The sequence below is a fragment of the Bufo gargarizans genome, chromosome 2 (genome assembly GCF_014858855.1).
Source record: "Bufo gargarizans isolate SCDJY-AF-19 chromosome 2, ASM1485885v1, whole genome shotgun sequence".
In the NCBI taxonomy this organism is placed as follows: Eukaryota; Metazoa; Chordata; class Amphibia; order Anura; family Bufonidae; genus Bufo; species Bufo gargarizans.
Genome location: NC_058081.1, coordinates 34209499 through 34281587, shown reverse-complemented (window position 1 = coordinate 34281587; position 72089 = coordinate 34209499). Strand labels below are relative to the sequence as shown.

Here is a 72089-nt window from a genome sequence, read left to right as displayed (position 1 = left end):
GTTAACCAATGAAGAACCGCTGGGTTGCTGGTCAAGACACTCCCACTAGATGACACCGGGAGCTCAGACCGCTCAATGCAACTCCTTCTGCCACGACCCCTTACTCTGCTGCGACCTCTGCCTGCACCAGAAATATTTAGGCCTCTGCCACTCCTCTGTGCATGGCCTGGCACTTCTCTGTCTGACATACTTTTAGCTGAACTAAATAAATCAAAAGCAAATTAAAACACCCATAAAAGCGACAAATATATTTTTCTTGTTTTACTGAAATAGGGCACTATACGATTTCACCCAAAAATAATTGTAGAAGAGAATTGACAATATATTTTTGTTACTGAAATACACCCCTATAAGCGTTCAACGGGAAAAAATTAAGCAGTTAAGTATGTATAGATTTTTCCTGTGGTTAAAGAAAACTGCCCCTATACGATTTCACCAGGAAAAATTAAGCAGTGAAGTGTGTATAGATTTTTCTTGTTGTTACGCCCCTATACGATTTCACCAGATATCACTGCAACAGTCCAGTGCGTAAATATTATTATTTTATTTTTAATGAAATACGCCCCTATACGATTTCACCGGCGAAAACTTAAACAGTCAAGTGCGTATGAAATCTTTTGTAGGAGTGAAATACGCCCCTATAAGTTTTCAATAGAAATCACTGCAACAGTTCAGTGCGTATATATTTTTCTTTTTTTTAATGAAATACGCCCCCATACGTTTTAACTGGAAAAAATGTAAACAGGTGAAATGTGTATATATTTTTCTTGTAGGATTGAAATACGCCCCTCTGCGCTTTCACCAGAAATTACTGCAACAGTGCAGTGCGTATATATTTCTCTTTTTTTACTAAAATATGCTTTCACCAGAAATAATGTAAACAGTGAAGTGTGTATATATTTTTCTTGTAGGACCGAAATACGCCCCTATGCGCTTTCACCAGAAATCACTGCAACAGTGCAGTGCATGTATATTTTTATTTTTTTACTGAAATACTCCCCTATACGCTTTTACAAGAAAAACCTACAGCAGTGCAGTGCATATATATTTTTCCCCAAACAATCTTTCCCAGCACATGTCCTGCTAGGAAGTGCTCAACCCCATATGCAGTGGTGCATCTATACCGGGGCGGGGCACAATGGATATCCTACACAGGATAGCAAATGTGTGGATGTGATAAACAGTAAAAATAATATAACAAAAACAAAGACAGGTGCACTCTGCGGTCTTACTAATTCTCACACAGGTGTAAAATTGAGAGATTAACGGACATTTCCTGCTTGGAGGACATGCTAAGCCCGAGCACCGCGCAAACGTTTCTCAAGTAGCTCGGGACCTAACGCTAAACATACCTGGGCCGTATGGGCAGAAACCTTGGCGCGGTGCTCGGGCTCAGACATGTCCTCCAAGCAGGAAATGTCTGTTAATCTCTCAATTTTACACCAGTGTGAGAATTAGTAAGACCGCAGAGTGCACCTGTCTTTGTTTTTGTTATATTATTTTTACTGTTTATCACATCCACACATTTGCTATCCTGTGTAGGATATCCATTGTGCCCCGCCCCGGTATAGATGCACCACTGCATATGGGGTTGAGCACTTCCTGCTTTTTAATACCACGCCAAGATGTAGTTTGTATAGGGAGCAGGAAGACCATAATGAGGATTGTATGTTCAACAGGATCTGGGAGCCAGATTGGGTGATGAGGAGGAGGTGACATCAGAGGAGGAAGGTAGTTAATATACAGGGAGTGCAGAATTATTAGGCAAATGAGTATTTTGACCACATCATCCTCTTTATGCATGTTGTCTTACTCCAAGCTGTATAGGCTCGAAAGCCTACTGCCAATTAAGTATATTAGGTGATGTGCATCTCTGTAATGAGAAGGTGTGGTCTAATGACATCAACACCCTATATCAGGTGTGCATAATTATTAGGCAACTTCCTTTCCTTTGGCAAAATGGGTCAAAAGAAGGACTTGACAGGCTCAGAAAAGTCAAAAATAGTGAGATATCTTGCAGAGGGATGCAGCACTCTTAAAATTGCAAAGCTTCTGAAGCGTGATCATCGAACAATCAAGCGTTTCATTCAAAATAGTCAACAGGGTCGCAAGAAGCATGTGGAAAAACCAAGGCGCAAAATAACTGCCCATGAACTGAGAAATGTCAAGCGTGCAGCTGCCAAGATGCCACTTGCCACCAGTTTGGCCATATTTCAGAGCTGCAACATCACTGGAGTGCCCAAAAGCACAAGGTGTGCAATACTCAGAGACATGGCCAAGGTAAGAAAGGCTGAAAGACGACCACCACTGAACAAGACACACAAGCTGAAACGTCAAGACTGGGCCAAGAAATATCTCAAGACTGATTTTTCTAAGGTTTTATGGACTGATGAAATGAGAGTGAGTCTTGATGGGCCAGATGGATGGGCCCGTGGCTGGATTGGTAAAGGGCAGAGAGCTCCAGTCCGACTCAGACGCCAGCAAGGTGGAGGTGGAGTACTGGTTTGGGCTGGTATCATCAAAGATGAGCTTGTGGGGCCTTTTCGGGTTGAGGATGGAGTCAAGCTCAACTCCCAGTCCTACTGCCAGTTTCTGGAAGACACCTTCTTCAAGCAGTGGTACAGGAAGAAGTCTGCATCCTTCAAGAAAAACATGATTTTCATGCAGGACAATGCTCCATCACACGCGTCCAAGTACTCCACAGCGTGGCTGGCAAGAAAGGGTATAAAAGAAGAAAATCTAATGACATGGTCTCCTTGTTCACCTGATCTGAACCCCATTGAGAACCTGTGATCCATCATCAAATGTGAGATTTACAAGGAGGGAAAACAGTACACCTCTCTGAACAGTGTCTGGGAGGCTGTGGTTGCTGCTGCACGCAATGTTGATGGTGAACAGATCAAAACACTGACAGAATCCATGGATGGCAGGCTTTTGAGTGTCCTTGCAAAGAAAGGTGGCTATATTGGTCACTGATTTGTTTTTGTTTTGTTTTTGAATGTCAGAAATGTATATTTGTGAATGTTTAGATGTTATATTGGTTTCACTGGTAAAAATAAATAATTGAAATGGGTATATATTTGTTCTTTGTTAAGTTGCCTAATAATTATGCACAGTAATAGTCACCTGCACACACAGATATCCCCCTAAAATAGCTAAAACTAAAAACAAACTAAAAACTACTTCCAAAAATATTCAGCTTTGATATTAATGAGTTTTTTGGGTTCATTGAGAACATGGTTGTTGTTCAATAATAAAATTAATCCTCAAAAATACAACTTGCTTAATAATTCTGCACTCCCTGTACAGAGGTAATCTCTCAAAAACTGCCAGGGAGATGTGAACCGAGAGCAAGGCAGGTGGTTTGACTCCGCAACCAGAGGTCAAGATTAAGAAAATTGCATTTACTATAAATTAATAAAAGCAGGTTAACAGTGAAGTTACAGAGATAAAGACAAGCAAAATATTCAAAACAGTATAAACAATACAAGTCAGATACTGCAACAATTTTCACCTTTGCTGTGTCCGTATTCGCAATGCACTAAGAAATAACAGTCCCAGGAACTATCCCTAACTGACCCTAACTTTCAAGCGGGTGCGCACCCCCCTTATCCCCGTGGTCCAAGTGGACCTCTCACAGTTTGTGGAAGTGCACGGTGGGGCCCGATGTCGTCCTTTTCCTTTAACCAGCGCAGGATCCGCAACAAAGAAGTCCTCCTCAGCAGGCCGGAAAACCAGATGAATATACTCCAGAATTTTACAGTTACTGTCCGGTACCTCGACAGCACTGTGAGTCTCTTTACTGTTTGGGGCAATCCACTCAGCCCGATGTCGGCTCCACAGGTTAGTTGCTGCACACAGTCCTTTTAACTTGGCTTCACTAAATGCACGGTCTCTTTATACTCCATCCGTCTCTAGACTGAAGTTCACACAGCTTGGCTGCACAGGAACGTCCTTTAGTATCTCCACACACGTCTTACACAGCACAGAACTTGTTTTCTTTCTTGCCAAGATGGCAGCCGTTATAGTTCCAGTCTCTCTTCCTCTTTCTTCCTGCTCACACTGAGGCAGGCTGACATCATAAGGGGCGTGTCACTTCAACACTTAACTGCTGCCTTAAAGAGCCAGTATCACATTAATACACTTTCTCTATGGTAAACTTCAATGCAAATTGGTCCTATGCTGCCATCTACTGACCAAACGAATACTGCAGGCATTTACATTTATCTGTATTACTGAAATAGCATTATACATTACATTTTAACACAGTTTACCAGGATAATGAAACTTAGAGACATTACATGACTGTTTCTTACATATTCCCCCCCACTTTAGGATTGGCAGTCCCTGCCAATGACTGAATATCCAGAGGGCTGTACTCTTATACGTAGAGTGGTAATGTACCGTTGTATGGCAGGCCAAATAAACTCGTCCTGCGCATACCGAACAGGGGGAATGCCAGCATTTGGTCTAGTGGTGCGTCTGAGAACCACTGGTATACTCTGGGGTACTGTAGCCATAGGCTGAGAAGGATCAGCAGACTCCGCACCAGAGGGGGCACAGGCTGGGGGCACAATAGTCACAGGTGGAACATCCTCGGGAGTGGGGATTGGCCAACAATCATCTTCATCATCGTAAGCCCATTCCACACCACCAGTCTCGGACTGTGGGAGCTCGTTGACATTATCAGTTCCATCACAATTTGCTTCTTCAGATTGACACAGGCGCAACATATTTCTGTGAAGTACTCGGAAACAATCAGTTCCTTCCTTCTGGACTTCGTACACAGGCCCATTTGCATACTTGCGGGCAACTACACGATACGGCACAGCCTCCCACCTGCTTTCCAATTTTCCTTGAGGCTTCTTGACACGTACCAGCACCAGGTCACCTGGCTGCAATGGTGCCCTTTGCACCGGGGTCTTATCAGGATGAGAATTTTCTTGCAGACGCTGCCGCACCAATCGATGAACTGTCTCAAGTCTCTGCCGGTGTGCTCGCACCCAGGAGGCTGGATCTTTTGGAGGGAACCCATCCACATCATTTAACTGTAACTCTCCGACACTTCGCCCAGACCGTCCAAAGAGGAGAGTATAAGGAGAATATCCCGTTGTAGAATGGACCTGATTGTTATAGGCCCACACCATCTCAGACAAGAACTGAGGCCACTGTAACTTCTTGTCCTCCTTCAAAGTCCGCACCATCTGTAGCAGAGTTCTATTGAATCGTTTGCAGGCTCCGTTTCCTTGGGGATGGTATGGAGTCATGTGCGACTTCTTTATCCCGTAGATACGTTGAACTTCTTTCATTACATGTCCCTCAAAGCAAGCCCCTTGGTCAGAGTGGATGCGTTGTGGACACCCGTACACTCGGATGAAGTCTTGGCATAGGGCTCGAGCTGCCGACTCAGCGGTCTGGTCCTTGGTGGCGGTCACCACCGCAAATTTGGTGAAGTAGTCCACCATTACGAGGCAGTACTGGTGCCCACTGTTGGATGGGCCCACCATTAGGTAGTCTATCATGACGATCTCCAAAGGTTCCTGGGTCACTATGGTTTGCAGGGGAGCTCTTTGTTCTATTGCCTTATGGATCTCACAAGTTCGACATCTATGACATACTTCTTCGACCATTTGACGGAGAGCTGGACAGTAAATCAGTCGCTGTAGCCAACGAAAGGTCTTCTCATGACCAAAATGTCCTTTCTTATTATGAGCCTCAAGAGCCAATGATTGAGCCAGTTCACTAGGCACTACGATTTGGTAACAAATGTCGATTTCAGAAGGTAGATATACCTTTCGGCATAGCACTCCATTTTTCATCTCTAACTTTTCCCACTGACTCAGGACTGATAGCATTTCACGTGTCAGTCGTTCTCTTTCCTCTTTACAGGGCTTCTTGCCTTTCTCAACACACTTGATCATTTTCACCAGCCCCTCATGGGCCTGCTGTATTTGCACCTATTCCTGTCGTGAGGGGCCAAAGAAAGGAGCCGTTTCGGTTTCTTCCACTGCACACTGCATAGCAGTGACCAAGGCTTGTGAAAATCTGCTGAAGTCAGGCACCTCCACATGCTCTAACTCATGATCCACGTCTCCGCTGGGGGCCTGGGTAGTTACCCTAGAAAGTCCATCGACATTTTGGTTCTCTGTCTTGGACCGATACTTAATGCGGTAATTGAACTTAGACATTCGGGCTATCCACCTCTGCTCCAAAGCCCCGAGCTTGGCATTTTCCAGGTGAGCCAATGGGTTGTTGTCAGTCAGTACTAAGACTTCAGCTCCGGTCAAATACTCAGAGAATTTCTCAGTCATGGCCCATACCAGTGCCAACAGTTCTAACTTAAATGAACTATAATTGTCAGGGTTTCTCTCAGAATCTCGCAAGGATCGGCTGGCATACGCTATGACACGCTCTTGGCCATCCTGGAACTGAGAGAGCACCGCTCCGAGACCATACAGGCTTGCATCGGTATATAGCTGGAAGGGCAAGTGGTAATCAGCATACGCCAAGATTGGGGTCGTTGTAAGAGCATCCTTCAATGTTCCTGTTCAGGGCCCCATTTCACGGACCGGTTCTTCGGACCCCCGGCGGTGCCTCGTAGGAGAGCATTAAGTGGTGCTGCTACTCTAGCAAAGTCCTTAATAAACCGTCGATAGTAGCCGGCTACTCCCAGGAATGCCCTCACCTCTCGCAGGGTAGTCGGTGTCGGCCAGTCTTGAACAGCCGCTATCTTGTCCCTTGACGGCCTCACCCCTTCTCCTGATACACAATGACCCAAGTAATCAATTCCAGATTGGAACAACCGACATTTACTGGGTTTCAGTTTGAGCCCATGTTCCCGCAATCGTTAAAATACTTGTCCCAACTGGTGGAGATGGTCCTCAAAGGTTGCAGAGTACACTATAATGTCATCCAAGTAGATGAGAGTGAATTCAAAGTTGAAGTCACCAAGACATTTCTCCATCAATCGTTGAAACGTTCCAGGTGCATTTGTCAACCCAAAGGGCATCCGGTTAAATTCGTATAGTCCCATGGGCAAGATAAAGGCTGTCTTTTCCTTATCTTTCTCGGCCATTGGCACCTGCCAATACCCACTAGCCAGGTCTAGCGAGGAGAAGTAGCGGGCTCTTCCTAGTGCCGAAAGGGACTCCTCAATCCGAGGTAAGGGGTAGGAATCTCGTACGGTGCAGGTATTCAACTTTCGATAGTCTACGCAAAACCGAATGGACCCATCTTTCTTCCTTACTAGTACCACTGGAGCTTCCCAGGGACTTTGGCTTTCTTGAATGATCCCATTCTGCAGCATCTGGGTCAACAGTTCTTTCACCTCCTGATACATCTGTGGAGGAATTTGTCGGTAGCGCTCTCTGATTGGAAGGGTGTCTCCTGTGGGAATCTCATGGTACATCCCTGTTGTACATCCAAAATCTTCAGCATGACATGCAAAGGTTGTGCGGTTTTCCCATAACAGTTCATCTACCTTCCGGATCTGTTCCAGAGAACACGAAGAAGTCTCTATCTTCATCTGTTCTCGAATTGCACCGCCATTCCATTTAGGGGTGGGGTTCGCGCCTTCCCCCATAGACACGGTTACGGCCCATTCACCTCGTTCAGCCGGCCTCAGCTGCATCGGGGTCGCTTTCCTCACTTCCTCCGGAGTCACATAGAGGTTAGCCAGCAGCCTTCCTGGGGCTAGGTCTACACTCTGATCCTGAGTGTTCACACATCGGAGGGGTACTCTCCCATTGCGGACTACTGCCAAGGAACGGGCTACTAGCGGATCAACACTTCTTCCAGCTGTCGGCAGTGGTTCTATCAACACAGCTATGCCCTCTAGTTTCCTACAGGTGCCTACAGGCATGGACACTATCATCTCCCGTCTGGGTGGCAACGTAACTTTTGTATGCAGAGGGACCGAAATTCGAGCAAGAGGACACTGTGCATCTGAACTTTTCTGTAAGCCACATGTTCGGACCAGCCGCTGGAAGGCCGTTTGAGTAGGCCGATGGCTAGTGGTTTCTATCCAATAACCGTGACCTTTCTTTTCAAAGAGAATCTGATCCAATTCTTTTAACACATTCATCCCCAAGATGACAGGGACCTTTACTTCATGTGACTCCTGTACTACCACAATGCCTTTCTTGCCTAGATCTTGGCCACATAATCTGACATTCATCCAGGCCACTCCCACCACCGGTACTGGTAACTGATTAGCTGCGACCACTCGTATGAATGTATGGGGATCATATTTCACATGTCGCTGAAAATACTGTTCGTAACAGTCTCTCCTCAGGGTCGTTACTTGGGAACCCGTGTCAATCATCCCGGTAACCGGAATACCTTCCAATTCCATCTGTATGATGGGACTTGCAGCGATCAGATCCTCTTCAGGGCATTCTCCTCTCATAGACTCCTTCTCAGTTTCCCCTACTGCCCGCCCTACTGCAGCAGGGGATTTCAGTTTAACGGCGGTCTCTCATAAGCTTGTCGCTGCTCTGGACATCTAGCAGCAATGTGGCCCACGCGTCCACAATCCCAGCAGCGTATTTCCCGTCGCTCTGGCCATGGGTTTGGGCCCCTTCGGTAAGCCCCATCGTTCTCTCCTGAGAGTTGTACTACATTATTGGGACCCCTTCGGTAGGTCCCATCCTCATCCCTCCAGTAGGGTTGTGGGTGATTCTGTCCTTCTTGGTGTGAACGGCCCACCCCTTCGTCTCTAGTTTTCTGGAGGCCTGCAATTCTCATAGAATTCTCATTACAATTGGTTTGTAGGTGTTCCATTTGCTCTTGCAATTTCTGCATTACTGTAAGTATTTCTTTAACTGTCCCTTTTTCCACTGTTTCTGGGCCAGAGCTAGCCCCCTGCGACAATGTAACTCCAACTGCGGTCTGAGGCTTCTGAACCATACTATTGGCAAGTGAGATGGCCTCCACCTGTACGTCATGAAATTTAGCATCAGTCTCCCATTGTATAAAGTCCTGCATAGCAACAGTGAAACTGCCATCACGAATCCCCAGAACAAACTGGTCACGGAGTGTCCGATCAGGGTTACAGAAGGCTGGTGAGCCCCCTCTTTCCTTCCCTTGAATATCTCGGAGCAGTTCTTCTAGGGCATTTGCATACTGAGGGAGACTTTCATTCTCCTTTTGTACCCTCTGGAAGAACCGTGTCTGCAGGGACCCCAGCAATGCGGTTTCTCCATAAATAGCTTCTAGAATCTGGACAACTTGCTCAAATGTCTGTCTTTGTTCAAATGGCCGCAATATCACTGTAGTCTTAGCATCTCCTTGTAACGTCAATATGGCTAGCTCTACTAGTACTTCTGGTGCGGTCTGGTACATGCGCTGTACCATTCGTATCTGCTCTGCCCACACACTCACAGACATATTATTGCCATCAAACTTTGCTAACTGACTCATTACAGCCCCTGCTGGCATTCTTCCTCCAGCACCATCCCTCCTAACGGGTGCTTCGCCGTCCATTCTGGTAGGCGGATCCTGCCGACTACGCCAATTTGTGAACCGAGAGCAAGGCAGGTGGTTTGACTCCGCAACCAGAAAAGAGTGCGTATGCAGAGGTCAAGATTAAGAAAATTGCATTTACTATAAATTAATAAAAGCAGGTTAACAGTGAAGTTACAGAGATAAAGACAAGCAAAATATTCAAAACAGTATAAACAATACAAGTCAGATACTGCAACAATTTTCACCTTTGCTGTGTCCGTATTCGCAATGCAGACACTAAGAAATAACAGTCCCAGGAACTATCCCTAACTGACCCTAACTTTCAAGCGGGTGCGCACCCCCCTTATCCCCATGGTCCAAGTGGACCTCTCACAGTTTGTGGAAGTGCACGGTGGGGCCCGATGTCGTCCTTTTCCTTTAACCAGCGCAGGATCCGCAACAAAGAAGTCCTCCTCAGCAGGCCGGAAAACCAGATGAATATACTCCAGAATTTTACAGTTACTGTCCGGTACCTCGACAGCACTGTGAGTCTCTTTACTGTTTGGGGCAATCCACTCAGCCCGATGTCGGCTCCACAGGTTAGTTGCTGCACACAGTCCTTTTAACTTGGCTTCACTAAATGCACGGTCTCTTTATACTCCATCCGTCTCTAGACTGAAGTTCACACAGCTTGGCTGCACAGGAACGTCCTTTAGTATCTCCACACACGTCTTACACAGCACAGAACTTGTTTTCTTTCTTGCCAAGATGGCAGCCGTTATAGTTCCAGTCTCTCTTCCTCTTTCTTCCTGCTCACACTGAGGCAGGCTGACATCATAAGGGGCGTGTCACTTCAACACTTAACTGCTGCCTTAAAGAGCCAGTATCACATTAATACACTTTCTCTATGGTAAACTTCAATGCAAATTGGTCCTATGCTGCCATCTACTGACCAAACGAATACTGCAGGCATTTACATTTATCTGTATTACTGAAATAGCATTATACATTACATTTTAACACAGTTTACCAGGATAATGAAACTTAGAGACATTACATGACTGTTTCTTACAGAGATATGTGCTTCTATTGTGGTCTGCTCAGAAACCAGCGACTCCACTAATACTGTGGCCACATGCTCCAAACGTGGCATACCTAGACCAAGCTCCGCTTCTGATAGCTCTATGGGAGTATCTCCTGTATGGCAGTTTTTGTCTTCACAGTGTCAGCAGACAAAAACCCTGTTGTGTGCAAGGTCTACAGGATGAAAATAAGCTAGGAACATTCGAACTCCAACAAAGGCACTCCTGCTATACTGCAGCATATGAAGTGGCATTATCAGCTGCAGTGGGAAAATAGAACTGACCACCAGCAATCACAACATGTCCTTCTACTGATGTTCTTGGGGTCAGCCAGGCCACATCCACATGTAGTACAGTTACTGCTTCTACCACTAAGACTCCTACTTCAGTCCATTATTAGTCACTGATAGGCTACATGCACACGGACATTGTTTGTTTTCGTGTCCGTTCCGTTTTTTTTGTGGATAGTATGCAGACCCATTCATTTTAATGGATCTGCAAAAAATGCGGACAGCACACCGTGTGCTGTCCGCATCAGTATGTCCGCTTCATAGCCCAGCAAAAAAAAAAAATAGAACATGTCCTATTCTTGTCCCTTTTAGGCATTGTTACCATGGATCCTCAAAAAAAATTGATGGAATACGGAGGTAATCCTTTTTTTTTTTTTTTGGGCGGATCCCCAATCTGCGGACTGCAAAACACATACGGTCATGTGCAGGTAGCCATAATGGAATGTTTGGCCAGGAAACAACTATGATGTGCCCAGCAATCTAATGGTATGCAAGCTTAGCTCCGACCTCAACAAGTTGTTAGCAGTGCAGTTGCTGCCTTTTCACCAAGTTTATTCCGCGGCCTTTAGGGACTTGATGGTGTGTGCCCAGCCGCAATGGAAGATACCTTGCGACCGTTATTTCTCCAAAAAGGCCATTCTTGCCTTGTACTCTCACATGACAGAGAATGGGAGCTGCTTTTTGCAATTGCTACTGCAGAGCAAAGTGCACGCCACCCTGGACACCTGAAGCAGCTGTTAGAGGCAGGCACAATACATGTCTTTCACAGCAGCGACGCAGCACCAGAGCAATGAGGCCATGTACTATTGACTCCTCCTCAATGGAAATCTTCCTGTCTCCAACAGAAACAGGGCAGGACATTGCTTCTACACCCCCTCACGCTGGACAAGAGCACCCCCATAGCAAATATCCCACTGGCTGTCTCATCACCAACTCCAGCTCGTCAAGATCGCATACTCAGGTCCTTCAAATAGGCCACCAGATTTGTCAGTAAGGACAACTGCAGAATACACTGTCATCACCTGCATATTTATGTTACAGAAAACACTCAAGCTGATGCAATAAAGGATGACAGAAGAACAGCTTCTGCATCCTATTGGCAGCCTTGTAGCTGTTGGGTACCCACACAGACAAATTCTCATGGAGGAGGAAGTGAAGGAGGAGGAGGAGGAGCTACCACTAGAGGAGGTGGAAGAGCAGGAGGAGGAGTTGGTGCATGATGACCAATCATCGCAGTAGTGGGCAGAGCTGGAAAGAACTGGGTCGTCGGGCATGCTGGAGAGCATTGCAAACTGATTGCTTGCACGTCATTAATACGATAGAGCAGTTTTTTCATGTGTCGCGCCAGGCTGATGAAAATCAGCAAATTGAGATATACTGCCTGAACACCCAGGTTCAGTCCTACCAGGACTCTGGCCTCTCTCTGGCACATACCATGTTCCCCGACCCCATGGATGTCTGGGCCAGCAGATTGGAACAGTGGCCAGAACTGGCTCAATTTGCTCTTGTTTTACTGTCTTGTCCAGCCTCCAGGGTCATCTCAGAGAGGGTATTCAGCTCAGAAGGTGGCATCATCACACCCAAACAGACAAAATTGTCCTCCACAAGCGTACAAAACATCACTTTCACTGTCTGCCTGTCATAATGTTACATACTGTATGGCTGCTGCCAACATTACTACTAACCCCCTTCTGCCACTACCATTACCCCTACACACCCACCGCTACTACTACTCCTATACAGCTACACTCACAACTACTTCCTTGTCTGTTCCATGCTGTGCCGCTACTGCTGCTATTACTTGTAAACACTTTACCCTTACTACATCCATGTTGTACTGCTGCTGTTCCCAAATAAAAAAAGGAGACATTTTTGAGGCTCATTTAGAACATAACTTTGGCAGATCCACCACTGCATCGAAATCTACTGCTGGTGTAAATTTAGACAATTTTCTACACCTAAAACAGGTGGAGAAAATGATGAGATGGACCTGCTGGCCTGTCCCCTTTTTTTGACCTGGCGTGAGAAAAAGTCACAGATTGCGGCGCAAATAACCTTTGCGCTGCAATCTGTGCCAGAAATACACGTAATAGACATATTTCTGGTTAGTAAATGACCCCGTGTGTATTTAAGCACCATCTGCTCCCAATATGGGAACATTTTTGGAATGTTTGTTTAAAGGGGTTTTTCAGGATTTTAATATTGATGACCTATCTCGAGTATAGGTCATCAGATCGAGCAAGTCAATTTGTTCCAAAACTTTGTTTTAATGCTGTACATCTGAAGTTGTGCACGATCACTTTGGTGAACAACATCGGCCTTCGATTCTACGACTTTAAAATCATTTTAAAACATGAATCCAAAGTCAGACAGTACCAACTTTTCCTTCACTTCAACCAGCTGATTGATGGGGGTCCCAGGTGTCGAACGCCTGCCAATCTGATATTTATGACCTATCCTGAGGATAGGTAATAGTAACATAGTAACATAGTACATATGGCCGAAAAAAGACATTCGTCCATCCAGTTCGGCCTGTTATCCTGCAAGTTGATCCAGAGGAAGGCAAAAAAACCTGTGAGGTAGAAGCCAATTTTCCTCACTTTTGGGGAATAAAAAATTCCTTCCCGACTCCAATCAGGCAATCAGAATAACTCCCTGGATCAACGACCCCTCTCTAGTAGCTATAGCCTGTAATATTATTACACTCCAGAAATACATCCAGGCCCCTCTTGAATTCCTTCATTGTACTCACCATCACCACCTCCTCAGGCAGAGAGTTCCATAGTCTCACTGCTCTTACCGTAAAGAATCCTCTTCTATGTTTGTGTACAAACCTTCTTTCCTCCAGACGCAGAGGATGTCCCCTCGTCACAGTCCTGGGGATAAATAGCTGATGGGAGAGATCTCTGTACTGACCCCTGATATATTTATACATAGTAATTAGATCTCCTCTCAGTCGTCTTTTTTCTAAAGTGAATAACCCTAATTTTGATAATCTTTCAGGGTACTGTAGTTGCCCCATTCCAGTTATTACTTTAGTTGCCCTCCTCTGGACCATCTCCAGCTCTGCTATGTCTGCTTTGTTCACTGGAGCCCAGAACTGTACACAGTACTCCATGTGTGGTCTGACTAATGATGTGTAAAGTGGTAGGACTATGTTCTTATCATGGGCATCTATGCCCCTTTTGATGCAACCCATTATCTTATTGGCCTTGGCAGCAGCTGCCTGACACTGGTTTTTGCAGCTTAGTTTGCTGTTTATTAAAATTCCTAGATCCTTTTCCATGTCAGTGTTACCGAGTGTTTTACCATTTAATAAGTACGGGTGACTTGCATTATTCCTTCCCATGTGCATAACTTTACATTTGTCAGTGTTAAACCTCATCTGCCACTTATCTGCCCAAGCCTCCAGTCTATCCAGATCCCTCTGTAGTAGTATACTGTCCTCTTCAGTGTTAATTACTTTACACAGTTTAGTGTCATCTGCGAAAATTGATATTTTACTATGCAAGCCTTCTACAAGATCATTAATAAATATATTGAAGAGAATAGGGCCCAATACTGACCCCTGAGGTACTCCACTAGTGATAGTGACCCAATCTGAGTGTGTACAGTTAATAACCACCCTCTGTTTTCTATCATTGAGCCGATTACTTACCCACTTACAGACGTTTTCTCCCAGTCCGAGCATTCTCATTTTATATACTAACCTTTTATGTGGTACAGTGTCAAATGCTTTGGAGAAGTCCAGATACACGACATCCATTGATTTGCCGCTGTCAAGTCTAGAACTTACCTCCTCATAGAAAGTGATTAAATTAGTTTGACATGACCGATCCCTCACGAAGCCATGCTGATATGGCGTTATTTGCTTATTTCCGTTGAGATGCTCTAACATAGCATCTCTCAGAAAACCTTCAAACAGTTTACCCACAACAGATGTTAAACTTACCGGCCTATAGTTTCCAGGCTCTGTTTTTGGACCCTTTTTGAATATTGGCACCACATTTGCCATGCGCCAATCCTGTGGGACATTCCCTGTCAGTATAGAGTCTGCAAATATCAGAAATAAGGGTCTGGCTATGACATTACTTAATTCCCTTAGGATACGGGGGTGTATGCCATCCGGTCCTGGCGATTTGTCTATTTTAATCTTTTTAAGTCACTGTTGTACTTCTTCCTGGGTCAGACAGGACACTTTTAATGGGGAATTTATTTTTGCATTCTGCATGTCATCTGACAGTTTATTTTCCTCAGTGAATACATTGGAGAAAACAATATTTAACAGCTTTGCTTTCTCCTCGTCGCTCTCTGCGACTCCCCCCTCATTACTCTTTAAAGGGCCGACACCTTCAGATTTATACATTTATATAATTGAAGAATATTTTAGGGTTAGTTTTACTCTCTTTGGCTATTAATCTCTCGGTCTCTAGTTTGGACGCTTTTATTTGTTTTTTACATGTTTTATTTTTTTCCTTATAGTTTTTCAGTGCTTCCGTGCTACCTTCCTGTTTTAGTGATTTATATGCTTTCTTTTTGTCATTTATTGCTTTCTTTACAGTTCTGTTTATCCACATTGGTTCCTTTTTGTTCCTTAACCTTTTATTCCCATACAGTATGTACCTCTCACAATGAGATTTTAGGCTGTTTTTAAAGATATCCCATTTTGTGGCTGTATTTTTATTTGTGAGGACTTTGTCCCATTTAGTTAGGCCTATGGCCTCTCTTAGTTGGCTAAATTTAGCTTTTTTGCAGTTTGGTATTTTTGTTCCTCCCTGTAGAAACGCTCTTTTGAATGATAATTGGAAGGTTATTACTTTGTGGTCACTATTTCCCAGGTGTCCCCCAACCTGCACGTCTGTTGTTCTGTCAGGCCTATTGGTTAATACTAAGTCCAGTATGGCCGTCCCTCTAGTCGGGTCCTGAACCAGTTGGGAGAGGTAATTGTCTTTGGTTATTGCCAAGAACCGGTTTCCCTTATGAGATATACAAGTTTCAGTTTCCCAGTCTGTATCTGGGTAGTTGAAGTCCCCCATAATAACCACCTCATTATGATTTTCCGCCTCATCTATCTCGTTTAGTAGTAGATTATCTGTGGCCTCTGGTATATTAGGTGGTTTATAGTAAACTCCTATTAGTAATTTATTGTTGTTTTTAACGCCATGTATCTCTACCCACAGTGACTCCGCATGTTCATGTCCCTCACTTATATCTTCCCGGACTGTGAGCTTTAGACCGGACTTTACATAAAGGCAGACCCCTCCCCCTCTCCGGTTTTGACGATCCTTTCTAAACAGACTGTAACCCTGTACATTAACTGCCCAGTCATAGCTATCATCCAGCCATGTCTCAGTTATTCCCACTATGTCATAGTCCTCCTCACACATAATTAATATTAAAATCCTGGAAAACCCCTTTAGTTTAAAAAACCTAACAAATGCGACTGTGCACTGTGTTTGGTAATATCAGCCATACATTTACGCATAGCTACTGTATATATGTCAGCGTCACACTGAAGTTTACTATTGCCGTCATTAAATTATAGAGCTTAAAAAGGCGGAGTGAGAAATGAAAATTTAGGGGGGTGGGAATAAATAAATAAACGAGTCCTAGGAGACCTCAGAGTGTCATACCAATCAGGACAGTCGGTGCACTTTTGATTTGGGTAGAATTCAGACATGAATTGAACTTTTCAACCTATTCAGTCAAATCGGACTCAAAGAATTTCAAGAAACTCGCTCATGTCTACTTGCAATCATATTTCCAAAATATATATTTTTTTAAACAGTTTTTATTAGGTTTTAATCAGGATACTATAAATTATACAGCCAGCATAACAAATATAGCAATAAGACAACAATCCTACAATCATAGCCTTACACATTCAGGGTTGTGTCAAGCCATAGTTTTTGTATTGGTGGCCTAATGTCTTCTAAGATTGAATCATACCAATTTGAAGTTTAGAAACCTTATCACTTCCTCTAACCCCTTCAAGACCGTGCCACATTCCATTTTTTTGCTTTTTTTTACGCATTGCCTTCCTGAAGCCATAACTTATTTTTTCATTATGGGGAAATGTATGAGGGTTTATCTTTTACGGAGCACGTTGTACTTTCTAATTGCACCATTTACAGCGTTCTGCATGCAGAAAAAAAAAAACATTTTCATTCTCTGGGTCAGCACAATTACAACAATACCACATTTATACAGTTTTTCTTGTGGTTTAAGAATGAAAAAAAAAGTAAACTTTGGAAAAAAACTTCTCATTTGCATTGCCATATTAACATCACTTATTTTTATATCTACAGAGCTGTGTAAGGAATCATTTTTTGCAGGACAATTGTAAAACTACAGTAGTTTTTATTGATACCATTTGAGAGTATATGACTTTTTGATCAATTAATTTTTTTGGGAAGGTGAAGTAAAAAAAAATAAAAAATGAATCAGAGATTGATATTTTTTTCCAAGGTCTTCATAGGAACATAGCTGTGGAAGCTTCGGATCATTCAGGAGGACCGAGGCAGCCGCACCCACCATGCGGCTTCCTCGATCCTCACTATGGGTAGCTGTTTAATACATTAGCAGCAGATATCTGTTTAAAACAGCAGTCTCCTGGCAACTATGGTGCCCACAGTGCTCGCAAGCGGATGCCATCTTTAAATACGTTGGGTGGACGGGAGGAGGTCAAGTGCGTCACTCAACTAAATCTGCTACTGTATCACTAATAGCTTGTACTATTTGTAATATTAGTGTGTTTTTTTTTTGGTAGATGCCCTTTTGGGCGCCCAGGCACTAGATCTTGGATTACTACCCTGTAATCTCCATAGAAGGAGAAATCTGAACTTATGTGCCACCAGTTGTCACCCGCTTCTCTTCCTTGTTATGGCCAACAGCACAATGGAGGTTAAACACTGGTTCTCCTAATCTGTAGGATTCTTTTTGGTTGAAGGAATGGAAGACAGATTCATAGGAATCAATGTTTTGAAAAGCTTTTAGCACTGCACTTTAACATCAAACCTATAGGCGCCTTTCACACAAATGATATGGATTGGCTCAGTATGCGTTTGGTAAAACTCGCACCATTTTGCAAGCAATTCAGTTAGTGTTGTCTGCGATTGCGTTCAGTTTTTTCCTTGCGGGTGCAATGAGTTTTGATGCATTTTTCATGCTTGTGATAAAAAAACTGAAGGTTTACAAACATATCTTAGCAACCATCAGTGAAAAACGCATTGCAACCGGACTTGCTTGCGGATGCACTGCATTTTTCCACTGAAGCCCCATTCACTTCTAAGGGGCCAGGGCTGCGTGTAAAACTCAGAATATAGAACATGCTGTGTTTCGCAGTCAACGCAGAACGAATGAGTGGGAAAAAAAGGCTAATGTACACAGACCTATTGAAATGAATGGGACAGGATTCAGTGCGGGTGCTATGCGTTTACGTCAAGCATCGCATCCGCACGGAAAACCCGCTCGTGTGAAAGAGGCCATAGAAATGGGGTCTTTGGACAGATTCTTAAATGCAAAATAAGAGCTTGCTGAGACTGGGAAGTGGAATTTAATCAAACCTGGTCTCTTTTTCAAAAATAATCTGCTCATTAATAGAATTGAGTATATTCAACCCTTCACAGAGTTGGAAAAGCTCAGTCCGGAGACTCTCCTTTGCATACAGGACAAATAGTATACCACTCCCTGCCGGCAATCCTTTTATTCCGATTTTCAACTGCTCTAAAACATGGACCTTAGCACAAGATGGATCATTTCTAGGGATGAGCGAACTCGAACTGTATAGTTCGGGTTCGTACCGAATTTTGGGGTGTCCGTGACACGGACCCGAACCCGGACATTTTCGTAAAAGTCCGGGTTCGGGTTCGGTGTTCGTCGCTTTCTTGGCGCTTTTGTGACGCTTTCTTGGCGCTTTTTGAAAGGCTGCAAAGCAGCCAATCAACAAGCGTCATACTACTTGCCCCAAGAGGCCATCACAGCCATGCCTACTATTGGCATGGCTGTGATTGGCCAGAGCACCATGTGACCCAGCCTCTATTTAAGCTGGAGTCACATAGCGCCGCCCGTCACTCTGCTCTGATTAGCGTAGGGAGAGGTTGCGGCTGCGACAGTAGGGCGAGATTAGGCAGATTAACTCCTCCAAAGGACTTGATTAACTGATCGATCTGCAGCTGTGGATCATTGAGCTGCTGATCCTCAATTGCTCACTGTTTTTAGGCTGCACAGACCGTTTGTCAGTCTCATTTTTCTGGGGTGATCGGCGGCCATTTTGTGTCTTGTGGTGCGCCAGCACAAGCTGCGACCAAGTGCATTTAACCCTCAATGGTGTGGTTGTTTTTTGGCTAAAGCCTACATCAGGGTGAAGCTGTCACACCAAGTGCATTTAACCAGCAATAGTCTGTTCATTTTTTGGCCATATACAAAATCAGGGGCAAGCTGCGCCTGTCACCAAGTGCATTTAACCCTCAATGGTGTGGTTGTTTTTTGGCTAAAGCCTACATCAGGGTGAAGCTGTCACACCAAGTGCATTTAACCAGCAATAGTCTGTTCATTTTTTGGCCATATACAAAATCAGGGGCAAGCTGCGCCTGTCACCAAGTGCATTTAACCCTCAATGGTGTGGTTGTTTTTTGGCTAAAGCCTACATCAGGGTGAAGCTGTCACACCAAGTGCATTTAACCAGCAATAGTCTGTTCATTTTTTGGCCATATACAAAATCAGGGGCAAGCTGCGCCTGTCACCAAGTGCATTTAACCCTCAATGGTGTGGTTGTTTTTTGGCTAAAGCCTACATCAGGGTGAAGCTGTCACACCAAGTGCATTTAACCAGCAATAGTCTGTTTATTTTTTGGCCATATCCCAGTCTAATTCTGTCACTAAATCCATACCGGTCACCCAGCGCCTAAATACTAGGCCTCAAATTTATATCCAGCTAAATCTGTCCCTAGTGCTGTAGCTGGGCGAGTTATTTAGTGTCCGTTCAAGCACATTTCTTGTTCTGGGTTGAAATACAATTCCCAATTTAGCAATTTCATAATTTAGTGGTTCCTGCTATATCAGAGCTATTTGAAATCTATCCCAAAAAGGGTATATAATATTGAAGGTGCACATTGGGTCATTCAGAATAACTTCACACACACCCGCTACTGTGTATTTCCAAGTCTAATTCTGTCACTAAATCCATACCGGTGACCCAGCGCCTAAATACTAGGCCTCAAATTTAATCCCTCTAAATCTCTCGTTACCCACCGCTGTACTGTTGTTGCTGGGCAAGATATTTAGTGTCCGTCAAAGCACATTTTTTGTTCTGGGTTGAAGTACAATTCCCAATTTAGCAATTTCATAATTTAGTGGTTTCTGCTATATCAGAGCTATTTGAAATCTATCCCTAAAAGGGTATATAATATTGAAGGTGCACATAGGGTCATTCAGAATAACTTCACACACACCCGCTACTGTGTATTTCCAAGTCTAATTCTGTCACTAAACCCATACCTGTCACCCAGCGCCTAAATACTAGGCCTCAAATTTAAATCCCTCTAAATCTCTCGTTACCGCTGTACTGTTGTTGCTGGGCAAGATATTTAGTGTCCGTCAAAGCACATTTTTTGTTCTGGGTTGAAGTACAATTCCCAATTTAGCAATTTCATAATTTAGTGGTTTCTGCTATATCAGAGCTATTTGAAATCTATCCCTAAAAGGGTATATAATATTGAAGGTGCACATAGGGTCATTCAGAATAACTTCACACACACCGCTACTGTGTATTTCCAAGTCTAATTCTGTCACTAAATCCATACCGGTGACCCAGCGCCTAAATACTAGGCCTCAAATTTAAATCCCTCTAAATCTCTCGTTACCCACCGCTGTACTGTTGTTGCTGGGCAAGATATTTAGTGTCCGTCAAAGCACATTTTTTGTTCTGGGTTGAAGTACAATTCCCAATTTAGCAATTTCATAATTTAGTGGTTTCTGCTATATCAGAGCTATTTGAAATCTATCCCTAAAAGGGTATATAATATTGAAGGTGCACATAGGGTCATTCAGAATAACTTCACACACACCCGCTACTGTGTATTTCCAAGTCTAATTCTGTCACTAAACCCATACCTGTCACCCAGCGCCTAAATACTAGGCCTCAAATTTAAATCCCTCTAAATCTCTCGTTACCACCGCTGTACTGTTGTTGCTGGGCAAGATATTTAGTGTCCGTCAAAGCACATTTTTTGTTCTGGGTTGAAGTACAATTCCCAATTTAGCAATTTCATAATTTAGTGGTTTCTGCTATATCAGAGCTATTTGAAATCTATCCCTAAAAGGGTATATAATATTGAAGGTGCACATAGGGTCATTCAGAATAACTTCACACACACCGCTTCTGTGCATTTCCAAGTCTAATTCTGTCACTAAATCCATACCGGTGACCCAGCGCCTAAATACTAGGCCTCAAATTTAAATCCCTCTAAATCTCTCGTTACCCACCGCTGTACTGTTGTTGCTGGGCAAGATATTTAGTGTCCGTCAAAGCACATTTTTTGTTCTGGGTTGAAGTACAATTCCCAATTTAGCAATTTCATAATTTAGTGGTTTCTGCTATATCAGAGCTATTTGAAATCTATCCCTAAAAGGGTATATAATATTGAAGGTGCACATAGGGTCATTCAGAATAACTTCACACACACGCTTCTGTGCATTTCCAAGTCTAATTCTGTCACTAAATCCATACCGGTGACCCAGCGCCTAAATACTAGGCCTCAAATTTAAATCCCTCTAAATCTCTCGTTACCCACCGCTGTACTGTTGTTGCTGGGCAAGATATTTAGTGTCCGTCAAAGCACATTTTTTGTTCTGGGTTGAAGTACAATTCCCAATTTAGCAATTTCATAATTTAGTGGTTTCTGCTATATCAGAGCTATTTGAAATCTATCCCTAAAAGGGTATATAATATTGAAGGTGCACATAGGGTCATTCAGAATAACTTCACACACACGCTTCTGTGCATTTCCAAGTCTAATTCTGTCACTAAATCCATACCGGTGACCCAGCGCCTAAATACTAGGCCTCAAATTTAAATCCCTCTAAATCTCTCGTTACCCACCGCTGTACTGTTGTTGCTGGGCAAGATATTTAGTGTCCGTCAAAGCACATTTTTTGTTCTGGGTTGAAGTACAATTCCCAATTTAGCAATTTCATAATTTAGTGGTTTCTGCTATATCAGAGCTATTTGAAATCTATCCCTAAAAGGGTATATAATATTGAAGGTGCACATAGGGTCATTCAGAATAACTTCACACACACGCTTCTGTGCATTTCCAAGTCTAATTCTGTCACTAAATCCATACCGGTGACCCAGCGCCTAAATACTAGGCCTCAAATTTATATCCCTCTAAATCTCTCGTTACCCCGCTGTACTGTTGTTGCTGGGCAAGATATTTAGTGTCCGTCAAAGCACATTTTTTGTTCTGGGTTGAAGTACAATTCCCAATTTAGCAATTTCATAATTTAGTGGTTCCTGCTATATCAGAGCTATTTGAAATCTATCCCTAAAAGGGTATATAATATTGAAGGTGCACATTGGGTCATTCAGAATAACTTCACACACACCCGCTACTGTGTATTTCCAAGTCTAATTCTGTCACTAAACCCATACCTGTCACCCAGCGCCTAAATACTAGGCCTCAAATTTAAATCCCTCTAAATCTCTCGTTACCGCTGTCCTGTTGTAGCTGGGAAAGTTATTTAGTGCCCGTCAAAGCACATTTTTTGTTCTGGGTTGAAGTACAATTCCCAATTTAGCAATTTCATAATTTAGTGGTTCCTGCTATATCAGAGCTATTTGAAATCTATCCCAAAAAGGGTATATAATATTCAAGGTGCACATTGGGTCATTCAGAATAACTTCACACACACGCTTCTGTGCATTTCCAAGTCTAATTCTGTCACTAAATCCATACCGGTCACCCAGCGCCTAAATACTAGGCCTCAAATTTATATCCCGCTGAATTTGAATACAATACATTGGGCCAAATAATATATTTGTTGTTGTGGTGAACCATAACAATGAGAAAAACATCTAGTAAGGGACGCGGACGTGGACATGGTCGTGGTGGTGTTAGTGGACCCTCTGGTGCTGGGAGAGGACGTGGCCGTTCTGCCACATCCACACGTCCTAGTGTACCAACTACCTCAGGTCCCAGTAGCCGCCAGAATTTACAGCGATATATGGTGGGGCCCAATGCCGTTCTAAGGATGGTAAGGCCTGAGCAGGTACAGGCATTAGTCAATTGGGTGGCCGACAGTGGATCCAGCACGTTCACATTATCTCCCACCCAGTCTTCTGCAGAAAGCGCACAGATGGCGCCTGAAAACCAACCCCATCAGTCTGTCACATCACCCCCATGCATACCAGGGAAACTGTCTCAGCCTCAAGTTATGCAGCAGTCTCTTATGCTGTTTGAAGACTCCGCTGGCAGGGTTTCCCAAGGGCATCCACCTAGCCCTTCCCCAGCGGTGAAAGACATAGAATGCACTGACGCACAACCACTTATGTTTCCTGATGATGAGGACATGGGAATACCACCTCAGCATGTCTCTGATGATGACGAAACACAGGTGCCAACTGCTGCGTCTTTCTGCAGTGTGCAGACTGAACAGGAGGTCAGGGATCAAGACTGGGTGGAAGACGATGCAGGGGACGATGAGGTCCTAGACCCCACATGGAATGAAGGTCGTGCCACTGACTTTCACAGTTCGGAGGAAGAGGCAGTGGTGAGACCGAGCCAACAGCGTAGCAAAAGAGGGAGCAGTGGGCAAAAGCAGAACACCCGCCGCCAAGAGACTCCGCCTGCTACTGACCGCCGCCATCTGGGACCGAGCACCCCAAAGGCAGCTTCAAGGAGTTCCCTGGCATGGCACTTCTTCAAACAATGTGCTGACGACAAGACCCGAGTGGTTTGCACGCTGTGCCATCAGAGCCTGAAGCGAGGCATTAACGTTCTGAACCTGAGCACAACCTGCATGACCAGGCACCTGCATGCAAAGCATGAACTGCAGTGGAGTAAACACCTTAAAACCAAGGAAGTCACTCAGGCTCCCCCTGCTACCTCTTCTGCTGCTGCCGCCTCGGCCTATTCTGCTGCTGCCGCCTCGGCCTCTTCCTCCGCCTCTGGAGGAACGTTGGCACCTGCCGCCCAGCAAACAGGGGATGTACCACCAACACCACCACCACCACCTCCGTCACCAAGCGTCTCAACCATGTCACACGCCAGCGTTCAGCTCTCCATCTCACAAACATTTGATAGAAAGCGTAAATTCCCACCTAGCCACCCTCGATCCCTGGCCCTGAATGCCAGCATTTCTAAACTACTGGCCTATGAAATGCTGTCATTTAGGCTGGTGGACACAGACAGCTTCAAACAGCTCATGTCGCTTGCTGTCCCACAGTATGTTGTTCCCAGCCGGCACTACTTCTCCAAGAGAGCCGTGCCTTCCCTGCACAACCAAGTATCCGATAAAATCAAGTGTGCACTGCGCAACGCCATCTGTAGCAAGGTCCACCTAACCACAGATACGTGGACCAGTAAGCACGGCCAGGGACGCTATATCTCCCTAACTGCACACTGGGTAAATGTAGTGGCAGCTGGGCCCCAGGCGGAGAGCTGTTTGGCGCACGTCCTGCCGCCGCCAAGGATCGCAGGGCAACATTCTTTGCCTCCTGTTGCCACCTCCTCCTTCTCGGCTTCCTCCTCCTCTTCTTCCACCTGCTCATCCAGTCAGCCACACACCTTCACCACCAACTTCAGCACAGCCCGGGGTAAACGTCAGCAGGCCATTCTGAAACTCATATGTTTGGGGGACAGGCCCCACACCGCACAGGAGTTGTGGCGGGGTATTGAACAACAGACCGACGAGTGGTTGCTGCCGGTGAGCCTCAAGCCCGGCCTGGTGGTGTGTGATAATGGGCGAAATCTCGTTGCAGCTCTGGGACTAGCCAATTTGACGCACATCCCTTGCTTGGCGCATGTGCTGAATTTGGTGGTGCAGAAGTTCATTCACAACTACCCCGACATGTCAGAGCTGCTGCATAAAGTGCGGGCCGTCTGTTCGCGCTTCCGGCGTTCACATCCTGCCGCTGCTCGCCTGTCTGCGCTACAGCGTAACTTCGGCCTTCCCGCTCACCGCCTCATATGCGACGTGCCCACCAGGTGGAACTCCACCTTGCACATGCTGGACAGACTGTGCGAGCAGCAGCAGGCCATAGTGGAGTTTCAGCTGCAGCACGCACGGGTCAGTCGCACTACAGAACAGCACCACTTCACCACCAATGACTGGGCCTCCATGCGAGACCTGTGTGCCCTGTTGCGCTGTTTCGAGTACTCCACCAACATGGCCAGTGGCGATGACACCGTTATCAGCGTTACAATACCACTTCTATGTCTCCTTGAGAAAACACTTAGGGCGATGATGGAACAGGAGGTGGCCCAGGAGGAGGAGGAGGAGGATGAGGAAGAGGGGTCATTTTTAGCACTTTCAGGCCAGTCTCTTCGAAGTGACTCAGAGGGAGGTTTTTTGCAACAGCAGAGGCCAGGTACAAATGTGGCCAGCCAGGGCCCACTACTGGAGGACGAGGAGGACGAGGATGAGGAGGAGGTGGAGGAGGATGAGGATGAAGCATGGTCACAGCGGGGTGGCACCCAACGCAGCTCGGGTCCATCACTGGTGCGTGGCTGGGGGGAAAGGCAGGACGATGACGATACGCCTCCCACAGAGGACAGCTTGTCCTTATCCCTGGGCAGCCTGGCACACATGAGCGACTACATGCTGCAGTGCCTGCGCAACGACAGCAGAGTTGCCCACATTTTAACCTGTGCGGACTACTGGGTTGCCACCCTGCTGGATCCACGCTACAAAGACAATGTGCCCACCTTACTTCCTGCACTGGAGCGTGATAGGAAGATGCGCGAGTACAAGCGCACGTTGGTAGACGCGCTACTGAGAGCATTCCCAAATGTCACAGGGGAACAAGTGGAAGCCCAAGGCCAAGGCAGAGGAGGAGCAAGAGGTCGCCAAGGCAGCTGTGTCACGGCCAGCTCCTCTGAGGGCAGGGTTAGCATGGCAGAGATGTGGAAAACTTTTGTCAACACGCCACAGCTAACTGCACCACCACCTGATACGCAACGTGTTAGCAGGAGGCAACATTTCACTAACATGGTGGAACAGTACGTGTGCACACCCCTCCACGTACTGACTGATGGTTCGGCCCCATTCAACTTCTGGGTCTCTAAATTGTCCACGTGGCCAGAGCTAGCCTTTTATGCCTTGGAGGTGCTGGCCTGCCCGGCAGCCAGCGTTTTGTCTGAACGTGTATTCAGCACGGCAGGGGGCGTCATTACAGACAAACGCAGCCGCCTGTCTACAGCCAATGTGGACAAGCTGACGTTCATAAAAATGAACCAGGCATGGATCCCACAGGACCTGTCCGTCCCTTGTCCAGATTAGACATTAACTACCTCCCCATAACCATATATTATTGGACTCCAGGGCACTTCCTCATTCAATCCTATTTTTATTTTCATTTTACCATTATATTGCGATGCTACCCAAAGTTGAATGAACCTCTCCTCTGCCTGTGTGCTAGGCCTAAATATATGCCAATGGACTGTTGCAGTGGTGGCTGACATGAAGCCTGATTCTCTGCTATGACATGCAGACTAATTCTCTGCTGACATGAAGCCAGATTGTCTGTTACGGGACCTCTCTCCTCTGCCTGGGTGCTGGGCCTAAATTTATGACAATGGACTGTTGCAGTGGTGGCTGACGTGAAGCCTGATTCTCTGCTATGACATGCAGACTGATTCTCTGCTGACATGAAGCCAGATCCTCTGTTACGGGACCTCTCTCCTCTGCCTGGGTGCTGGGCCTAAATTTATGACAATGGACTGTTGCAGTGGTGGCTGACGTGAAGCCTGATTCTCTGCTATGACATGCAGACTGATTCTCTGCTGACATGAAGCCAGATCCTCTTTTACGGGACCTCTCTCCTCTGCCTGGGTGCTGGGCCTAAATTTATGACAATGGACTGTTGCAGTGGTGGCTGACGTGAAGCCTGATTCTCTGCTATGACATGCAGACTGATTCTCTGCTGTCATGAAGCCAGATTGTCTGTTACGGGACCTTTCTCCTCTACCTGGGTTCTGGGCCTAAATTTATGAAAATTGACTCTTACAGTGGTGGGTGACGTGAAGCCTGATTCTCTGCTATGATATGAAGACTGATTCTCTGCTGACATGAAGCCAGATTGTCTGTTACGGGACCTTTCTCCTCTGCCTGGGTTCTGGGCCTAAATTTATGAAAATTGACTCTTACAGTGGTGGGTGACGTGAAGCCTGATTCTCTGCTATGATATGAAGACTGATTCTCTGCTGACATGAAGCCAGATTGTCTGTTACGGGACCTTTCTCCTCTGCCTGGGTTCTGGGCCTAAATTTATGAAAATTGACTCTTACAGTGGTGGGTGACGTGAAGCCTGATTCTCTGCTATGATATGAAGACTGATTCTCTGCTGACATGAAGCCAGATTGTCTGTTACGGGACCTTTCTCCTCTGCCTGGGTTCTGGGCCTAAATTTATGAAAATTGACTCTTACAGTGGTGGGTGACGTGAAGCCTGATTCTCTGCTATGATATGAAGACTGATTCTCTGCTGACATGAAGCCAGATTGTCTGTTACGGGACCTTTCTCCTCTGCCTGGGTTCTGGGCCTAAATTTATGAAAATTGACTCTTACAGTGGTGGGTGACGTGAAGCCTGATTCTCTGCTATGATATGAAGACTGATTCTCTGCTGACATGAAGCCAGATTGTCTGTTACGGGACCTTTCTCCTCTGCCTGGGTTCTGGGCCTAAATTTATGAAAATTGACTCTTACAGTGGTGGGTGACGTGAAGCCTGATTCTCTGCTATGATATGAAGACTGATTCTCTGCTGACATGAAGCCAGATTGTCTGTTACGGGACCTTTCTCCTCTGCCTGGGTTCTGGGCCTAAATTTATGAAAATTGACTCTTACAGTGGTGGGTGACGTGAAGCCTGATTCTCTGCTATGATATGAAGACTGATTCTCTGCTGACATGAAGCCAGATTCTCTGTTACGGGACCTCTCTCCTCTGCCTGGGTGCTGGGCCTAAATTTATGACAATGGACTGTTGCAGTGGTGGCTGACGTGAAGCCTGATTCTCTGCTATGACATGCAGACTGATTCTCTGCTGACATGAAGCCAGATTCTCTGTTACGGGACCTCTCTCCTCTGCCTGTGTGTGTGCTGGGCCTAAATATATGCCAATGGACTGTTGCAGTGGTGGCTGACGTGAAGCCTCATTCTCTGCTATGACATGCAGACTAATTCTCTGCTGACATGAAGACAGATTCTCTGTTACGGGACCTCTCTCCTCTGCCTGGGTGCCGGGGCCTAAATATCTGAGAATGGACTGTTCCAGTGGTGGGTGACGGGAAGCCAGATTCTCTGCTATGGAACCTCTCTCCAATTGATTTTGGTTAATTTTTATTTATTTAATTTTTATTTTAATTCATTTCCCTATCCACATTTGTTTGCAGGGGATTTACCTACATGTTGCTGCCTTTTGCAGCCCTCTAGCTCTTTCCTGGGCTGTTTTACAGCCTTTTTAGTGCCGAAAAGTTCGGGTCCCCATTGACTTCAATGGGGTTCGGGTTCGGGACGAAGTTCGGATCGGGTTCGGATCCCGAACCCGAACATTTCCGGGATGTTCGGCCGAACTTCTCGAACCCGAACATCCAGGTGTTCGCTCAACTCTAATCATTTCCAAACAGGTCGATATCTATATAGTATACTTTGTCTGCAATAGGCACTGGAAATGGTTGAGAACCAAGGCTAAGAAACCCTTCTGGAGAGGCATGGGGGCCATCACTGCCAGGTGTGACCTTGGAAGAAGATGCAGAGTCACTAGAATTCCCAGAATGTGAATAAATCCAGACAATCTCTTGTTTCAGTAGAAGATCTAGGTTGGACTTCTGAGCCGCAATAGGAAACCAACCTTGAACTAGCAATCCACCAGGAAACAATTGCTCTCTCATCTTGGACTCCTCAAAGAATCTGAGGATTTCCTCTTGTCCCAGAACAGATAGCTTTTTGGATCTGTCTTCATTACTCACTCGAGACTCTAGTAACCTGAGTTTTGCTTCCAACTGGTCAGAAGAAACAAGCACAGGCATCACTGCCTAATGGGGAACACAATGAACATAGGAGAGAGGTTCAGATTCAAAAGATTTCATGAAATACATAGATGAATTGTTATAAAAGTAGAAGAGGAACAAATGGAAAACAACAAGACTAGTTCTGAGCGAAATAAAGTATTCAAAGTAGACTTCAATCCAAATTTCAGGGAAAATCGAATTTGCTGCGAAGCCAAATTTCCTTGCAAATCAATTTTCTCTGAAATGGCATTAAAGGGGTTGTCTGAGTTATTTTTTTTGTTCTCTGTACGTTTCTAATTAGGCAAATGAAAGTTGCTGCTTTCTCAAATTTTAATGAGGGTTACGTGACCTGTGATGTCAGCCAATCTCCCTGCGCTGATGTTGTTTTGTACGCAGGCCTGAGAGTGCAGATATGTGCCTGTACACGAAACGTCACTGTGCTGGCCAAGCCCATCTGCACTGCCAGGTGCTGCTTATTGCTCTCTCCCTGGATTCTTGAGGTAAAAACATTAACCCCTTCAGCTGAACAAACTCAGGGCTGAAGGCTTTACTTAGTAGCTGCAGGCAGCGAGGAGGAAAATGCTGGGCACAGGAGCTGACAGAAGAGTTCTGCAGAGCATTACACAAGAACAGGTAGGGGGAAGATCCTACAAATACATGCTGCAGAGTCTCCCAGCAGGCAGACATGTCACTCAGGGCAGCCCTTGTATTCACTCCCTTTGCAGAGCAGGGAGAGGGGCAAAGATTGTTGTTATAGCAGGTAAACAAAGGGCCAGAAGAGAACCAGGAAAATGAGGAAATATAGATTTTTTTGCCTAAAACTTGCTTAGCTTAGTTATATATTGCTGCCCATCAGATTTACAGCGCTATATATATATTTTTTTTCATAACTAAGACAGCCACTTTAAATATAAAATCATACTTAACTCATCCATTTGAGCGCGAAGAGGCTGCCGGAGTTTGAAGTTCCAGTGCAAAGCTTGTGCGCGGTGACCCATAACATCACTCGCCACATGAGATTTTGTGCTGAATCTTTAAGCAAGATGGCCAGGATGGCCTCTTTGTGCTCAAATTACAACATTGGTTTGTTAGTCTAGTTAAATTGCTAGTTAAATATTAACGTTGACAAGATATGGTGGAGGAAGGGTTTATTTTGCTATACTTGACTAAGGGACCTGCTAATTGGTTTTTGGATGAGATTGGATTCTCCAAGAGCAAAGAGATGCATGTTTTTTTTTTCCTTTTTCTTTACCATGCAGACAGGCTGAAGGTGCCATTGTTGAATACTAAGGGGCTAAAAGTTAGGCTTAAGCTTATGGCAATGTTTAAGCTCATTAAAAACAGACCAGGTACAGTTGTGGTAGCAGAAACTCATCTGACTCACAGAACCTCAGTCAGCAAAATTGCCACTAGTCTTCCTTATCCACTTCTTATAATAGGAAACTAAGGTTAACACTAGGTTCTTCACCAGAACTTGCTGCAAGGCTAGTTGGACTGGAGAAAAATCACATTATGTCTGGAGTAAGGTAGCAGAAAATTGGCGAAAGTTCACTGGAAGCAGACATTCTAGAAAGACCAGAATGGATGCAAAGAGTTGTAGACAAGCAGGACGAGAACCAGAAGAGAAGAGACCGTGCCTAAACAGCAGATTAGAAACTTGACACGGTCAGAAGATCTCCAGTTCAGACATAAAGCATAGAAGTACAAAAAGAGCCACTTTACGCCATCACAGGAAACTGGCAATGATTTACCGACTTAAATCCTCCACCTAGCTCTGGGTTTGTATGCTGAGCCAGGAACCATGCACATCATGGCTGCTAAACTAGTCCTGACAGAAACTACATCCTTGTATTAGCCATGGAAAACCACCTCTTCTTGCTTGAACTCTTCAATGTTGTTGGAGTGTCATTTATGATGCAGGCAGCTCTTCTCAGCCTCCTCCCAATGAACCTCCCAGGAGTGCAGCTCCACGCCAAATACTCTCATTCTTGCCCACCTACTTAGCACAATTTAGCCTGATGCCCCCCCCCCCCCATTACACTGTCATTCCCTGCCCAGTACTCTTTGAAGCATGCTCAGTCCATTTTTCATGGTCCGCTATGGGCACTTCATACTCTAGTACTGTGCTTTTCTGCACCCTATTAGCCTCCTGGACTATATCTCAGATACACCAGAGAAGGAAACTGACTTCTCCCAGCTTCACCAAACCTACAGGGACAGCACAACTGTAAGGGGGCAACATCAATGGGAGAGAACTACTCTTAGGGGGTCTCTTCAGGGACAGCACAGTTTTAGGCTCAAAACGAAGCCGTCAGCATTACTGTAAAAGGGGAACCAAGGGGGCATAACTACTGTGTAAAGGCCCTAAGGTGACATTCTACTGTATGGGGGCACTGAGGGGGCCTAACTATAAGGGGGCCTAACTACTGTAACGGCATGTTCACATGGTGGAATTAGCAAGCTGCATTTTGGTGCAGACGCAGCACCAACACTCCAACAGTAGCCACCGCATGGTGTCTGCCTCACATTGTTTTTAATAGGAGCAGCGCGTTTCATGGCCAGCAGTTTAAAGTTGTGACTGCGCCAAGAAGGGAGTTTCCCGCTTCGCACTGTGTCCAGATGGATGCCGCTTAAAGCATTGGCATGTGTCCGCTTGGGGTTTAGCTCAATTCATTGGATCTCAACCACGAGTGGGTCCACGGCCTTCAAAGTGAACAACCGCAGTGGTTTCTGCAGCAGATTTTTACAGCATCAAAGTCCGCCATGTGAACACACCGTAAGGGGGAATAAAGGGTCGGATTTGTGCAGATAAAGATTGGATGGAGTTAGTGGAGTGACTTAGTGAAAAAACTATCAATAGAGTCACAGTTATCTGGGTCTGTCTCTGTAGAGATAGAAATGGAGGTTGGGGTGTTAATGTCAGCCCTAGGGTAGAAAAACACTGCTGGCCGACACAAACACCTAGTGATAGTACTGGAGGTGTCCGTCAGATGCATCCTTTACAGACACCACACTAAAGTGTGAAAAACCCCACAGAAAAAATAAAACTTGAATAACCACTCCCCGACTCCAGCCCTTTAAAGGGATTGTCTCACTTCAGCAAATAGCATTTATCCTGTAGTTAATACAAGGAACTTACTAAGGTATTGTGATTATAATTCACTCACTTCTATTACTAATGTATTGTGATTATCCAGATTGCTTCCTTTGCTGGCTGGATTCATTTTACTATCACACTATACACTGCTCGTTTCTATGGTTATGACCACCTGCAATCCATCAGTGGTGGTCCTGCTTGCACACTATAGGAAAAATCACTAGCATGTGTGCGGTGCCATGATTCCGGCCACCGTGTGTAGTGCGATAGAAAAATGAATCCAGCCAGCGAAGGAAGCAATCTGGATAATCACAATACATTAGTAATAGAGATGAGCGAATTTCTTGAAACTTTGATTCGGCTGATTCTCCGAATTTCAAAAAATATAATTGCTTTGTGACTAATTACTTCGTCATGAAGCGCATTTTTTTTGTAAGTCGCGGGTGTAATGACAGGGAGCTGTGATAGCGGCGCCCCCGTCATTGTACCACACTGATGCCGCGTCCATACATGATTGCGGGATCCGAGTGTAAATTTTTAAAAAAAATAAACTTACCACCTCCATTTGCTCACGACGGGCCGGCTTCCGCCATCTTTCTTGAAGATCTCAGCTGAAATCCTGTGCGGCGCGAGATTACGTCATCACACCAGCTGGCGTGGTGACATGTGATGATGTAATTTCGCACTGCACGGGATTTGGGCCTAGATCTTCGAACAAGATGGAGGCTTACAGGCCGTCGTGAACAAATTGAGAAGGTAAGTTTGAATTGTTTTAGTTTTTTTTTTTACAATTTCAGGTTAAATCGATTCGCTGACACAAAGCACGAGGAAATTCAGCTTCTAGGCGAGTCGAATTTATCCTAAAATTCGGATTGAATTCCACTTTGTGGGATTCGATTCGCTCATCTCTAATTAGTAAGTGCCTTGTATTAACTTTCTCTACAGGATAAATGCCATTTTCTGAAGTGAGAGGACCCCATAACTCCAGTGGCTCTTCAAAGGGAAGACTTTATGTTGTTAATTGATAACAATAAGCTATTAACACTATGTCTGCACATATTTTTACTTTGCAGAATTTATACTGCACCTGCCTGAAACTTTTGCACAATACTGTACTTTCATACATCACACATTACTCTGCCAGTTTTCTTCATAAACTTGTACCGAGATGTCTGAGGCCACCACATTACTTGGAGACGTTCTAAATTATTAGGTCCTGGAAAGAGGCCATATTTCATCTACAATTTTTTTTTCTAGAGACTATCCCACTCGACTCGAGAATTAGTCCCCTTGGAGAGGGATCATTTTTATTCAGTTCACCATCTTGCGATCTGCTGGCTGGATTTATCCCCCCATCACATTATACACTGATTATTTCCATGGTTACGACCACCCTTCAATCCATGAGCGGTGGTCGTGCTTGCACACTATAGGAAAAAGCGCCGGACTCTCTGGTGGCCAGGACCATGGGGAGCGCACATAGGCTGGTGCTTTTTTCCTACAGTGTGCAAGCACGACCACCGCTGCTGGATTGCAGGGTGGTCGTAACCATGGAAATGATCAGTGTATAGTGTGATGGGAAAATGAATCCAGCCAGCAAAGGAAGCAATATGGACAATCACAATACATTAGTAAGTGCCTTGTATTAACTTCCTTACAGGATAAATGTGACTTGCTGAAGTCCCTTTCATTTATTGCATACAAGGCAACTGCACGCTTAACACCCCTACATTAAGATATCTGGAAAATAATTTCAACTATTTATAATTTAACTAATTATGAGGCATTTATTGACTCTTGGACGCCGTGGTTGAATCAGAAACAAGTGAATGATCTAGATGCGTTTTTATCTCTCTGCTCCTGGGGATTATGGGAAGGAACACTTACATTGTGGGTTCTGCATTTAATTTTTTTTCTTATTGCTGAAATGCCATTAATAAAGAGCAAAAAAAAATTAAAAAAAAAATAATAAAGAAAAATAAAAGATAGATTGAACCTACCTTACAGGTGATCATTTTGCTTGATTTCACTATAATAGCTGGTGGATTCTCAGATAGAGAGAATCTAACTCTTTTAACCTCCGGGTGGTCAGAACGTATAACATCCCAGCAAAACTTCTCAATCACTCCACCCACTCCACGCCTTCTCATCTCGGCGGCTACACGAAGACCTTCCACCACAGCAGCAGTTCCATCATCAACCACTATGAATGACTCAAAGCCCACCTGACGATCCATAAGGAGAAGAACAAGATGAGCATAGAGTAGGTCATGGAGTTTCTGCTCTAAGATATGACCATACAGGAGGACATACAGGCAGTACTTTGTCATATTTTTTAACACATCTTCAACTTTCTAGTAAACTTTGTGTTTGAATTCCTTTTGTAATGCTAAGGTTACATGGTGACCTTGGTGGGGCAACGTCAAGTCATGCATCTCAAAAACACATGCAACTTGTCTTTAATTTTATTCTATGTTTTACCTTTATTTATTAAAACAATAAAAAAATATACTGAAAATTTGGAAACTTTTTTTATCATTTTGTAAAATTTTAAAATTCAAAAATTTTAAAAGCATTTTTGAATTTAAGAAAATGTCTAAACCCACTTGTTTAAGGACCAGTTCAGTTACAGTATATAGTCATTTTATGGAGCTTACATAGTAGAAACCACCCTTAAATAACACCATTTTAGAATTTACTCCCCTCAAATTATTAAAAAACGGATTTTACAAACTTTAGGTGTTCCAAATGAATTAAATCAAAATGGAGGGGACATTTTCAAATTATTATTTTTTGCAGATTTTCCATTTGAACTCATTTTAACTGCTAAAGCAGCAAGGGTTAACTGTAGCTGGCCAGCTATGACCTGTCCTAGGTTGCTAATATAGCTTATGTGTTTATACAGCTAGACCTGCCAATAACCTTAATACAGTTCCTATGTTTGTGTGTTAAACTCAAAAGCAGAGTTTATTTACAGTGTCATATGTTTGGAAGTCATATAAATGTTATACATATTGTGTTCACAGAAGCAGAAAAGATAATATGCCTTTAAGATTAATGATACAGTATGATGTAAGGTAAGCTCAATGACACAGCAAACAGAAAGCATAGAGTTAAACTGTTGTTGCTGGACAGGAGTCTAGACCAATCACAGCCGGCCTGTCACCGCCAGATATCTGAGAAGTTCTGACAGATGTTCTTCAGTACCTCCTGCATGATGTTCTTTTGTTTTGGTTTCACTTTGACATCTCTTCTCCCTCTTCCAGCTGTCATCTATTAGCAGTGATTGCCTCCCTTTATATCCCCTCCCATACTGCCTCACTTTGCGGTTTATACTACTTCCTGGATTGTGTTCATTGCTAGATGCTACTACTGCTGGTTCCTCAGTAAGTCTATTTCTGTATTTGTGTTTTCCTGTTGGCTTGATTCTAGGTGACCCTGACTCCCTCCATATTTAGTGCAGGGAGCTGGCGGTCGTGTCCCCTCACTATTATAGGGTTTGCAGGTGTCACTCAGTCTAGGTACGTGGACATGCAACTTTCTATCATAAGGATCTTTGCATGGACTGAGCAGTCATGGAGAGCTCTAGGGCTTTTATAGGCTCACCCATTTGTTCCTTAGTTTGGGATCAAGTCAGTCGGATCTTTATTTTTTACTTCTTGTTTTCTGCAACACCATCCGTGACTTTATAAACCGCCAAAACTGTCTTAAGCATGAATCCGGTTTCAGCCTTGATTGACTGCATGCAGGGTCTTTCACTGGAGGTATCAGATCTCCGGAAAACTGTCTCTCAGTTTCAGTTAACCGATTCTGCTTACGTTCATGGAATTTGTTCTGAGCCTAAAATCTCGCTTTCGGATACGTTCTCCAGGGCTAGTGAGAATTTTGTTCATTTTAGAGAGGCTTGCAAACTTCATTTTCGCCTACTTCCCCATTCCTCTGGTGATGAGGAGCGGAGGGTGGGGATCATCATCTCGCTGCTCAGGGATAACGCTCAATCCTGGGCCTTTTCGCTGCCGGTGGGGGCACGGCCCTTCCGTTCAGTGGATGAATTTTTTGTAGCCCTGGGTTAGATATATGATGATCCGGATTGTATTGCTCTGGCTGAATCTAGACTACGTCTTTTATGCCAGGGTAAACAGTCCGCAGAGATATACTGTTCAGAATTTCGGAGATGGACAGCTGATACTGGTTGGAATGATGGTGCACTCCGAAGTCAATTTTAACATGGTCTTTCAGAGGGATTGAAAGATGCATTTGCCTTTCATGAGAGACCTACCTCCTTGGAGTCTGCCATGTCTCGGACTGTTCGTATTGACAGGCGTCTTAGAGAGAGGAGAGATCACTCCTTCCTGTCATACTCAGTCCAAGGACAGTGGGCTGGTCTCATTCAGTGCGCAGGGGCCTCAGTCTCTCTCAATCCTCTCTGAACAGGAGCCCATGCAGCTGGGTTTGCTTGTCTCTAACAATAGAGGATTCAGCTCTCAGAGGAGGGTTTGTTTTTGTTGTGGAGGTATAAATCATTTGGCAAATGTTTGTCTTTCTAGGAGATTAAGGGAGTTGTTTTAGGGTAATAAAGAAACAAAAAGAAAAAAGTCCTCTAAAAACATTCCATCTGTTACTATTGGCAAGGTTGATCGAAGGTTTTCCATTTGCTTGTAGTTCCCGTTTTTCCTACCTGCCAGGGTGGCGCTAGAGAGCAAGAATATTGTTTGTGAGATTTTTGTAGATAAGGGAGCAGCTGTCAATCTTATTGATAATCAATTTGCTATAACACATGGTTTCCAGGTATGCACTTTGGGAAAGGACATACCTGTTTTTGCTATTGATTCTGCTCCACTTTCTCAAAAATCGTTAAAGGGCATAGTTCACAATATCCGTTTGACTGTGGGTGATGCTCATGTTGAGGATGTGTCATGTTTTGTCCTAAGCGGATTACCTACTCCTCTAGTGTTGGGGCTACCCTGGCTCACTAAACATAGCCCCACCATTGATTGGCAAGCGAGGCAAATAAATGGTTGGAGTGACTTTTGCAGAGAGAATTGCCTCTCGACGTCTCTTTGAGAGGTTTCTACTAAGACTGTACCATCTTTTCTCTCTGAATTTTCGGATGTGTTTTCTGAGAGCGGTGTTCAGGAGCTGCCTCCTCATCGGGAGTACGATTGCCCTATTAATCTCATCCCAGGCGCCAAGCTGCCTAAATCTCGTTTATACAATCTCTCCCAACCTGAAAGGGTCGCTATGCGTACTTATATCTCTGAGGCTGAGAGCCTGAGAAAGGGACACATACGACCCTCAAAGTTACCTGTTGCCGCATTTTTTTTTTTTTTTGTTAAGAAAAAAGATGGTTCTTTAAGACCATGTCTGGATTTCAGGGAGCTGAACAGTATCACGATTCGTGACCCTTATCCGCTTCCTCTGATCCCGGACCTCTTTAACCAGATTGTTGGGGCTAAAGTTTTTTCCAAGTTGGATTTGAGAGGGGCATACAACCTGGTCAGGGTCAGAGAAGGGGATGAATGGAAGACGGCCTTCAATATCCCTGAGGGCCATTTTGAGAATTTGGTTATGCCTTTTGGTTTGATGAATGTTTCAGCCGTCTTCCAGCATTTTGTTAACGGTATTTTTTATAATTTGATGGGGTGATTTGTACTACTGTATCTAGATGACATTTTGATATTTTTTCTCCTGATTTCCAGACTCATAGGGACCACCTACATCAGGTTTTGCTCATTGTACGCTAATCTGGAAAAATGTGTGTTTGCGGTTCCAGAAATTCAATATTTGGGTTTTCTTCTCTCCGCTTTTGGTTTTCGCATGGACCCCGAGAAGGTCCGCGCTGTGCTTGATTGGGAGCTTCCTGAGAATCAGAAGGTGCTGATGCGTTTTTGGGGTTTTGCCAATTAGTACAGGAAGTTCATTTTGAATTATTCCTCTGTTGTTAAGCCACTCACTGATAGGACTAAAAGGGGGGTAGATTTTTCCTCCTGGTCGGTAGATGCGCGTAAGGCCTTTTCTAGTATCAAAGAGAGTTTTGCTTCTGCTCCCATCTTGGTACAACCTGATGTCTCTCTGCCTTTCATTGTTGAGGTGGACGTCTCTGAGGTGGGTGTGGGTGCGGTCTTGTCTCAGGGTCCCTCTCCTGTCAAATGGCGACCGTGTGCCTTTTTCTCGAAGAAACTCTCCTCCGCAGAGAGAAATTATGATGTGGGAGATAGGGAGTTGTTGGCCATCAAGTTAGCTTTTGAGGAATGGCGCCATTGGCTAGAGGGAGACAGATACCCTATTACCGTGTTTACCGACCATAAGAATCTGGCCTACTTGGAGTCAGCCAAGCGTCTGAACCCGAGACAGGCCAGATGGTCTTTGTTCTTTTCAAGGTTTAATTTTGTTGTCACGTTCTGCCCTGGGGTTAAGAATGTCAAGGCGAATGCCCTGTCACATTGTTTTCCAGGAGGGGGAAACTTTGAAGACCCGGGTCCCATTTTGGCTGAAGGTGGTTGTCTCTGCTCTTTATCCTAAATTGGAGGCAGAGGTTCAGGCAGCCAAGGCAGAGGCTCCTGATCTTTGTCCTCCTGGGAGATTGTTTGTGCTTCTCGCTTTACTACATAAGGTTTTTAAGGAGTACCACGATACTGTCCTTGCTGGAAACCCGGGGGGTAGAGCCACAGTGGATCTCATTGCTCGGAGATTCTGGTGGCCGGCTCTTCGTAAGTCGGTTGAGGGTTTTGTGGCAGCCTGCGAGACCTGTGCTCGTGCCAAAGTCCCTCAATCACTGTCATCAGGTCCTCTCCTCCCGTTATCCATTCCTTCCTGTCCTTGGACACATCTCTCCATGGACTTCATTATGGACCTGCCTCGTTCCTCGGGGAAGACTGTGATTCTGGTGGTGGTGGTGGACCGTTTTAGCAAAATGGCGCATTTTAATCCTTTTGCTAAATGCTAAAACATTGGCACAAGCATTTGTTGATCACATCGTCAAATTGCATGGCATTCCTACAGACATAGTCTCTGATAGGGGCACGCAGTTTGCTTCCAGATTCTGGAAGGCTTTCTGTTCTCGCTTGGGGGTTCGGTTGTCATTCTCTTCTGCTTTCCACCCGCAGTCGAATGGCCAGACAGAGCGCATCAATCAGAATCTGGAGACATATCTGCACTGTTTTGTGGCGGAGAATCAGGAGGATTGGTGTTATTTTTTGTCTCTTGCTGAGTTTGCTTTAAATAACCGTCGTCAGGAGTCCTCTGATAAGTCACCATTTTTTGGTGCATATGGGTTTTATCCGCAGTTTGGGACATTCTCTGGAGAGGGGTCTTCTGGTTTACCTGATGAGGAGAGATTATCCTCGTCTTTGTCATCTATTTGGCAAAAGATTCAGGATAATCCAAAGAGCATGAGTGAGAAATATAAGCGTGTGGTGGATAAGAGACGTGTGCCTGGTCCGAACCTGAATGTTGGTGATCTGGTGTGGTTGTCTACTAGGAATATCAAGTTGAAGGTTCCCTCATGAAAGTTGGGTCCTAAGTTTATTGGGCCTTACAAAATCTTGTCCGTCATCAATCCCGTTGCCTTCCGTCTTCAACTTCCTCAGACTTGGAAGATCCATAATGTTTTTCCCTATTAAAACCTTATGTCCAACCCTCTGTACCCTCTTCTTTGCCTCCTCCTCCGATTGTGGTTGATGGTAATCTTGAATTTTAGGTCTCTAGGATTATGGATTCTTGTATTATCCGCGGTTCTCTGCAGTACCTTGTTCATTGGGAGGGTTGTCGTCCTGAGGAGAGGATGTGGGTCCCAGTGGCAGACATTAAGGCTACTCGTCTTATCAGGGCGTTCCATAGGTCCCGTCCTGAGAAGGTGGGCTCTGAGTGTCCGGAGTCCACTCGTAGAGGGAGGGGTACTGTCACCTCCACATCTCTGAGAAGTTCTGACAGACGTTCTTCAGTGCCTCCTGCATGATGTTCTTTTGTTTTGGTTTCGCTTTGACATCTCTTCTCCCTCTTCCAGCTGTCATCTATTAGCAGTGTTTGCCTCCCTTTATATCCCCTCCCATACTGCCTCACTTTGCGGTTTATACTACTTCCTGGATTGTGTTCACTGCTAGATGCTACTACTGCTTGTTCCTCAGTAAGTCTATTTCTGTATTTGTGTTTTCCTGTTGGCTTGATTCTAGGTGACCCTGACTCCATCCGTATTTAGTGGAGGGAGCTGGTGGTGGTGTCCCCTCACTATTATAGGGTTTGCAGGTGTCACTCAGTCTAGGAACGTGGACATGCAACTTTCTATCATAAAGATACTTGCATGGGCTGAGCAGTCATGGAGAGCTCTAGGGCTTTTATAGGGTTCACCCATTTGTTACTTACTTTGGGATCAAGTCAGTCAGATCTTTATTTGTTACTTAATGTTTTCTGCAACACCATCCGTGACACGGCCTCACACACAGCAGGAGTTTTTACCAATCACAGCCAGCCTCACACACAGCCTGTGTGAACAATTCCCCTAGCTGGAATCATTATACTACAGGATAGAAGCTGAACAGACATTCACTCCACTAAGAGCTGTGTTTTATGGAAGCAGAGAGGCCACAATAGGTATTTAAAACATATCAAATATAGTGCTATATATTAGTTTTTTTAAATATTCATCATTTTTTTCCATTTTTTCCGTACGGACCGCTGTATGGAAAAGGTTAACAGCACAGGGAGCTCCCTCCCTCTCCGATCGGGGGGCTGCTGTGCCTTTGCAGCCCCCCGATGGGAGAGGGAGAGAGCCCCCAGACAGCCCCCCGACACCCCAGTCCTTACCCTTCCCCGTCTGCGAAGTTGTGGCAGACGGGGAAGGTTCCCATGGCAACAGGACGCCTGCTCCGGCGTCCTGCTGTCTATGGTGCTGAACAGATCTGTGCTGAAAGCATAGATCTGTTCAGTGTAAGTAAAATACAGTGCAGTACCCTATATAGAGTACAGTACTGTATTATATAGACATCAGACCCACTGGATCTTCAAGAACCAAGTGGGTCTGGGTAAAAAAAAAAGTTAAAAAAAAGTTAAAAAAAAAGTAAAAATCAAAAAACACATTTATCACTGATTAAAAATGAAAAATATTAAATTCCCTACACATGTTTGGTATCGCCGCGTCCGTAACGACCTGATCTATAAAACGGTAATGTTACTTTATCCGAACGGTGAACGCCATAAAAATTAAAAATTAAAAACTATGATAAAATAGAAATTTTGCCCACCTTACTTCCCAAAAAAAGGTAATAAAAGTGATCAAAAAAGTCGCATGTACGCCAAAATTGTAACAATCAAACCGTCATCCCATCCCGCAAAAAATGAGACCCTACGTAAGATAATCTCCCAAAAACTGAAAAAACTATGGCTCTTAGACTATGAAAACACTAAAACATCATTTTTTTTGTTTCAAAAATGAAACCATTGTGTAAAACTTACATAAATAAAAAAAAGTATACATATTGGGTATTGCCACGTCCGTATGGACCGGCTCTATAAAAATATCACATGACCTAACCCCTCAGGTGACCACCGTAAAAAAATAAAAATAAAAACGGTGTAAAAAAAGCAATTTTTTGTCATCTTACATCACAAAAAGTGCAATAGCAAGCGATCAAAAAATCATATGCACCCCCAAAATAGTGCCAGTCAAACCGTCATCTCATCCCGCAAAAAATGAGACCCTACTCAAGATAATCGCCCAAAAACTGAAACAACTGTGGCTCTTAGACTATGTAGACACTAAAACTTTTTTTGTTTTAAAAATGAAATCATTGTGTAAAACTTACATAAATAAAAAAAATTGTATACATATTATGTATCGCCGCGTCCGTGACAACCTGCTCTATAAAATTACCACATGATCTACCCTGTCAGATGAATGTTGTAAATAACAAAAAAAAAACTGTGCCAAAAAGGTATTTCTTGTTACCTTGCCGCACAAAAAGTGTAATATAGAGCAACCAAAAATCATATGTACCCTAAACTAGTACCAACAAAACTGCCACCCTATCCCGTAGTTTCTAAAATGGGGTCACTTTTTTTGAGTTTCTACTCTAGGGGTGCATCAGGGGGGCTTCAAATGGGACATGGTGTCAAAAAACCAGTCCAGCAAAATCTGCCTTCCAAAAACCGTATGGCATTCCTTTCCTTCTGCGCCCTGCCGTGTGCCCGTACAGTGGTTTACGACCACATATGGGGTGTTTCTGTAAACTACAGAATTAGGGCCATGAATAATGAGTTTTGTTTGGCTGTTAACCCTTTCTTTGTAACTAGAAAAAAAATATTAAAATGGAAAATCTGCCAAAAAAGTGAAATTTGGAAATTGTATCTCTATTTTCCATTAAATCTTGTGCAACACCTAAAGGGTTAAAAATGTATGTAAAATCAGTTTTGAATACCTTGAGGGGTGTAGTTTCTTAGATGGGGTCACTTTTATGGAGTTTCTACTCTAGGGGTGCATCAGGGGGCTTCAAATGGGACATGGTGTCAAAAAACCAGTCCAGCAAAATCTGCCTTCCAAAAACCGTATGGCATTCCTTTCCTTCTGCGCCCTGCCGTGTGCCCGTACAGTGGTTTACGACCACATATGGGGTGTTTCTGTAAACTACAGAATTAGGGCCATGAATAATGAGTTTTGTTTGGCTGTTAACCCTTTCTTTGTAACTGGAAAAAAAATATTAAAATGGAAAATCTGCCAAAAAAGTGAAATTTGGAAATTGTATCTCTATTTTCCATTAAATCTTGTGCAACACCTAAAGGGTTAAAAATGTATGTAAAATCAGTTTTGAATACCTTGAGGGGTGTAGTTTCTTAGATGGGGTCACTTTTATGGAGTTTCTACTCTAGGGGTGCATCAGGGGGCTTCAAATGGGACATGGTGTCAAAAAACCAGTCCAGCAAAATCTGACTTCCAAAAACCAAACGGCGCACCTTTCACTCTACTCCCCGCTGTGTGGCCGTACAGTAGTTTACGGCCACATATGGGGTGTTTATGTAAACGGCAGAGTCAAGGCAATAAAGATACAGTCTTGTTTGGCTGTTAACCCTTGCTTTGTTAGTGGAAAAAATGGGTTAAAATGGAAAATAAGGCAAAAAAATGAAATTTTCAAATTTCATCCCCATTTGCCAATAACTCTTGTGCAACACCTAAAGGGTTAACGACGTATGTAAAATCAGTTTTTAATACCTTGAGGGGTGTAGTTTCTTAGATGGGGTCACTTTTATGGAGTTTCTACTCTAGGGGTGCATCAGGGGGCTTCAAATGGGACATGGTGTAAATAAACCAGTCCATAAAAATCAGCCTTTCAAAAACCAAACGGCGCACCTTTCACTGTACGCCCCGCTGTGTTGCCGTACAGTAGTTTACGGCCACATATTGGGTGTTTCTGTAAACGGCAGAGTCAGGGCAATAAAGATACAGTCTTGTTTGGCTGTTAACCCTTGCTTTGTTAGTGGAAAAAATGGGTGAAAATGGAAAAATAGACAAAAAAATGAAATTCTCAAATTTCATCCCCATTTGCCAATAACTCTTGTGCAACACCTAAAGGGTTAACGACGTATGTAAAATCAGTTTTGAATACCTTTAGGGGTGTAGTTTCTTAGATGGGGTCATTTTTGGGAGTTTTCTATTATCTAAGCCTCACAATATGACTTCAAACCTGAACTGGTCCATAAAAAGTGGGATTTTGACGATTTCTGAAAATTTTCAAAATTTGCTTCTAAACTTCTAAGCCTTGTAACATCCCCAAAAAATAAAATATCATTCCCAAAATGCTACAAACATGAAGTAGACATATGGGGAATGTAAAATCATCACAATTTTTGGGGGAATTACTATGTATTACAGAAGTAGAGAAACTGAAACTTTGAAATTTGCAAATTTTTGAGATTTTTTGGTAAATTAGGTATTATTTTGTGCAAAAAAAATAATTTTTTTGACTTCATTTTACCAGTGTCATGAAGTACAATATGTGACGAAAAAACAATCTCAGAACGGCCTGGATAAGTCAAAGCATTTTAAAGTTATCAGCACTTAAAGTGACACTGGTCAGATTTGCAAAAAATGGCCTGGTCCTAAGGTGTAAAAAGGCTGTGTCCCTAAGGGGTTAACCGGACAGAATGATATAAAAAAAAAACGGACACCAAAGAGTCATAATAATCACCAAAAAATGAAGCTGACTTTCGTGTATATGAAAATCCAAAGTTAGTCAGACGGATCCGTCCAGACCCCACACCGAAAGTCAATGGGGAACGGATCCATTCGAAGTCGCACCATATTGTGTCAACTCCAAACGGATCCGTCCCCACCGACCCACACTGCAAGTCCGGACAGATCACTGCCAGGCGGACACCCGAACGCCGCGAGCTGCACTCAGGTGTCCGCCTGCCGAGCAGAACGGAGGCCAAGCGGAGCCATCCCGATGCACTCCGAGCGGAAGCACATCCACTCAGAATGCATTGGGGCTCTACGGATCCGTTCGGGGCCGCTTGTGAGAGCCTTTAAACGGAACCCACAAGCGGAACCCCGAACGCTAGTGTGAAAGCAGCCCACAGACACCTCTAAATATGGGCAGATGATCAAAATGCATGTAAACTTATTAAGTATAGGTCAGAGTAAAAGGTACCAGGCCAGTGGCTGGGAGCTGGACATGACGTAAGATGACATAGTATACAAAAGCACACAATTAACCCCTCATTATCCTAATTGATGGCAGATAACTACATTGCGCTGTGGACAGGTGGATTACACCCCACCACACCGCGATGTTGTATTAAGAGACCATGTTCAGACTCATTATAATCGCACCGTGTACAATGTAGAAAATGTGCGTACCATAGATTATGAGGAGGAATAATGGCAATAATGTCAGTATTCCAAAACAACAGCTGACTTGGTTTGACATGAAGTGCTAATGCATAAACCAAATATAATATATACATACATAAATATTGACGGGAGCAACCAACCTTAGGGGCTGAATTATTACAGTATTAGATCATACACAATTGCTGGGAAAATAGGTGCCAGTAGAGTACAAATTCGATTATAATAAAACACACTCAAGGTAATTATATACTTAAAAAGGAAAAAAAAAGGCGCAAGTGAAAAGCAGGTGAAAAGAGTACTCGGTTAGTTGATAGAAGGGAAAGGAAACAGAAGAAAACTATAAAAATGTACATCATGGTGAAAATATATGGTCGGAACATCTCGAAAAGAGGGGAGTTATTATGTAATATTGATGGAGTCATAGTTGTATAACCAGCATATGACCCGGGGAAGTCCAGAATGTATCCAAAAGGCACCATGCACGAAGACATAACTCTGTATGGAACCATGACTCCACTGGTATGGTCCTCCACTGCCACAGACGTCATCGGTAGTGCTAAGGTAAATCAAGAAAGCACTGTACGTTAAAAAACAGGGGAATGACAGACAAATGATTAGAAACACGGGACTCGGGATGAGCAGAGGGACCCCAAGAGGCCTCAAAAACAGGGAATGTTATTGAGGACATCCATCACGGGGCGTATCAGTTATAGAAAAGGAGCAAAAGAAAGGTCCTCATTTAACGACCCTAGGTGTCATGCTGTCTAATTCATGAATCCAGCGTACTTCTTTTTGCGCCAATATCTTCCTCCAGTTACCACCACGTGGTGTCATGTATACCCTATCGATCCCACAGATTCTAAATTGCGAACTATCACAATTGTGAAACAATTTAAAATGTTTGGGAATCGTTTTTAATAGGGTCACATCATTTTCATCTTTGGCAGCCTCAATGCCCAGGACGTGTTCTCGTATCCTCCTCTTGAGCTACCCGGATGTCAACCCAACATAAATGCGTTGGCATGGACACTTCCCCACATATATCACACCTGGAGTATTACAGGTGATAGTATGTGTGATGGTGTATTGTTTACTGTTGGTGAATGGATTGCTAAAGGGGGTGGTCCTGTCGACATTGGGGCATGCCATGCACCTCCCGCATGGGGTACATCCCCACTTGGAACCTTTTGAGTCTGGATTCAATTTGATCTGATGACCTGAATGGTAACTGTTTAACAACAGATCCTTTAGATTTTTGGTGCGTCTGTACGTGATGGAAGGGCAGGTAGGTAAGATTTTTGTCAACATGGGGTCTAATTGTAGGACCTCCCAGTACTTGGCTAGTGTATCTCGGATCGATTTCCACTGCGGGTTAAATGAGTTGATAAACCGTACCTTGTCCACTGGATTGCATCGTTTGCAGTTGTATGCCAAAAGAGGATCTCTCTGTACTTGTTTTGCTTTCTGGTGACACTGTTTGATGTTCGCCGCTGAATATCCACGATCCGAGAATCTTTGTTGCAAGTCCTGAGACTGACTGTTAAATGCCTCTTCCGTCGAGCAGATTCTCCTAGCTCTTAAGAACTGGCCATATGGGATGCTACGGATAAGGCTCTGCGGATGGCAAGACTGTGCGTGTAGGACAGAATTGGTGGACGTTGCCTTGGGGAATAGGTCTGTCGATATCCTGCCGGACTGGTCTACACGGATCTGTACATCAAGAAAGTCGAGGTATGTCTTGTTGATCCTAGATGTTAATACAATATTACGGTTATTGCGATTGAGCAACCCTACCAACTCGGTGAATCCAGATTGTGGGCCCTGCCACACGACAAAGATATCGTCGATGTAGCGGGCTCACATCTGGACTCCGCCGATGTCGCCGTAGACCTCCGCAAGGAAGACCTCCCTCTCCCACAGCCCCAGGAACAGGCAGACGTAGGACGGCGCACAGTCCGCCCCCATAGCCGTTCCCTGGAGCTGCAGGTAGAAGGCGTCCCCAAATAGAAAGAAATTATGCGTTAAGACAAACTCAAGGAGCTCAACAACAAACTCACCCAAATCATCCTCGATATTGGACATGGTTAAAAAGAACCGGACCGCCTCCAAGCCATCCCTATGGCGGATACTGGTATATAGTGATTCGACGTCGCATGAGGCGATCCACATATCCGGTTCAAGATGAAGAACGTTCAAACGGCGTAGAAAATCGGTTGTGTCTTTGACAAATGATCGGAGTTGTTCTACAAGTGGCTGTAAGATAAAGTCGATGTATTTGCACGCTTGTTCACACAAGTTCCCCTTCCCTGATACTATAGGACATCCAGGGGGGCATGTCTCATTTTTATGCACTTTTGGGGATTAGATATAAGCACGCCACTTTTGGATATTCGGGAATGAGGCATAGCTTGTTTTTTTATGATGATACCATTCGCTTCTGCACGTTGTACCAGGGCACCCAATTCTCGTTTATATTGATCACTCGGGTGAAAGGTCAGCCGTTTGTAGCAGGTGGGATCCCTAAGTTGTCTGTGAGCTTCTTTCTCATATGCATCACGGGGCCACACCACCACATTACCGCCTTTATCAGCGGGTTTAATCACCACGCCTTAATTTTTTGCAGCTCTTTAACGGCCCTTCGCTGTATGAAGGTCAGATTATTAAACTTAGTGGGATAGGAGGCCGAGATCTTATGGAGATCTCAAGTGACCAACTGTACGAATGCCTGAATGTTGGGGTACATGCTGAAGGCCGGGAACCTAGTTGATTTTGGTAGGAGGGAGGAAGGAAACTTACCATGCGCAGGGCCGTCTTTAATATTGATTGGACCCTGGGCAAAAATTTACTTGGGCCCCCTGGATCCCGCCTTCCCACACCTTAGCAGGCAATCACGCTCTCCACCACAACACACACACACAAAATCCACACATCTGGTAGAGTCCAGTGAATGACTGTAAATACTTCCAGTTCTGAAGACTCCAGCAGCTCAGGATCAGTGCTCTGGGCTGGAAGTGGGCACCGCTCTGCAGGAAGGAGACCGGGGCTCGGCTCACCCTAGTGTTACAGTGCACCCCAGCACCCCACAGTATGCAGTATAGCACCCTATAGTATACAGCACCACACAGTATGCAGTTTAGCACCCCACACTACACAGTACGCCACAGTATAATGTAGAGCAGTATAGCAGCCCACAGTATACAGCACCCCACAGTATACAACACCTCACAGTATACAGTACAGCAGTATAGAACTCCACAATATACAGCAACCCACAGTATGCAGTATAGCACCCTATAGTATACAGCACCACACAGTATGCAGTTTAGCACCCCACACTATACAGTACCCCACAGTATATAGTAGAGCAGTATAGCAGCCCACAGTATACAGCACCTCACGGTATACAACACCTCACTGTAAACAGCACCCCAAACTATACACGATACAGCCCCCCACACTATACAGTACAGCAGTATAGCACTCCCCCACACTATACAGGCCCCCCACACTATACAGGCCCACCACACAGTATACAGGCCACCCCCCCACAGTATACAGCCCACCACACAATATACAGCCCACCACACAGTGTACAGCACCCCACTATACAGTAGTTTACAGTATATAAACATAACAGCCCCTGTCACCTTTTTCTGATGTAACCTTTACACAAAAAAGCTCCACAGTTAACTTCTGCAAAACTCAGTAGGACCTGTGATGACCTCATAGCCATGTGACCAGTAATTGCTAGGTTACTGGTCACATGGTAATGATGTCATTAAGGTCCTAGAGCAAAACTCATTAATGTCCTAGAATTAAGATCATTAACACAGTACGATCATGATGCCTGTGTAGCCGACAGCCTGACACCCGGGGCAGTAGCTAGCAGGGCTCAAGAGGCAGCTGCCCCTTTTGCCCCTTGGTAAAGACGGCCCTGACCACGCGGCCCAATTGCCCCTGGTTCTTGTTCCTCCATCAGTTCCTCCAAAATGGTAACCGCCTCTATTTCTTGTGGCGTGGTAAGGGTTGCTTGTAGTACATCTCTCGAAAAAAACATCCTTTTAAAAATCAGCTTGCAAGCAAAGAGATCGAGATCTTTGACTACTGTAAAACAATCAAAATAATCAGATGGCACAAAAGACTAAGTACCTCTAATTGTGCTCTAGACAATTCTGTATTTGATAGATTAATTATTTAAATGCAATTACATCCCTAGAGGCCTAAGGATCAAAATTTTTCCCACCTACAACAGCCAGGACATGGATTTCCTGACAAAGTGGGAGGAGTCATGCAACATCTGCTCCAGGTCTTTGATACAGGCTATTATCAATTTGAACAAAAAAACACTATGTGAGTTGGAACCGGTTATTCAATGTAGTACTGAACTACTTGTATCTCGATTGTCCACTGGTGAACATGCAAAATGGGAAAAAGAGATTCAAGACTCATACGACATATGGGAAAAACAAATCAAATCGGAAAAAAGTAAAAAATTCCAACAGGATAAACTAGACTATGAGAACAACTTTGTCTATAAATGGCGCAAATTTCCAGCTGGGTCCAGATCTAGATCCAGTTCTATGTGCTTAAATAGGTCCGTGGGTGGTGATTCTATTCAGTCAGTGCGGCTACTTACACGATATTCAAGCCGCAGAATGAAGAGGAAGGCATCCCCGACACATCATAAACAAAACTATCCTAAGCGCAACAACTGTCACCAACCCCAAGGTAATTAATCTATCAAATACAGAATTGTCTAGAGCACAATTAGAGGTACTGAGTCTTGATCTATCATTTGTGCCATCTGATTATTTTGATTGTTTTACAGTAGTCAAAGATCTCAATCTCTTTGCTCGCAAGCTGATTTTTAAAAGGATGTTTTTTTCGAGAGATGTACCACAAGCAACCCTTACCACGCCACAAGAAATAGAGGCGGTTACCATTTGGGAGGAACTGATGGAGGAACAAGAACCAGGGGCAATTGGGCCACGTGGTAAGTTTCCTTCCTCCCTCCTACCAAAATCAATAGGTTCCCGGCCTTCAGCATGTACCCGAACATTCAGGCATTTGTACAGTTGGTCACTTGAGATCTCCATAAGATCTCGGCCTCCTATCCCACTAAGTTTAATAATCTGACCTTCATACAGCGAAGGGCCGTTAAAGAGCTGCAAAAAATGAAGGAGGTGGTGATTAAACCCGCCGATAAAGGCGGTAATGTGGTGGTGTGGCCCCGTGATGCATATGAGAAAGAAGCTCACAGACAACTTAGGGATCCCACCTGCTACAAACGCCTGACCTTTAACCCGAGTGATCAATATAAACGAGAATTGGGTGCCCTAGTACAACGTGCAGAAGCGAATGGTATCATCATAAAAAAACAAGCTATAAGCCTCATTCCCGAATATCCAAAAGTGGCGTGCTTATATCTAATCCCCAAAAGTGCATAAAAATGAGACATGCCCCCCCTGGACGCTCTATAGTATCAGGGAAGGGGAACTTGTGTGAACCAGCGTGCAAATATATCGACTCTTACAGCCACTTGTAGAACAACTCCCATCATTTGTCAAAGACACAACCGATTTTCTACGCCGTTTGAACGATCTTCATCTTGAACCGGATATGTGGATCGCCTCATGCGATGTTGAATCACTATATACCAGTATCCGCCATAGGGATGGCTTAGAGGCATAATTTCTTTCTTTTCGGGGACGCCTTCTACCTGCAGCTCCAGGGAACGGCTATGGGGGCGGCCTGTGCGCCGTCCTACGCCTGCCTGTACCTGGGGCTGTGGGAGGTCTTCTTTGCAGAGGTCTACGGCGACATCGGCGAAGTCCAGATGTGGGCCCGCTACATCGACGATATCTTCGTCGTGTGGCAGGGCCCACAATCTGGATTCACAGAGTTGGTAGGGTTGCTCAATCGCAATAATATTGTATTAACATCTAGGATCAACAAGACGTACCTCGACATTCTTGATGTACAGATCCGTGTAGACCAGTCCAGCAGGTTATCGACAGACCTATTCCGCAAGGCAACGTCCACCAATTCTGTCCTACACGCACAGTCTTGCCATCCGCAGAGCCTTATCCGTAGCATCCCATATGGCCGGTTCTTAAGAGCTAGGAGAATCTGCTCGACGGAAGAGGCATTTAACAGTCAGTCTCAGGACTTGCAACAAAGATTCTCGGATCGTGGATATTCAGCGGCGAACATCAAACAGTGTCACCAGAAAGCGAAACAAGTACAGAGAGATCCTCTTTTGGCATACAACTGCAAACGACGCAATCCAGTGGACAAGGTACGGTTTATCAACTCATTTAACCCGCAGTGGAAATCGATCCGAGATACACTAGCCAAGTACTGGGAGGTCCTACAATTAGACCCCATGTTGGCAAAAATCTTACCTACCTGCCCTTCCATCACGTACAGACGCACCAAAAATCTAAAGGATCTGTTGGTAAACAGTTACCATCCAGGTCATCAGAACAAATTGAATCCAGACTCAAAAGGTTCCAAGTGGGGATGTACCCCATGCGGGAGGTGCATGGCATGCCCCAATGTCGACAGGACCACTTCCTTTAGCAATCCACTCACCAACAGGAAACAATACACCATCACACATACTATCACCTGTAATACTCCAGGTGTAATATATGTGGGGAAGTGTCCATGCCAACGCATTTATGTTGGGTTGACATCCAGGGAGCTCAAGAGGAGGATACGAGAACACGTCTTGGGCATTGAGGCTGCCAAAGATGAAAATGATGTGACCCTATTAAAAACGATTCCCAAACATTTTAAATTGTTTCACAATTGTGTTAGTTCGCAATTTAGAATCTGTGGGATTGATAGGGTGTACATGACACCACGTGGTGGTAACTGGAGGAAGATATTGGCGCAAAAAGAAGTACGCTGGATTCATGAATTAGACAGCATGACACCTAGGGTCGTTAAATGAGGATCTTTCTTTTGCTCCTTTTCTATAACTGATACGCCCCGTGATGGATGTCCTCAATAACATTCCCTGTTTTTGAGGCCTCTTGGGGTCCCTCTGCTCATCCCGGGTCCCGTGTTTCTAATCATTTGTCTGTCATTCCCCTGTTTTTTAACGTACAGTGCTTTCTTGATTTACCTTAGCACTACCGATAACGTCTGTGGCAGTGGAGGACCATACCAGTGGAGTCATGGTTCCATACAGAGTTATGTCTTCGTGCATAGTGCCTTTTGGATACATTCTGGACTTCCCCGGGTCATATGCTGGTTATACAACTATGACTGTTCCATCAATATTACATAATAACTCCCCTCTTTTCGAGATGTTCCGACCATATATTTTCACCATGATGTACATTTTTATAGTTTTCTTCTGTTTCCTTTCCCTTCACTCAAGGTAATTATATACTTAAAAAGGAAAAAAAAAAGGCGCAAGTGAAAAGCAGGTGAAAAGAGTGCTCGGTGCGGTGATAGAAGGAATAGGGGACGGACCGAACATCGCATATGTTCGCCCACCGCGGCGAACGCGAGCAAGCTATGTTCACCGGGAACTGTTCGCCGGCGAATAGTTCGGGACATCTCTAATCATAACCCAAAAGTAACAGATGTAGGACATCAACCTAAACACGAGTTCACTCCTTACAGAAGACTTTCAATATTGTTTCCTAAACCCTTTCACTACCAACACCCTACATGTACGAGTGGCGTAACTAGAAATTACTGGGCCCCACAGCATATTTTTGAATGGGGCCCCCCTCCCCCAGTCATTTTTTCACAACCCCCTCCTTTCATGCCGCCCCCATTCCTGTGGCTAGTAAAGATCTCTCTCTCAGACCAGGTCCGGCAGCTGTTCCATCCGTTTTCTACACTGTCTATACCGTCACTGTATATTATTTCATTGTGTAATACTGTTGAGGGGGCCCTGACAAACTCTTTTAGTCCTCCTCCTCATGGATGGGCCCCTTCTGAGTCAGGGCCCCAAAGCAGCCGCTTCCCCTGCTTCCCCTATAGTTACGCCCCTACGATGGAGTGATGTGGAGCAAAGTTCCCCCTGGTCGTACTTTGGTGGTAGGATGCCAGGAAAGGGAGATACAGATTCGACGTCCGGCCAGTGGAATGGCGCCAATTGCATTGCTCGTCCTGCATCTGGGGTTGCCCTCTAAGAGGTATTTACGATTATATGTCCCTCTGTAGTATAGTTTAACGTGATGTCAGTCGCCTTCCAACAACGAGGACGTGGTGTCCCCTTTAAAGGGAACCTGTCATCAACTTTATGCTGACCTCAGTGAGGTCAGCATAAATTAGTGACAGAAATGCTGATTTCAGCGGTGTGTCATTCATGAGCTAAAAGTAAGTGGTTGCCGAGAACCAGCATCATAATCATTGCAGCCCAGGCCTTGAAAAGAGTCAAATCTACCTGAGAAGAGTCATGGATATTCATAATCTCCTGCTCTCCCGTCCATCTGCTGATGATTGGCAGTTCTCTCCTAGAGAGAAAGGGAGAAAACTAGGTAGAAGACTGTCAGTCATCAGCAGGTGGGCAGGAGAGCAGGAATTTATGAATAACTATGACTCTTTTCCAGGCTCAGTCTGCAATTATTGTGATGTTGGTTCTTGGCAACCACTTACTTTTAAGAAATGACAGACCGCTGAAATCAACTCACCTGTCTCTATTTTATTCTGCCGTTCGTATGGGCTGCATAAAGCTGATGACAGGTTCCCTTTAAGTAGTGTGATGGTGGGGGCGTGATGACGTGATGTGAGAGACGCGTCTCGCTCTCCCTCCTCGCCAGCCTCCTCCCTCCAGGCTCCTGCTCCCGCTCCTGCCGAAACAGCTGATGCCTTGAATGCGGCGGCTCCCTGGCCTACTCTCGTTGGTGTCGGCTTACCTCCCTCTCTGCTGGCTGGGGGCCGGCTGTTCCATTGGTTGTTGGTCGGTGTCGCTTCCTGGGGGGTCTGTTTTCCTGGTTTCCCTTGAGGAATCTGCGGTCTCCTCCTCAGCTTGCCTCCGGCTCCTTACCCTGGTGCACGGCACTCATCTGCGATCAGCTGTTCCTTGGCTGCTCCTTGGCTTGTGGCAGCCTGCCCTCTGCTGGTGATTCTTGGGACTGCAGGCATCTATGTTGTTTCTTTTTTTCTTCTGTGACCTGGGTTCTCATCCGCGGCTGAAGGCGGCATCTGGATGGTTATTTTTTGGAGAAGATTCCCTGGCTCATCACCTGGCTTACTTAACCACCCGGGCGACCGCAAGGATTTCGTGCACCTTCGTTTTTGGCCGGTCCTGGACTTTCTGCTAGGCTTGAGGCGCATGCTGGACACGTGAGAACATTGCAATTTGCTGTTTGTGACGCTATTCTTGTTTTTCTTGCTAAACTCCCCCGCTATATTTTTTTTTTTTGGTCTTGCTCCCTCTAGTGGTGTTTGGAGAAGAGGGGATAGAAGGGTGATAAAGCAAGGGAAGGGAGGAAAAAAGGGGGAGAAAGAGGATAAGAGGAGTAAAGAGGGGGGGAAGAAAATGGCCCCAAAGCGACGGTCAGTGGATTCCTCCGCAGCAAAGATGGTGTCTAAGACCCCTGACAATAAAATAGATAAGTTCCTGAAATCACCCCTCCCAAATGAAAAGAACACAGCTAAAATAAAATCGACTGCGAACTTAAAGAAACCTGCGAGAATTCCCCAAACTGATGAACTATCCGATAACGGATCAGTGGAGGCAGGACATGAGACAGGAGAGGAAAGTCTCTCTGCACAAATGCGAACTGAATACGATCCTTCAGTTCTGAATAAAATCTTGTGCGCCGTGGAAAATAACGGCACCTTAGTGCAAGGGATGGCTACCCAGCTGGGCTCAGTGCAGAGTGATATTGCCTTAATTAGAGAAGATCTTGTAAATATCCGGGAGCGAGTCTATAATGTTGAAAAAATAGTTGATTCCTTGCAAACCGATGTGGAAATGCTAAGATCCAAAACCGTGCTCCTGGCTTCAGAAAATCAATCATTACAAAATAAGCTGGAGGATCTGGAAAACAGGGCAAGGCGAAATAATGTCCGCATAATTGGCTTTCCAGAAGGAGCTGAAGGTCGACAGTTAGAGGAACAACTCAAAGATGTGGTTTTGAACAATCTTGGTAGTGATTACTTTTCCTCGATGTTTCAAATAGAAAGAGCCCATCGAATACCAGGGGGGAAACCTACTCCAGGGAGGCCGCCGCGAGCAATTATAATGAAATTATTATTGTCTGCTGATAGAGATATGATACTGAAAAGAGCAAGAGAGTGCACACCTACTGAATATCAGGGCACTAAATTGCTCTTTTTTCCAGACTTTGCTCGGCAGACCCAGGAAAAAAGAAGAAATTTTATGGAGATTAAAAAACGCTTGGCGTCCAAGGACATTAAATATTCTTTACAGTATCCAGCGAAACTAAGAGTGATCCATAAGGGAATTGTTCAATTTTTTGAAAAACCACAACAAGCGCTAGACTGGATGGAGCAAATGGGCATATGAAATTGCGCAATATCATTATGGAGGGGGCGGGGGGGTTGGGGTAAGGGAGAACGGCCGGAGGTTTAGAGGTTCGCTGATTAGATCGGGCGGATCAATGGAGAGGGGAGGGGGGAACCCACCTTGCAGGTTTGGGGTTGTGTGTTTTTTTTTATTTTTTTTATTTTTTTTATTTTTTTTTTTTTTCCTTTATTTTTTTATTTTTTTATTTTTTTTTGCTTTGGTGTTTTTTTTTTTTTGTTTTTTTTTCTTTCTTGCTACAGTGAAGGATGTCCACTAGAATTGTAACTTGGAATATTAGAGGGCTTGGGGAAAGGGTCAAAAGACAAGCTATCATGGATGCACTTAAAAGATATCTTCCAGCAATTATCTGCATGGTAGAAACTCATCTTACTAGAGAAACCGTGTCCCGCTTGACAACGGGATGGTACTCTCAATCTTATCACTCTACCTTTAGCAGCTCTTCTAGGGGCGTCTCAGTTCTGATTCATAATTCTGTGGACTTTACCCTTATAGAATCCTATATAGATGACCAGGGAAGATTTATCTTTTTGCATGGTAAGCTGCATGGCTATAGTTATATCCTTGCTTTCTTTTATATACCTCCGCCTTTTTCAATGTATCCACTGATCCAGCTAACACTTTTTTTTGAAGGGAGATCAGAATGCCGGCTAGTTCTGATGGGGGACTTCAATGCAGTAATGGACCCCAATAAAGATAGATTTACATCAGATGCAGAACGGGGGAGGAGCTTATGTACTTCCCCGCTGCCACAATTCTGCCTGGAGGTTGGACTGGTGGATATATGGGAACATCTTGGCGGAGGTAAGCGAGTATATTCTTGTGTTAGCAGGGGCGGTAGAGCAATGTCTAGAATTGATTTAGCATTTACTAATGAGAGTAATCTGAGTAACATCCGCAAGATACGATATGGGGTAAGAACAATTTCGGATCATTCACCCGTACTGGTTGAGGTTTGCACTGGGAAGAACAAGGATAATAGGGGGCTAGGATTTAAGTTGAATCCATATTGGTTTACTATTATGGACAATCTTCAGTCCACTAAATCTCTGATATCCTCCTTTTGGGAGGTGAATCGCCCCTCTGCCAACATCAATATAGTATGGGATGCCCTGAAAGCATATCTGAGGGGGGTCTTTATAAGCGAGATTGCGGCAGTAAAGAGAACATTTAAAAAAAAAGAGGAGGAACTGGCCAAGGCTGCTGCAGACACAACTGAGCGATTTTCCAGTCAACCTACTGAGTATAACAGGGAAGAGATGCAGAGGGCCAGTTGCTCCTTGGAAAAATATATAATAGAGAAAGCAAATCATAGAGTATTTTTCAAGGGCTTAAAATATTTTTCGGAGTCTGGACGTCCTGGTAGGCTGCTAGCTAGGATAATCACACAACAAGACAAGAAAAATCAATCTATTGTCGCTATTCGTAATATAGCGGGGGTAATTATAACAGATCCAGAAGGAATCAGGGACACTTTTCTACAATATTTTATTCAGACATACAGTCCGCCTTCTGGCCTGTCACCCGACCTGGCGACGCGGTTCCTGGAGAGGATTTCACTTTCTACTCTAAACGAAGCCCAAATAGAATATCTGGAAGAGGAGTTGTCTCTTTCGGAGCTCCAGGAGGCTTTGGGATCTGTCTCGGGGAATTCGTCGCCAGGTATGGATGGTCTTCCATATGAGGTCTACCGCAAGTACAGCGATGTGATTTTCCCTCAGCTGTTAGAGGTCTTCTCCCAGGCAACACAGGCAGGGAGCTTACCATGTACTATGATGGAGGCTCTTATCGTTTTAATTCCTAAAAAGGACAAGGACCCGATAGAAATGAGCTCTTATAGACCAATTTCGCTACTAAACACAGACGCTAAGTTATTATCCAAAGTTTTGGCTAGGAGGCTTTCACGGGTCATATCCACTATTATCCACCCAGACCAAAATGGTTTTATGCCCAAAAGGGGTACCCATCACAACCTGCACAGGCTATTTATGAATATTCAGTCCCCGGGGTGCGGCGCCCGCTCCATCCTGTCGTTGGATGCCACCAAAGCTTTCGACAGGGTGGAGTGGACTTTTCTCTGGGAGGTGATGAAAAAAATGGGCTTTGGCCCTAGATTTATGGCGATGGTTCAGTTATTATATAGCTCCCCAGCTGCTAGGATCAGGATTAACGACACGATTACAGAGAGCTTCACCTTAGGAAGAGGCACCCGTCAAGGATGTCCTCTCTCCCCTCTTTTGTTCAATATTTATATTGAACCTTTAGCAGCCAGTATAAGGCAGGATCTGCAGGTGGCCGGCTTCGGTATAATGGGGAAGTATGACCGTGTATCTCTTTACGCAGATGATATCTTGGTTTTTCTTCATCAAACAGAAACCACTCTCCCTCGTATAATGAATTTGGTTGGTTCTTTCTCTGCTCCGTCTGGCCTGGAGATCAATTGGGAGAAGACTGTTCTCCTCCCTATAGACGAGCTGCGAGGCGATTGGGATAACCAGTTAACAGTCTCTGAATCAATAAAGTACCTGGGGATTTCAGTTTCTGCCAAACCTCAGGAATATCTACAACTTAACTTGATTCCCCTGCTGATAAAGTTGAGGGCTAAAATCAAGATATGGCAAAAAATTCTGCATACAAGAGCTGATAGAATTTCTCTAATAAAAATGGTAGTACTTCCCCAGGTTCTTTATGTCCTGCGCAACTCACCTGTATGGATCGCAGATAAGTATTTTAGATTGATAGAGCGGATGCTTAACGATCTATTATGGGGGAGGAAGCGTGTTAGATTGAAGGCGCTTTATTTCTCCATGCCTTATAACCAGGGAGGCCTTAATCTCCCCTATTTTAGGGGTTACTTTATGGCCTCTCAACTCTGCCTTTTTAAGGACTGGGAAAATAGCAGCTTTTGCAGTAAAGTGGTGAAAGACTCAGGTTTTACGGATTTCCTTACTGTATTGGAGTCCGACTATTTATCAAATATACAGACCGGGCATACACTTTTCTGCAGAATGGCTATAAAGACCTGGCGGGTTATTAGGAGCTGGTGTGGAGTTAAGGCATCACTTATATGTACCCCACTATGGCATAATCCAAAGCTTTTGAATTTAAGGGACTTGAATTGCTGCCAGTATTGGAGGACTAGGAATGTTGAGTACTTACATCAGGTGGTTAGTGGTGGACAAATTCTGTCCTCGATGGAATTGGGGCAAAGGGCTAATCTGAGTGAGGTGGCCTGGTACGCATATTTTCAATTGAGGTCTGCACTTTCTAGTACTTTGAATAGTCACCTTTTTCTTATAGATACTCCTGAATTTTTACACGATTTAATTATTAAGAAACCCGTCACGAAAATTAAAATATCACATTGCTATAGACACTTAATGAAACATTTTTTTTTGGGTCTTCTTTCACCAGGACAGAAGTCCTGGTCTTCGTTACTTTTAGAGGTGGGTCCCCCAGATTGGGAGAACATAGGGGAAAGTTTAAAATATGTTTCACACAATTTTAATCACACTGTTGTACAATTTAACATTTTGCACAAAATATATGTGACACCTATGTGGTTATATAGAAGAGGACTTAGAGCCTCCTCCGATTGCCCACGCTGTGGCGACTCCGAGGCAGACCACTTACACCTGTTTTGGGACTGCCCAATGGTGGGCAGCTATTGGAGATCGGTCCAGACCACTCTGGCTCGTAAACTCAACATTGCTGTTCCTCTGTCTCCCAGGATATGGGTCTTGGGAGACTTATCGGAGGTTAATTATCAGCCCATAAAACGTAAATTATTGATTAAGGTTATGTTCTTGGCCAGGCTTCTTGTTTCCAGGTTATGGTTTAGTTCCTCCGCTCCAGATTGCAGCAATTGGCTGGCCTTGGTAGAGAAAGTGAAAAGCTATGAGAGGATTCTGTATAAACAAAGAGGATCCTATTTAAAATGGGGTAAACTGTGGGAAGACTGGGATATGGTTAATTAATTTGGATTTCATTTATTTTATTTATTTATTTTTTTTTTTTTATGTGTGTATATGTATGTGTATGTGCATGTGTATATATGTATATGCACGTATGTATGTGTGTGTATATGTGTATGCATGCATATGTACCTTTTTTTTTTTTTTTTTTTTTTTTTTTACTCCTGCAAGGTTGGGAGGGGGGGGGGGAATAGATGGGGTGGGCCGGGGATGATCTTAGACTTTATAATATTATAAATGTTATGTGGATATGTTTTTTTTGCACTATAAATAAAATATATAAAAAAAAAAAAAAAAAAAAAAAAAAGTAGTGTGATGGTGGTATCCAGGGGTAGGCATGCCAGAATGGTGTAGTGCGGCCTACAGTGTCTCTGCAGATGTACGTGTCACAATGCTCCTACCTGGAATATCCTTTGGGATCCCAGATGTGGCCGGCTGAAGCAGAGCAAAGGTTAGTTGAACTAGGATGGTGATGAAACTATGTTAGAAGATGCAAACGCAACTTAACTCGAATAAACTTGTCCTCAAAATAGTTTAAGGAGTCTTGTCTAGGCTTCCAAAATGCTTTAGTGTACATATGGCAGGCAAACACTTCTCTGCAACAAACTCCTCTTTGCTGTATCTTTCTTGAATTAGCTTTCTCAACCCTGCGTCAAGTTGCAGTTTTTCTCTTTGTCTGTCTCACTTATCTATGCTCTTAGGAACTTCTTCTTGGCTAGTTTCTTAGGCAAGGCTCACCCTGCAGGGGCAAGTCTCACCACACAACCTCCCTCTTTTTTGGAAAAAAAGTATTAAAGTACATTATTATTGACATGCCTAAACAGAAGCAGGGAGTGGGCATGGTAATGCCACTTAGGGCGTTACACAGATCTCTCAGCAGAGACCTAATAACGGCGCCACGTTTGGTCTCCACCTGTAGCCAGAACCTAGGCGGGTCTGTTGGTCCCAGAACCATCTCCCTGTGACCTTTCGGTCTGGAGCTATGGGTCCTAATGGGTTTTGTAGGTCTTGGCTACCAGGACCAGGAAGGATGATTAGACTCCTCCCAGAGGTAGGGCGGGGAGTGGTCAACTACAGGTGAAAAGGCCCATGCAGGCCAGAGGCTATGGTCTTTCTCTGAAGGGGGTCACCTCAAGTAACGGGTTTGGAGGGACCGTGGACAAACTGCTGACATCACTGCCCCATGTGACTACAGCCAAGCATTACAGCAACCCAGAACTCATCACAACCCAAAGGACTACTCATCCACCTGGTAACTGACCCTTGCTCTGTTTAACTCTGTATTTGCACATCCGACCATTGTATATATTCTCTGTGCATATCGTGTATTGTCTAGTGCACAAAGGCAATTAAATATATAATTTTATCTTGTGCTGTCCTTGTATCTCGATCACGAATCCCCTCGTCCATGTTTTGACATAGTTACACTCTATTGCGGGTTGGTTTCTCACCCTATATAGTCCCGTTAGCGGACTGAGCTTATATCAAATGAGGAACTGGTGGCAGTTTACCGTGCTGAGACAGCTCTGTTTCACTGGGGCAGTGAAAAGGCTCTCTCAGCTTGTTAGGCTTGTATCAAGCTGACCTTACATGCTCCCAGGGAGGGCTTAACGTCACGTCTTGGAAACCAGTAACTAAACCGTATCTTGTGAGCTCGACGTAGTTGACGTCAGGCAGGGCCGCGAGGTGCAAAATTTGTCACAGTGGTCATTACAGCCTTTAGATGCCATGATCATGTCGTCTGAAGGCTGAAAAATCCAGAGGCGCACTTCTGGGTTAAACCTGGATCCCCGTGAGGTGATTGGTGATGCTGGTAATAAATTAAAATAGGCTGGGTCTCTCTGAATAGACCCAGTGTATTAGAAGTGCAGTTCCTATATTGTCCAGCAGGCCAATATAGGAAATCAGCAATTTATGTAATACTATACACCATATTGGTGTATAGAAATCATCTACTCTATATAAAAAAAAATACATATATATATTTAAAATGTAAATCGCCCGCCCCCTCTTAGAATAAAAAAAATGAATACATAAATTTAAAAAATATAAATATTTATATATATATATATATATATATATATATACTGTGTATATATATATATATATATATATATATATATATACAGTACAGACCAAAAGTTTGGACACACCTTCTCATTCAAAGAGTTTTCTTTATTTTCATGACTAAATTGTAGATTCACACTGAAGGCATTAAAACTATGAATTAACGCATTCCATCATAATAGAAGTCTATGTCAGGCATAGACCTCCATTATGACTGAATGCAATACAAAATGCCTCTTATAGACTTCCGTGGTGCATGCCGTCATAGAATTCCATCATGGTCCATGGTAACAGGATTCTTAGATAACCAGAACTTGCAAACTGCAAGTTTGCTCAAACACTAATCATGGGCATCATCTGGTCTACCCTTATATGGATATGGACAGAAATAAAAGTTCTGGATCCAGGAAGATAGAGAAAAATAATGAAAACGCAAAAATCTCTGGTATCCTAAGGGTCAAAACAGTTTTCCAGGATTTTTTTGTGCAATGGCCTATCCTCAGGATAGGTCATCAGTATGTGATCAGTGGGAGTCCAACACCCCTGTCGATCATCTGTTTTGAGAAGGCCTATGAGCGCCGCTGCCTTCTCACAGCTCACCAAGCACAGCGCCACACATTGTATAGCGGCTGAGCTTGGTATTGCGCTCAGCTCCATTTATTTCCATCAGGCTTAGGCCTCTTTCACACTACAGTATGTCCATTTCAGTGTTTTGCGGTCCGTTTTTCACGGATCCGTTGTTCCGTTTTTTTGCTTCCGTTGTGGTTCCGTTTCCGTTCTGTTGTTCCGTTCCGTTTTTCCGTATGGCATATACAGTATACAGTAATTACATAGAAAAAATTGGGCTGGGCATAACATTTTCAATAGATGGTTCAGAAAAAACGGAACGGAAACGGAAGACATACGGATGCATTTCCGTATGTGTTCCGTTTTTTTTGCGGACCCATTGACTTGAATGGAGCCACGGACCATGATTTGCGGCCAAATATAGGACATGTTCTATCTTTCAACGGAACGGAAAAACGGAAATACGGAAACGGAATGCATACGGAACACATTCCGTTTTTTTTGCGGAACCATTGAAATGAATGGTTCCGTATACGGACCGTATACGGAACGCAAAAAACGGACCGCAAAACGGAAAAAAAAAACGGTAGTGTGAAAGAGGCCTTAGGTGCAATGAATGTGTCGTCACTGGCCTAGGAAAAGAAGAGAAAGCCACAGGAACGCCATTGCCTTCTCAAACAGCTGATCGGCGGGGGTCCAGAGTGTCGAAACCGATCTGATACCAATGATCTACCTTGAGGATAGGTCATCTGTAAGAAAATGGCAGAAAACTTATTTAACTTACTTTTCACAGAAAACCACTTTTAGCATAGTTGGCTTTAAGAAAGTCAGGCAACTCCAAACTCAGTTTCAAAGAAGGCATACTGCTCTACAGGGTAATTTCCCCAAAGTATAGCCATCCTTTTTTTGTTTAAATCTCTTCCTCTAATCCTGAAAACTACTTTAATTTTAAGCAAATTAGGTTTTTGGTGCACTGTGGGTGGGGCCACTCTGTGCAGTAGACCTGGCGTCTCCTGTGTCACCATTACCAGCTATAAAATCTCAGGGACTGTCCATCAAACAAGAGGGGGATGAGCCTGGCCGCATCACTGGCCAAGTGATAATGCATGAAATAGAGCGAAAAAAATGATTGGACATGCTGGATTTCAACTTGTCTGATCCTATGGTCCTGCAGGAGATAAGACTCTACCAGAGGTGTCTAGCAGTGACTTATTTCCCTCTCCCTATTAATATTCTTCATAAATGTGACCATCAGTCATCAATAATTTACTGTTTTCTACTCACCACTTTCCCTTCACACCTGGCCACGAACATTCTTCTCTGGGGTTCCTTCAGCCATGTATGGTACTTCAGAGGCACATAGTCCATTCCGTGGAATAACCCACTAGAGATAGACATCAGTTCTTCATAGTCTTCTGCCGTTGCAGGCGAAAAATCTATTTTTGGAACTGAAGTCGGAACCGACATGGTGTCACTGCGCGATATAGACCAGAGTCTCAGCTGAAAGGAGAAGAGAAGGTTAATCAGGCAAAGTCTACCATCATTCTTGAAATTGATAAGGTTCCCAGCAGTCAGATTCATAATCCGATACTTATCCCTTTATATTGGGGATATGTTTTAATCTTGGTACAAATCCTTTCACCAATCACAACTGAGATTTTTTGAAGGTTGGAGAGTAAAAAAAACATGCTGTTATGAAAGACTCTTTGAAGCCTCTCACATCCTCTGAGCTTAAAAAACAAAACAAAATAAAAACAAACATGTATCTCACATCCGCATGCTGTGCATTGGTCTATAACTGCTTCTCGGCGTAATAAATGGTATACAACCCCCTGATATACGTACGGTACATGAGGCATTGGTACACATTTTGATCAGAATGTATAAGCCCACTCACCACACCAAGGTTGCCTCCTCGAGTGGGACCTACACTAATGTGGCATGGCACCACGTGGCGACCACCAACATTGCAGTGCTGCACCAGTATGAGGTGGGACCCAGCAGTAAACCAGCACCCCTGCTACTAGACAATGCCACCCTGGCTGAGTGGGACCTATTGTAATTTGGAGCAGTACCATGTGGCAACTACTGACGCTGCAGCACTGCATCAGCAGGTGGCAGAACCCAGCAGCCAAACAGCACCCCTGCTGCTAGACAAAGCCACCCTGTCAAATTACGGAACGCACATGGGCCTGTATCCGTTTGTGCAGTTTGCGGATCCACAAAACACTACGGTTGTGTGAATGCGCCTTTTTCTCTTTTTATTTTATTTTATCATAGTTTGTGGGGCACATTTACTAAGCTCGCCTTTTTTTGAGTATTGGCAAAGTCTGTCTTCAATTTGCGGCTCATTTATTATCCTTTCATAAATCTGGTTTGTCTTTTTTGGTTTAAGTCTGACCTCTAGTGGTCGTTTTCTTGTAAGACTGATTCAAATTCGCTAAACTGGTCTACATAGCACACGCATGAAAATGTGGCGCAAGTGAGATGAATTTTGGCGCATGTCTCAATAAAAGTTGGCAAATTGTGGCGCAACTCAACACTCAAAACAGAGACAGAAAAGTAAGCCAGCCCTGGGGTGGTGTAGAAAAATAAGGCAAGAAAATAGGCACAACAGGCGCAAAAACGGTAAATGAGACTTGAAAAATAAGACAGTCGTAAACAGGCTTTTTACTCCTGAAAACAGATGGCAGCGGCAGCACTTTAGTCAATGTGCCCTGTCTCTTTCCTATGGTATCAGCGCTCCTTCTATTTGCCCTGGTTGCTTTTAATTAGCAGGAGACTACAGAAGGGTTAATAAACTCCTACTAGGTCCCGGATTGTAGTTCCTGAGAGCACATGGAAAGGTGAGTACATGAACGATACGGAATGGCTCTGGAGGATGCGTTCAGGCTGCGTTCAGTGAAACTCGCACCATTTTGCAATCAAGTTCAGCCAATTTTGTCTGTGATTGCGTTCAGTTTTTTCTGCGCAGCTGCAACGCATTTTGATGCGTTTTTTAAGCGCGTGATAAAAAAAATTAAGGTTTACAAACAACATCTCTTATGCTACTTTCACACTAGCGGCAACCTTCTCTGGCAGGTTGTTCCGGCGGGGGAACATCCTGCTGGATCCGTGCACCGAGCCACATAAAGTCCGCTCCGGCCACATTCACTGTAATGGGGGTGAGCCGGAGGTCCGTCCGCATCATGGCAAACAACTCGCTTGTTTGAAAGGGGCCTCAGTCTGACAGCAGGGGCGCTGTTGGACTCCTGTGTCGTGCCGCTTGCTGCAGCAGTATCGGTGGTCGCCATGTGGCTCTGCACCAATTTAGAGTAGGTACCCACTCGTAGAGGCAACCTTGGCGTGGTGAGGGGGTCTATACTAATGCCTCGTGTACAGTGTGTAGATTAGGGCAGTATACTGTTTATGCTGAGAAGCAATGCACAGCGTGGGGATGTGCCGTCCTAATTTTTTTTTCCCTTTTTTGGAATTTTTTCAAAGCATTTTGTATGCAATCAAATGAATCAAGTCCCTTTATAAGGTGAAATTAAATGTAATAAAATGTAATTTAAAAGTCTCTCCAAAAATAACTAAATTAGTAAAAATAAATTAAAAATATTTATTAGTTTTACATAAAAATGCATATTTAGTACCACCACAGTCACATCCACCAGTAGAATAAAGTAGGGCTTCGTCCACACTTCCGTTTTTTACGGACTGCATACCGAAAGATTTATTTATATATGTTTGTCCATATTTCTGTGATCCATGTGTCTACAAAAAATCCACGGATGCATGCACTACTTTCATCAGTGCCCCGGAACTGCCCACATCCATTAAAGTCTATGGGTCCATGAAAATCACGACGACAACACGGACGGCATCTATGGTTCGTCCGTTTTTTCACAGAAGCCAGATAGAAAATGCCCATGAAATAAATTTTCATCTGTGCAACGTCCGTGGATTACAGTCGAGACAGAGTAAAAGCTGACGAACCGACCACGGATCCTTTACGGACATCTTCACGGATTATATAACGACGTTTTAATTTGCGTACGTCATACTGATATGGAAGGGTGAACAAGGCCTAAGCATAGCTCTCAGACAGCTACATATAATGACTAGTGTTGAGCCAATCGAAGTCCATGAAGTAGACCTCGATCCGAATTTTAAGGAAAATTTAATTTGCAGCAAAGCCAAATTTCCTTGTGCTTCGTGATAATTAATAGATTTTTCCTGAATGGCGGTAAAAAAAAATCATACTTACCTCATCCTTTTTAACGGAAAGAGCCGACAGCCGCCATCTTGATTGAAGAACCTGCGCAAAATTCTGTGGGCAGTGATGTGTGACATCACCACGCCGGCCAACGTGATGATGTCATCATGGGCCTCAAGATGGCGGCGGCTGGCTCTTCGCAATCAAATGGATGAGAGTAAGGGCTCATGCACACAAACGTATTGTCTTTTCATTCCATTTTTTTTTTTTGCGGAACCATTCAAATCAAGGGGTCGCCCAAAAAAACGGAAGTTACTCCGTGTGCAATCCATTTCCGTATGTCCTCAAAAAAATAGAACATGTCCTATTATTGTCCACATTACGGACAAGGATAGGACTGTTCTATTAGAGGCCGGCTGTTCCGTTCTGCAAAATACGGTATGCACACGGACGTTATCTGTGATTTTTGCTGATCCGTTTTTTGCGGACCATAAAATACATACGGTCGTGTGCATGAGCACTAAATATGATTTTATTTATTTATTTGTATTACACTGTGCTATTAATGTCAGATGCCGCGATCAGCTATGAACGCGGCATCTGAGGGGTACAATGATGGGGAGCAGCGCAATCACCGTTCCCACTATTTAGAAAGAAATGCGCTTCTTGATGAAGTAATTCGTCTCAAAGCAATTTTGTTTGTAAAATTCTGGTTTCTCTCCATGTCTTCGCACCACACAAAAATAGAACATGTTATTTTTTGGGGTTGCGAACGGATCAGGGCCCTTTCACATATTATCAGCCTGGACATGTTAGGAGTTGTAGTCCTCTCCTCTCACACCTCCTCCCTGTAATGTCCTCTGATATCACATAATATCAGCCTGGACATGCTGGGAGTTGCAGTTCTGTCCTCTTATACCTCCTCCCTGTAATGTCCAGTAGTAATCTCTTGGAGACAGTGAGGAAAGGCGTTAATTATCACATGAGGCACCGAGTCTGGTGAGAAAAACAAAGTTTGTTGTAGATTTCTAGTGTAATATGTCTGACAAGAGACGGGATATAGAGGATTGTCCCCCCACTGTCCCGGGTGAGATGTCCTTCTTTTAGGGGTGTGATGTCCTCCTTTAGGGTTTTGTCACGGCTGGGAGTGGGGGAAACCCCAGCCGTGAGGTGCCAAGAAATGGAAGGGTTGTCACTTGGCCAGAACCACAGAATTAGGGAGCAGGTCACCTCCTAGAGCTTCCCTAATATGACCCTGACTCCTAGCTGTATGGGCCGCCCTTAGAGGTAGGAGGGCCCATACTCAGGAACCTCGGATCCCTGCTGACCCTCCGTCGTTCCCTGAGCTAGGAGCTGGGTAGACAGCCCGTTCCTCCTGGAGACGGAGAAACAGGAGTCTAATGTGGCCAAGCTACAAAGGGGGACAGAAACACCTTATGGCAGTGACAGGCAAATAGAACAAACACATCACTCACCTGCCACAGACAACAAACCCTGGAACCCATGTGCAGGTGCTGCAGTTCTGAACACCAACGGACACAGCACACACCAGACATCACACAGGAACCCAGGACCATAAGCTGCAATAATAAGTAAACCCCACACACACCTTCATAACACCGTGAAACATAGTTTTATGACCAGAAGGGAGGCCCCCACTGGTAGATGGTAAAATACAGGAGGCTGCTCCAGCTATGCCTGGCTGAAAGCAACCTACTGAGCCAAGCCAGAGACAGAGGCTTTATAGGCCTAAGTGGCCACACCCACCGGTTAGAACACACCCAGTGACATCACACACACTGGGAAGAGAGTTAACCCTTCCAGCACCACAGGAAAGGGAAAACACACATAAAGAGGAAAACACACAAACTCACTCACCCGTTACCGCCGGCAACGGCATGCGCAGCAACCGTGTCCTAAAGAACAGCCAACAGGCCGAGACACTTCCACTACATGCAAACAACACCAGACGTTGCCGCGGACAACCGCAGGTGAAGGGAGGAGTCCAAGTGCATACTAAACACCACCTTGTGCACAACAAACAGACAAGGAAGTGCACACAAACACACGTTGCCAAAGGCAACCGCACGCATGCCTGTTTTCCGCGGCAACCGCACCTGAGGCAAACCACTAAGTGCCCCCAGCTGCGGTTGACACAACACTAAACCACGGGCAACTGCATGCGGCTCAAAGAGTCACGACCGTGACCAAGGGTCGTGACAGGTTTATGAAAGTGGCCCCCCTACTGCATTGTGGACCCAGATGAGGCCCAGGCGATGTCTGTCATCCATTACGACCTGGGCCTCATTCCCTGGCTGTGCACTCTCCAGCAGGCACCCAGCGGGAGCCCTACTGTGTTGTGGCATTAAGGTAATGTCTGTGTAACTAAAGTAATGTCTCTTCCCATGTAGTGTTATGGGTGGGTATGAGACACCCGACCTTACATACTTGAGAAGTCTCCGTGGACAGAACTGTTTTGTCCATACTGTAGACAGTGGAGGCAGCAGACATACCCAATTTCCCCAGATGAGGTACATTAGAGCAGACAGGTATTTGCCTGTGAGACGTTTTTAATAGCCTCTACATTTTTTCCTCATTATTATGGTCTTACGATTATTTAGCGCATCCCACCTGACCTGCTCTATTGCCGGAGTCATGGCATCAAGTAACTCCTTGGCAGATACTGCTTTTTCTTTCTAAGGCTAGTTTCCCACCCGCGATGACATTAGACTTACCCTCTATATATTTAGCTTTCAACCAAATATTAAATGATAGACAACATAACACTAAATGCCTTTATAATTGGACAACCCTCTCACATTTTGACGACAAAGTGTTAATAGCGAACACAACACCTTTATTATCCAAGAAAAGGAGAATTCTCTTATTCCTAAAAAAGCTACTCCATATAACCATTGCCACTTATACTGGAAACAACTCCAATAACACTATGTTTTTCGTAAAACCGTTCTCTATCCAAAAAGAGGGCCATTCTTCTCCAACGGTTATCCCAGAATGCCCCAAAACCACCACTACCTGCCGCATCTGTATATAACTTCAAAGCATCAGAATCCTGAAATTCCTCTTGCCAGCAGCTCCTACCATTAAACTTTGATAAAAACTCCAACCACATAGCTAAGTCATCCTTTAAAGGCCTGGTCAACCTAATGTGAGCCCGTGGAAATTTTAACCCTCTAGTTGCAAAATATAACTCGTCCCAATGGAATTATTCTACATGCAAAGTTAAAGACGCTAACACAGATTGCAATTCCTTTAATGTACATTTTACTTTTGCTAGCAGGGATACTAAACTAAAGCGTAATGATTCTAGCTTACTCTCAGATAGCCTAAATTCCATTTTAACACTATCAACAACAATGCCAAGAAATTCCAACACACAACAAGGGGAAACCGTTTTCTCAACTGCTATAGGAATACCGAAAAAAGAAGACATCAATAAAACAGTTTAACAAATCCAAACAAAGACTAGAACCATTATAACCAACAAACAAGAAATCATCTAAATAATGTAACACCCCTCCCTCAGGAACTGAAATTTGAACAACCCAATGCAGAAAAGAAGCAAATGATTCAAAATAAGAACATGACTTAGAAAAATCCCATGGGCAAACTGTCATGGAACCATGAACCAGACGTACAACAAGAGATAAGTGGAAATAAGAAGGCTTTATTGAAAATCAAGCTGTAAGGCAAAAGTCCAAACGGATGGCTAAACCGAAGCAGGGTCTTGCGAAGCCAGAGGTCAGGAACCAGAAGGGTAGTCAGACGAAGCCTGGATCAGGAACCAGCAGGGTAGTCAGACGAAGCCTGGATCAGGAACCAGCAGGGTAGTCAGACGAAGCCAGGATCAGGAACCAGAAGCAGCAGCAGTCTTAGAAGCATGTGAATACAGGAGGACCAAGCAAGGAACTGAAGCCACAGACCTCCTATATATATGAGCTAGGCATCCAGCTCCTCCCAGTGGGAAGGAGAAGCCGCAGGGTGGGAGGCTACAAGAAACCCAGAAACCAAGATGGCCGCCAGCACATGTCAAACGAAGGAGAACAGAAGAAGGTAAGACCATGACAGTACCTCCCCCTCAAGGGCCCCTCCTCCGCGGAGTAAAGAACGGTTTCAGAGGGAAGCGTGCGTGGAAGGCTTGGAGCAAGGCAGGAGCATGGACATCTGCGGAGGGAACCCAGGAACGCTCCTCTGGACCATAACCACGCCAATGGACCAAAAACTGCACCCGACCGCGGACCAGGCGTGAGTCCAGGATATTGCTCACCTCATACTCCTCACGATTGCCCACTTGGACCGGACGAGGCCGAGGAACCGAGGAAGTGAAACGATTACACACCAGTGGCTTCAACAGGGAGACATGAAACACGTTGGAGATCCGCATGCCAGGAGGAAGCGCAAGGGCATAGGCTACCGGGTTTACCCTGCGAAGCACTCGGAAGGGACCAACAAAGCGAGGTGCCAGCTTGGGAGTGGGCACTCGAAGGTTGAGGTTGCGGGTGGACAACCATACGCGGTCTTCGACCTGGTAGGAAGGAGCGGGCGCTCGTCTGCGATCAGCCTGGAGTCTCTGGCGCTGCGCAGAGACCTCAAGGGACCTCTGGATCTGTACCCAAGAAGCACGTAGGACGGAAAGGTGATCCTCCACAGCCGGAATATCCTGGGGAGAGAATACCTCCGGTAACACGGCAGGTTGGAACCCATAATTGGCCATGAAGGGAGACGTCCCAGAGGAAGAGTTCACCGCCGTGTTCCTGGCAAACTCAGCCCAAGGCAGGAGGTCAACCCAATTGTCTTGGTGATCGGAGACATAGCAACGAAGAAATTGCTCCAAGGCCTGATTGGATCATTCCGCGGCCCCATTGGACTGAGGGTGGTAGGCCGAGGAGAAAGAGAGATGAATCCCCAACTGGGAGCAAAAGGAGCGCCAGAACCTGGACACAAACTGACTCCGCCGATCCGACACAATCTCCTTGGGCAAACCGTGCAACCGGAAGACCTCCCTGGCAAAAATCGTGGCCAACTCTTGTGCAGAGGGTAACTTCTTGAGAGGAACACAGTGGCACATTTTGGAAAACCGATCCACAATCATGAGAATGACCGTATGGCCTCGGGATGCAGGGAGGTCCACAATGAAATCCATCCCCAGGTGTGACCATGGACGCTCCCCGGTGGCTATGGGTTGCAAAAGGCCCAACGGACGCTGCGGAGGGGACTTACTCTGGGCACAAACGGAGCATGCCGCTACATATGCGGCGATGTCGGAACGTAGAGAAGGCCACCAGAACAGACGTGAAACAGCCCAGGACAGCTGATTCTTTCCAGGATGCCCCGCGGCCTTGGAGTTATGGTAGGTTCGCAACAACCGAGTGCGCAACTCCTCAGGCACAAAACATCTGCCGTTGGGTCTCCCAGAGGGAGCACCAGATTGAGCCGCCAAAATCTGCTCACCCAGGGGAGAGGTCAGGCTGGTGCGAATGGCGGCCAGGATCTGATTCGGAGGTATGACCGAAGTCGGAATCGACTCCTCCCCGGACAGCTCGGAGTACTGCCGTGATAAGGCATCCGCTCTGATGTTCTTGGAACCGGGTAGGTAGGAGACCACGTAATTAAAACGTGACAAGAACAGAGCCCATCTGGCCTGACGTGGTGTCAATCTCTTGGCCTCAGAGAGGTAGGTCAGATTCTTGTGGTCCGTCAGGATGAGAACCGGAACCACCGAGCCCTCGAGCAAGTGCCTCCATTCTTTAAGGGCCTGC

General features: G+C 44.7%; 1 protein-coding gene across 1 annotated transcript; it reads right to left on the bottom strand.

Moving 5' to 3' along the window:
- Positions 1-18183: 18183 nt before the first annotated feature.
- LOC122925561 (histidine N-acetyltransferase-like) lies at positions 18184-68820 on the bottom strand. Its single transcript, XM_044276918.1, has 5 exons — positions 68758-68820; positions 63396-63611; positions 34144-34368; positions 28661-29070; positions 18184-18576 (listed from the first exon to the last, which is right to left on the bottom strand). The coding sequence occupies exons 1-5, from the start codon at positions 68818-68820 to the stop codon at positions 18372-18374; spliced, it is 1119 nt and encodes a 372-aa protein (XP_044132853.1). The 3' UTR covers positions 18184-18371.
- Positions 68821-72089: the final 3269 nt, after the last annotated feature.

Bases quoted from the DNA above. Each gene is read 5' to 3' on its own strand.
- LOC122925561 (XM_044276918.1), bottom strand. From the start codon at position 68,820: ATGTCTGCTGCCTCCACTGTCTACAGTATGGACAAAACAGTTCTGTCC. The intron at 63,612-68,757 runs GTATGTAAGGTC...TTCTCCTTTCAG, and splicing joins TGTCCACGGAGACTTCTCAA to CTGAGACTCTGGTCTATATC. The intron at 34,369-63,395 runs GTGAGTAGAAAA...ATGGATCGTCAG, and splicing joins CCAGGTGTGAAGGGAAAGTG to GTGGGCTTTGAGTCATTCAT.